Source organism: Haliotis rubra, unplaced genomic scaffold, assembly GCF_003918875.1.
Source record: "Haliotis rubra isolate DU_JTF1 unplaced genomic scaffold, ASM391887v1 Scf318, whole genome shotgun sequence".
In the NCBI taxonomy this organism is placed as follows: domain Eukaryota; kingdom Metazoa; phylum Mollusca; class Gastropoda; order Lepetellida; family Haliotidae; genus Haliotis; species Haliotis rubra.
Window position 1 is genome coordinate 1,043,878 of NW_025766989.1, and position 72,089 is coordinate 1,115,966.

At 39.2% G+C, this 72,089-nt stretch overlaps 1 protein-coding gene across 1 annotated transcript; it reads left to right on the forward strand.

The window, feature by feature from the left end:
- Positions 1–7,692: 7,692 nt before the first annotated feature.
- On the forward strand, positions 7,693–50,600 carry LOC124283608 (serine-rich adhesin for platelets-like). The gene is made up of 6 exons (XM_046719598.1): positions 7,693–7,761; positions 42,074–42,175; positions 44,468–44,636; positions 45,161–45,282; positions 48,487–48,618; positions 49,485–50,600. Exons 2-6 carry the CDS (start codon positions 42,106–42,108, stop codon positions 50,402–50,404), a joined length of 1,413 nt encoding a protein of 470 aa, XP_046575554.1. The 5' UTR covers positions 7,693–7,761; positions 42,074–42,105; the 3' UTR covers positions 50,405–50,600.
- Positions 50,601–72,089: the final 21,489 nt, after the last annotated feature.

Below are 72,089 nucleotides of genomic sequence, written 5' to 3' on the forward strand. Positions count from 1 at the left end.
TATTCAAAGTCATGTCAGCAGTCTTACAGCGATATCGCGACTACAAGGGGATTTACATATGCATTCATCTGGATATAACAGACATATATATTGTAAAACTATATCCATAAAACTTGGATCCATAAACATATATCACTGACGAAAACAGGACATTATTAAAACAGGCTATAGGTCACCATTATACTAGGAATCATTGGGACTTACGGTACCTCGGCTGCCTGCATGGTACATCAGCTGGATTTACACGATCCGTTACCACCCTTGGATCCACCAGTTAATATACCTTTGTCGGTGTTCAACACCACATGAATGAGGCGGAAAGGTCAATTGTTGATTGAGTAATACTCAGGATCACCCCTTCCCTCAGAACTGTGTCATGCTGTTGATCACTGGATTGTCTGGTCTAGACAAGATTATTTACAGACCGCCGCCTCATAGCTGGAATATTGCTGAGTGTGGCGTTAAACAACAAGCAAACCAAATTACAACTGTGATTTATCATATTTGAACATAACTACAGTTGCATTGCTAGTACCCCTCTTGTAAATTGTGGACGATTTTGGTATAGCCCGTGTTTTAAGTTGTAAGTAATCGTGTAATGTAAAATTGTGTAAAACTATAACTTACGTAATTCATGCTGTATGTTCACAATATGGAAATGACACGATTACCCATCATGTCAAGATGAAGCTGAGGATAGCTCATGAAGCAAACCTAATTAAATAAACTATTAAGCTATCGTAAGTGTTTACATAGAATACAGTCTTTACTTTTCTTTAACTGTAAGTTACTTAAAGGCACTATGTTACACCATACTTATCTAAAAACAAATAATACAGTTCTTTCAATAATACTAATTATCACTATCAGCCCTCTAGGAAACTGCCTTATAGTTTATTCAAAAATATATTACGTATTTAGATTGCAATATCAAATTCAAAAGTTCGAATGAATCAATGCTACTTTGCATTAAATCGACTCTCGCGCCCTCTACCGGCCAAACATTATTTCAAGCGAACCCCATAGAGTTATGTCCCTTGGAGCGCTCTTTAGGAACATCCTACGCAAACCGTGTGATTGAAACCAGTTCGGCAAACACCGTCAACACCGCGTGCGACAGTTTTCGATGTACGGAGCAACTGTTTACATCCCATATGGGGCAACTATTATCTGTTTGGAAGCTGTTCGTCTCGAAGTTTCAATTATCGATTTCAGGCTAGTTCTTTTATTGCATCAACAGGAAGCTAAAGTGAGTGCATATGCCCCATGATATATAATATAGACTAATATAGGTCCAAATATTGTCCAAAATGTGTGACATTGAGCCTTTAATGACCATTGTATAGGCATCTAGACTGTAATTAGCAAAATTACCATCGTGACTTCGTCACGTGACACCAGCTCTTAAAACTCACCAGACATTCAGACAGCAGCTGTAAAACCAAACTTTATTTACTCCGATGTAATTAAGGCTGCTGTGGTCATGTCACGGTCATAAGACAACTTTTTTTCGGCTTTTTAAATCAATATCCATAAGTAAATTACCATACATATTTCAACCAAACAATACAATGTATGTTTTGGTAAATCAAGAGGATCCCAACGTTGATCGGTGGTGTTTTCAGTAAGCTTTAGATCATAAACACAAAGGTCCATGCATTCGGTCAACACACAGGACCTCGCAATACAATGTGAAACATTGACGGAATTTACCATATTACTTTCACGAACTCTATTATGGGTGAGTGAGTTAAAATGTAGTCATATCGGCAGTATTTCAACCATATCGTGACTAAGAAGGTTGTAAATTTATAAATGAATAAAAACAAATTTAGATAATATACTTACCTGTCTGCAAAGGACAGTAAAAGAAGATTATCACAGATATACATTCAAAATTATATCAAAAATATTTTAACTATAAATGACAATATGACATAAAAAACAGGCTATAGATTGCCAAAAACTGAAGGAAGATCACCATACTAGGGACCATGGTTGGACATTGTCAGTTTTACTTTGATTGCAATTATGAATGAGCACATCAAATATCTTGAAATCATTTCTATGCTCTCATAAAACTAGTACATATAACTGCTTAAGTTATATATATCACCCATATTTGATTTAGATGACGAACTTTGAGATATAATTGAGCTGGGATTGAACAATATTTATCTGAATGGTTCCTTATTGATTATTAACCGATGTTCCATTGAAAGAAGACATATTATATTATAATTGTTATTTATGTATACAAGGTCTACCATTTGAACCGCCAATTTTCCCATCGAAATGTAAAGTGTATATTATTTGTTTGTTATTTATTGGACCTCACAACAAATACTGAAACATCTATTTGATGGTCAGAACAATGTCAGCCTGTTCGTTGGCCGTCTCCAGAAGAAGTCTGAGAGGGTTCAAGACTACAGGAGTCGATTCCAGTTAATCGTTCCTATTAAGGTCAACATTGCTCTGATGGGACCCCAACCAAGCATACAGCGAAAAGTGGGCAGTTGTGAACCCAAGATTCCAATGGATATTCAAAGATTTTGACAACTCGACGAAGACTTCAATCTTCCAGCACCTGATTTCCGTATGTCTTGGTACTATTTAGCGAAGGGCACAACTAGTACCGCGAGTGCTGAGCGCTGTGCGAACCCATCAAGCCAGGGATGGGTGAATATCTTTGAAGGGGTTGGATTCACATGACTTTCAGCAAATAAAAGGGGCTTTGGGAAAATGTCATCTTTAGATGAAACGTTACCATCCGTCATGCAATAGAAGCAATAAATAGGACCATGCCTCCTCGTCACTTCTACTTTGTTGTTGCGGGGGATATAGAAACGAGTTCCGTCCGTCCGTCCGTGCGTCCATCACACTTTGTCCGAAGCATATATCCTAAACTATTCGTGATGGCTTAACCATACTTGGTACACATGTCAACCATCCCTAGATGTGCCTTTTGGGGGTTAGACCCAGACATGAATTGTATTTTTTGCTGTTTCCATGGAAACACGACTTAGGCTGTGACTATGAGTATGTCATCTTGTCCGGAGCAGATCTTCCAAACTATACACACTAGCTTCATCAAACGTGGTACACATATCAAGCATGATCCCTAGATGTAGGGATCATGTGGGGGTTAGACCCAGACATGAATTGTATTTTTTGCTGTTTCCATAGAAACGTGACTTAGGCTGTAGCTATGAGGATGTCATCTTGTCCGGTAGTAGATCTCATAAACTATACGTGCTAGATTCATCAAACTTGGTACACATATCAAGCATGATCCTTAAATGTGCCTTTTGGGGGTTAGACCCAGATAAGAATGTCATGTTTTGCTATTTTCATGGAAACGTGACTTAGGCTGTGGCTATGAGGATGTCATCTTGTCCGGAGCAGATCTCCTAAATTATACATGCTGGCTTCATCAAACTTGATACACATATCAAGCATGATCCCTAGATGTGCCATTTCCATGGAAACATGACTTAGGCTGTGACTATGAGGATGTCATCTTGTTGCATTTCCACGGCAACAAGTTAGGCTTCAACTGAATTTGGTAGTAGTGCTCCTTTCTGGAGCAGATCTTAAAAACCTTTCCATACTCTCCTTCCACTTTGCTGTATACACTCCAAAACATTTGACATAATCATAACTAGTAGACATATTCATAAAGAGTATTTTGCCGTTGCGGGGGATATTGATGACTTTGTCTTCTTGTTTAATTCGCCAGAAGTGATGGGCGAGCGGAAGTATTTGACGGTTTGTTTGGTGTTTGTGTTGTTGCTGTTGTTGTTTTTGGGTTTTTCAGGTTATGTTGTTGGTTGGAGGCGCAACGTTAGCGTGCATGTTATACCGTCTTAATGATCACTGTGCCCGGCAGTGGCATTATATACGACCATGTGTCCTCCGTCCGTCACTAATACTTCATTTCCAGACATGGTTAGACATGAGAAAGACCTTTGATATGAAATGTAATATACTAGAGATGAGAGTACTGTTCTCTAATAGAAGCAAGTCTCTAATAAACGGAGGTCTGGTCATCGTGATGCTCTTGAAATCAGCACCACCCCTCAAAAATCATCTTATGTCCTTCTTGCTAAATTTCTTTCTTTACTCAGGTGCCTCCAACGTTGCCTTTTAAAGGTGTTCCCTAACTTGTTTTGAGGACTATACATCAAAATGGTTGTGGAGATTTCAAGCCATTACATACATAAATGTAGACAGGAATTTCACTTCTTTTATGTTGTTATGAGTGAGTGAGTTATAATTTAAAGTCACACCGGCAGTATTTCAGCCATATCGTTACTATGAAAATTCCATGTAAAAGTAAACTTAATATCTGTCAACGGAGGACAGTAAAATAGCTATACTAACACAGATGAACTTTTAAAACTAGCTTGTAACCGTGAAAAAGATACTTCAGAGAACGATAAAAAAAATGGGCAATAGATCACCATTCACTGGCGGGAGATCACCAAGCTAGTGTCCATGGGGATTTACAGTTCCTTTGCTACCTGCATGGACCCAAGCCGGATTTACACCTCCCCCACAGTCAGTGGCGATAATTGGTACGTTTAGCCAAAAATTAAACTCACATACATACTGCGTTTTAAAACATGCATAAAATTGCGAGAAATAAAACTAGCATCTCTCTCTAAAATTGGAATTCAAATTAGCACAATACAGTATAACAAAAAAGTCGCCAACAACTGAAGGTAGATCACCATACTAGGGACCATGGGGACTTACAGTGCAATCAGTTGTAAGACTTGTTAAATAGCAATATTGCGCAAATATAATAATCCCATCTCTTATCTGTTATACACTGTACGATTTCCCAGCACCCTCGATTACAAGTCTTCCTTCTGAAGGTCATGTGCGTTGACTTGCTCATGGTTCTTTACAAAGTTGTCTGAGATGTCTGAAACTTCGAATATTGTATGTACATTGTCCTTCAAACGTTCCAAAGACAAAGCAGTTATTCATTTCTTAAAACTATAACTTATAGTTAAAATAAAGATTCTAAAATCAAAGGGACTTTGCCACCTTTGGATGTTTATAGTTTCCGTTACTTTAAACCAGGTCCTACTTGCATTCAACAACTTTTTCATTTAAGTGTTCCGTTGTAGTTTTTTTTAATGTTTTGAGTGTGTTTTTGCTTATTGAACTTACATGTGTTATGTCAACTTTATTTTAGTTGTATGTGCATGGAACATATTATGTAAGAATAAAAATGAAACTAGCCTGTTGGTTTCCTAATTTATAAACTTTCCTGCTTTGACATACTACTTTTAGGCGACCCCATAATTTTCCGTTTAATTTTCTGTAAACCATAACTGATAGATGCAACTGTAACAAGAGCGACCTGAAACTTTTCAGCTTTTAACCCACGCTGATCGATTGTCTCCTTGTGACACATACGTATAATTGTAACGATCTGTGCCCAAACAGACTTGTGGTTGCCATAACAGTTTTACATAGATCGTTCTCCTTAACAACGGTAATGGCTTGTAATATATGAGGTTCATGACAACTACTTATGTTCTCGATATTTTGATGGGCTTGGCATTGTCGCCTAATGGACCCAATCAGACTTCGGTCACCTGTATGCAGTCGGCCGATGGCGTTGTTGAGTTTCTGTCCTTCATGGCATTATTTCAGTTTTTGCTTCTTTCAATCTGCACAGATCCCGACACACGTAGACATGAAACAAGTATTGATCTATGTGACATGTTTGTCATCATAAATCATTACTACAATTGCTTTCCCTTCAGACTATAATATAAACAAACGACCCGTGTACGTAGCTGGGTTCCCATTTTACAAACACAGTGTAAGCTGGTGGGAGACGGGATACGGGAACTGGCGACTGTGTCCAAGCTCTAAGGTAAAATTAACAAGGGCTCATCATTATGTTTTATCGGTAATATTAATCACTTGGAAAGACTTCTTTTCGAACATGGATTTTGCTCTGTTTCTGGTTGTTTTGCCCTGCGCACGTAGCAATATGAACGCAGAAGTTTTAATCTACATAATCGGGCTGTGGTGAGGTGTTGGTCGTACCATAATTAACTTTAAAACAAATAGAAAGTCTTCTCCATTTCTCCAAGAATCATGGTTGTTAAGTGAGTACTGTGAGAACGCTTTCTACATTATAGTCTGCCTGTCTCGGTACTTAATCCATGTCGAGTATTTGCCCACGTAAGGGAACGTTAACTGTTGGAAAACTGAGGTCATCATTCTTGTCATATATTCCACTCAATAGATTCATGTAATTTTGAAACTCGATGCTAAATATGGTCTCGTATTGGGGTTCGCTATTTGGCGAACATTTGGCGAACATGCGTTGAGTGTACTCTCATCAGACAACGTTTTTATGATGATATTCAAACTCTATCTGAAATTTTTACAACAGTTTCTTGCCACTAGATTTTAGCCTATTTAAGAGAAATCAACATTTATGACAAAATAGGAAATTGTAGCTTAGTACGGTTCTGCACTTTATTGTGACATTTGACTGAGATGTTAGGGCATTTCAACATCACTGTTATTTTTATGATGAATATAAAGTAATGCAAAAGAGTTTTTCGCCGAGAAAATCTAGGAAATTTCTGATGCAGCGTTAAGCAACTTTGACTCACTTACTCGATATTTTGTCATTGTTGAACAGTGCCAGATCACCCATATACAAAGAACGTCTTGGCTAATTTCCTTTGTTTGATTCTGCCACTGATATAAGTAAAATATATTTTAATGCAATTAAAAATATTTGATTAAATGTTACAATTCAGTCTCAAGGCTCAACTGTTTATACGAGAAAGGTTATACTTATGGTTTCTTGCGTCCTGAAGACACAATCATGTGACAGGCTCATTGTCTGTCACTCAACTGATTAATTGTTGTAAAATGTGACTACTGTACTTTGGCCTTAAGCATTTTACACCTACACGTGTACGCTAAAAAACTGCTCTATTCAACAGCAACAATGGTTTGTCAATTATCTCAGTATTTATATTGATTACGTCTTGAGGCTTCCCCTCAGACTTCTTTCTCTTTATGTTTGGATGCAACTGAGATCATTTGTGTCAATGAGTCCAACGAAAGGGTTTTACTATCTGTATACACTAAAACTAAGGATCTTCATTTTAACTGAAAACTTTTGTCTCAACATAGAACGGAAAAGCTGAATTCAGCACTCACTGTAGATGTTTCGATACTACGAACTTTGTGTCTGTTTCTTCAATCTTTGTATCGCCTCTCTGCATAGTCGCATACATAGACTTCACAACATATCGGGAAAGCATTGATCGATCGACACTTAACAATTAAAAATGACTTTTTCCATTCACGGATGACACGTATGACATACGTTTGTTCAGGACAGTAACTATCGGGACTTCAAGAGGATTTTCATAATGAATTCACGTAGATATATACCTGCGCAGATCACTCCCGATACATGCAGACATGACAAATTCACGTAGATAGATACCTGCGCAGATCACTCCCGATACATGCAGACATGACAAATTCACGTAGATATATACCTGCGCAAATTCAGTCTCTGTTTCTTCAGTCTTTGAATCGCCTCTCTGCATAGTCGCATGCATAGACTTCACAACATATCCAGAAAGCATTGATCGATGCGACAAGATCAACGTCAGTATTCAGCACGAAAAAAAAGTACACGATCGAAGAGCGTAATGATGTTAGCTGGATGGATTAGAGACGAGAACAGGAGCAGGGGCTAAGGTAAAATTCATAATGGTTCATCCACTTTGGATTATGGTTGATACTAATCACATATATAGTCTTCTATAGGAAGATGTCACGATGTATTATTTATAACTTCTTTGAGAGGCAATTTTTATAGTTTAACGTCGTACTCGACATTATTTCAGTCGTATGTTGTCAGTCTTCAAATAATTCAGTGTTGACAAGAAAATCCATCACCAACACAAATAATCGCAATTTGGGATACAATGACATTCTAATTTAGTTAGTTTTTGTGTAGAAGGGAGTAGCACAACACATTGTGTAAGATTGTGTATTGTGTATGATGTATGTGGAAAGCTAGTCGATGTTGTATAAAGTCTTCCTGAAAACCACATTTTAAATTTCGCCATTTGAGCAATTAATTTTATACGTAGTAATTAGGGTAAATTGTAAAAGCAGAAGTGAATAGATTATCAAGATTCTAGTAATTAGTACAATACAATATAAAAACAGGCTATATTTTGCCAACAACTGAAGATCACCATTTTGATAAATATGATTCTGGTTAGAAATATCTTAAAATTGTACATATTCTACGATTAAAAAGTGGAAAGTTTACCTTAAATCTTTGGTAACGATAGATATAATAGGCTTGTTTCTGTGATTGTCGTATTTTTGGAAATAGTGGAATGCCATATCTTAATATTCTGGTTAAACATTTCAGACTTTTGGAAATAGTGGAATGCCATATCTTAATACACATTTCAGAGACAGACAGACAGACAGACAGACAGTTTTATTTCAATATACAAGGCCATGGCCCACGTTACAGAATAATTTTGCATTTTGTTTGATGCTGGTAAAACCAGTACTAGTCATACATTATTGCCTCTGAAAGCTATGGGACCATTTTTGCACAATGTAAGGGCATAATATACCCTTCAATAGTATGCATACGGAATTGTTTAATGTACCAGCTGTTTGGAACAACAAGGTGTTCAAGTATTATCAAGAATTTACACAATGTTTCAACGTATGTGCATGATAAAATGTAAAATGTGAATCTCCAAATTTCTATGTAAATCATACTCACTTGGTGTTGACATACCAACATATAAAATACGTTACAACCGAAACAATAAACTTCTTCAATTGTAGAGAACTCTTTACATCCCTTTAACTTAAACCCATATATAACCAAATTAAGAGTGAGTGAGTTAGCGACCCATATTTCAGCCATATCGTGACGAGAACACATTTGGGAGCCTTTAGGGAATACATAGATTCTATAAAAACATGTAGTCAATAGACAGTAAAACAACCCCGAACATCGCAGATAGCATGTCACGTTGGACAGCACTATTCAGGACAATAGAATATAAAAACGGACAAGAGACCATGGGGACTTTCAGTACTGTTAACTGCATGGACCCTAGCCGGTTTTACACCATCCTTGAAGCCGCTGGGAATTGCAGATAGGTTAGCCATCATTGAAAATGACAATTACACTACGATTAAAAAGCCTGATAGATCAAAATGTTGATCAATACTTTGAATGTTTTGAGATTTACGTTCCCTTTTAGGGGGACAATATCTTTACACTACGTTAACTCCCTTTGAGGATACAGAAAGTAACAATAACGATTGTTCATTGAATTTAATGATAAACATCATTTAGCTATTTACAGAACATATTAATCAATATTTTCCAATCAATTCTATTTTTTTTTAAAATCCGAAATGATATATTCAAACGTCCTTCATGGATAATACACCCAGGCATGACACTCGTGACTGCATTAACTACAGTTCGCGATCAGAACCAGTTATCCTTTGTAATCAAAAACATCGATGAAGTTCGTGATTCTATCATCACAAAGGATACAGAAGGAGGATCTTCACCTTTCCATAGAAGATCTTTGGTTATAAAGATACTCATAAAGGAGATTAAAACACGTCTATATGAAGAGTTGGACTCATTGCAACATACTGCAAAGAGAGTTTAATGCGGCGTTGGTTAAGAGGGGGCTCATCTGCTTCAATGTACAGACAGTACATAGGAGAAGTTCGGAAAGTTTCTAGACATAGTTTTAGATCTTGGGAGGGTACAGAATCAAGTAGTTTAAACGGGCTTTGTAGGTCTCTCCATGGACGAAGGAGACGTTATCAAAAAGGGTACTTCAGTCCTCTTAATCCTAGGCCTATTATGACAGATTTGCCTCTTGTGCATTTGTTTACCACGACAAGAAATAACGACATCCAGTGAGTATCGTATGCTTTCGCTAGATCAATGACAATTGATTTGTTAGTTAGTATTTTTGACAAAGGATTCCAGTACATAGTCAATAGGACTTCGATTTTTCCAGAAACCACATTAAATATTGGTAATAGGGTAATTGTTTTCCAGGTACCAAAATAATCTATTATTTGCCATTCGTTCAATGGTTTTACAGACATAGCTAGTCAAAAACATACCTCTGTAATTCGATCTATCTGTAAAATCCCGGCCAGGCTTTGGTATAGGGACTACAATGGCATTTTGCCTTGAAGGTGGAAAATTCCTTGAAGTCCATATTTGTATCATGATCCACACCTTTGACACTGGTGTACGAGAATTTATTTTGGAAACATAAGTCCTCCAAGACTGTTTTCTTTAAATGCGCGTCGAGTCTTGGCATTTCAAACTGATTATTATGGACTGCGATGTCAGCGATAATATTTTTCTGCTTTTGTCCTACAAATTGTATCCTGTTTACATTAATGATTATATCATGGGTTTCCAATACATGAGTGAGTAGTTTTGCGCCGCTTTTAGCCATATTCCAGTAATATCACGGCGGGGGACACCAGAAATGGCCTACACACATTGTACCCATGTGGGGAATCGAACCCGGGCGTGACGAGCGAACGCTTTAACCACTAGGCTACCCCACCGCCCCTTCGAATACATGAAGTTACAGAGGACTTTGATGTTGTTTTGTCAGCAGTGTTACATATGTATATCCGAAAACGACTGTCAGTGTCCTTAAAATGGTCATGTTTTAAGTGTTTAGCACTAAGAGGATCATCGCAAAGATTGATAGTTTTGAGAATTGTAGGTAAGTGATCACTCCCACATAAGTCCCCACAGACCATCCATTCAAATTCATCATACGAGTTTGAATCGGTGAGTGGTAGATCGAGGCCGAATATGTTCCAATGGCTGGATATAAATAACTGGTTGAATCATCATTAGATATACATGTGTTATTCAATTAAATATATTTCTTAAGGAGTTTACCATTCGCATTCGTATCGGCACTTCTTGAAAGTGCCGTTGAGATGCCATACTATGCCAGGCCACAGTCAAGTACATGGCAAACACACGCACGCACACACACGCACGCAAAAAACAAGCACAACCATGCATCGCGAAATGTATTGTCGACCATTGAGCGTGTTTGTGTTATGACGTTTGCAAAAAAAGGTATTATTGTCTGCTTGTGAGATAGCGTAACGTGCATGCCTTACTTCCCATGAATATATAAGAAGCATAACAATGATGCGTGTTATTTTTGTTTGTTAGCAAGCGATTAAATTATTTATAATGTTGAACACTATAAACAAACAACTAAACAATTAAAAATGACTTTTCCATTCACGGATGACACGTATGACATACGTTTGTTCAGGACAGTAACTATTGGGACTTCAAGAGGATTTTCATAATGAATTCACGTAGATATATACCTGCGCAGATCACTCCCGATACATGCAGACATGACAAATTTTTTGTTTGTCATATTTTGTACAAATATCAGCTAAAATCCAGATATTTAAGTCAACATCACCCAACTTTCATCCTTTCAGCATGTCCCGATACAATGTATTCTCAGAGAGCATTGATCCATGTGGCAAATTTGTCTTGATAATAAATACTCTGTTGGTTTGATAAACAAGCGAGCCAGGGACGTAGTTTAGTTTCCATTTCACATACGCAGTGTAGTGTGGTGGGAGACGGGATATGGGAACTGGTGACTGTGACCAAGCTCTAAGGTAAAATCAATAAGGAAAAAGGCAACAATCATCGTTGTCTTTTGACGGTACTACTAATCACTTGGAAAGACATCTATTTGAATATAGGGTTTTCTCCGTTTCTGCTTGTTTTGCCATGCCGCACATAACAATATTTGAGCTGTATGAACAGTCGTAATCTACTTAATCGGGAAGGTGAGGGATGAGGTATTGGTCGTACCTTAATTAACTTTGTCATATCGCCTTTTCAAAACTAAACTGTATTCTCCATTTCTCCAAGAATCATGGTGTTAACTGAGTATGATGAGACAGCTGTCTACATTATAGTCTGCCTGCCTCGGTACATATGCCATGTCGAGTATTGGCCCACATAAGGGAACGTTAACTGTTGTGCAACTGAGGTCATCCTTCATGTCTTCATATTCCACTAAACAGATTTTTGTCATTTTGAAACTTGATGCCAAACATGGCCTCGTATTGGATTTAGCTATTTGGAGAATATTTTGCTTAAATGGGTTGATTGTGCTCTCATCAGACAACATTGATATGATGATATTCAAACTATATCTGAACTTTTTACAACAGTTTCTCACCACTAGATTTTAGCCTATTTACGAGAAATCAACAGTTATGAAAAAATTGGAAATTTTTGTATCTTACTCAAATTTGCACTTCATGTTATATTTGACTGAGGTGTTAGGGCCTTTCAACATCACCGTTATTATTATGATAAATATAATGTAATGCAAAAGAGATTATTGTTTGTCACTCGACTGATTGTCTGTTGTAAAATGTGGCTATTGTACTTTGGCCGTAAGCATTTTACACCTACACGTGCCACTAAATAGACTGCTCTATTCAACAACACCAATGGTTTGTCTATTATCTCAGTATTTATATTGTTATGTCTTGAGGCTTCCCCTTCAGACTACTTTCTCTTTATGTTTGGATGCAACTGAGATCATTTGTGTCAATGGGTCCAACGAAAGGGTTTTACTATCAGTATACACTAAAACTAAGGATCTTCGTTTTAACTGAAAACCTGTCTCAACATAGAACGGAAAATCCGAATACAGCACTCAAAAAGGTTTCAATATTACACACTTAACAATTAAAAATGACTTTTTTCCATTCACGGATGACACGTATGACATACGTTTGTTCAGGACAGTAACTATCGGGACTTCAAGAGGATTTTCATAATGAATTCACGTAGATATATACCTGCGCAGATCACTCCCGATACATGCAGACATGACAAATTCACGTAGATATATACCTGCGCAAATTCAGTCTCTGTTTCTTCAGTCTTTGTATCGCCTCTCTGCATAGTCGCATACATAGATTTCACAAAATATCCAGAAATCATTGATCGATGCAACAAGATGAACGTCAAAATTCAGTTGTTTCCCTTGCAGCAAAAGAAGTAAGTAAACGATCGAAGAGCCTAATGGTGCTAGCTGGATGGAATAGAGACGAAAACAGGAGCAGGGGCTAAGGTAAAATTCATAATGGCTCATCGTTCTTTTATTGTTGTTGGTATTAATTACATATATAGTGTTCTATTCGAAGATGTTAAGATCTATTTTTTATAGATTAACGCCGTACTCGGCAATATTCCAGTCGCATGATGGCGGTGTGCAAATAAATCAGTATTGACCAGACACTCCATCACCAGCATATATACTATCCCAAAAGAGAAAGCATAGGCCAGAAATCCGTTGCGAAAATGTTGTATTCTCAAACATGCATAACTCGTCCACAAATATACTTTAGTGCCTAAATGTTTACATCAGTTTTGAAGAAGGTCATGTCTATACAACCACTTGGATAATTTTTAGTTAACGGAGACCTTGAGCGCGATGGCGACGACGTAGAACGGCCCCGACGTCGGGTCTCCTGGCTCTCAGTCCAATCTCTCTCAACCTGTTCCGTACCGTTTGACCGGATATCCTCTGAAGTCCAGGCACCCTGGCTGTTGTGCTCTCACACGTGGCGGTACGATCACGTAAATGTAGTACCCGAATGTACCGATCTTGGGCGACAGTGGTGACTAGGGGTCTGCCTGTACGGGGACGGTCGTTTGTTATACCTGTTTGGTTGTAACGAACTGCAGGCCGTGATATTGTGCTAAGACTAACATTCAGACGTCTGACAACAAAAGATTGATAAACTCCAGCTTGCATTCGTTCATTTGAGATGTTCCGTGTCGCAGCGTCAAGACGTGGCGTAGTGATTTGACCTTGAAACTTCTTCAAAACGAATGTCGATTTCCGAAAGTAATCTGGATTTCTAAAACCAGACAGTGTATGCTCTTTGCTGCACAATTTCAACTTCAAGGTGATTTCTGTTGCGTTGTGGCGATGCCTTTTTAACCCTTGTAAGAAATCTCATCGAAATCAACATTTTCAGGTAAAATCGATTTTTGACTTGTACAATTGTGTAAAATCGTGTTATGAACACTTTTGTTACATATTTTGACGATTGTTTGAACACAAAATGAAATTAATAGATTTTTATAAATACAAAATGCCTATGTGTTTCTTTTTTTGGATAGTATATCACCGCATTTGGCATACAATGATGTTCCAATTCAATTCGTTTTTGTATAGAAGGGCCCCTGGAGTAACACATAAAATTTGAGTAAGATGTTGAGTGAAGACAACAATTCATTTCGTATCATGAACGTATGGTATATGCAGAAAGCTAGTCTGTATTATATTAGAGAGTATTTACAGGACAGTAATGACGAGAATCCTACAGACAAAGAATACTGCGGCTAATATTCGTGTCTAAAGCCCTGTTTACATGGACCGATTTGCACACCTATGTAAATTCTGCATTTGTGCAAATAAATACACGCAGGAGTACTTTAGTCATATAAACGCAATTGCACACCTAAGTAAATTTGAATATGGAGTAAATTTGCACTTGGTTTGGGTAGATGCAAAAGTATTTTTGCATGTATTTAAATTTACTCACTATGCAAATTTGGCAATATAAACGCACAGCAGATTTAATCTCATGTGTAAATTTTATCTGGTGAGCAATATTTCATGGGCTTTTGTCTATGTATACACCTAAAACATTTCATAATATCTATGTTTAGTCCTAGACGTCTGGTACAATCTAGACAGTGTACTTTTCATTGCACACTGACTTTTCTGAAACCACACACATGCTGAAAATGCCAGGCAGACGAAGAGGTTTAGCGTGGTCTGATGAGGAAACAATGTATTTGCTTAATTTATGGAAGGAAAATAACATTGAATGTCAACTGTATGATCCTAAGATAAGCAATGCTGGCATTTATAAGAATATTTCTGAAAACATGGTAACAGACATCGGACCAGTGCAAAGGGAAAATGCATACGCTTAGGCGTACCTACAGACTCACTAAAGGAAAACTTAAAAAGAGTGGAGCAGGAAGGGTAACATTCAAATACTTCGACATTATGGATGAAATCGTGCAAGGAGACAATTGCTTCAAAACTTTTGTACTTTTTGAAGTAAATGAGAACATTTGATCGCATTTCTGTTAAAACAAATATTTTTACTAAGAAAGTGTATCCCAAATATAACATACGTTACACATTTCTGTTAACTGTTTTATTTTTGAAAACGTCCTTTCTGGTCATCTCACATACATTTAAAAGGGAAACACGATCAAAGTATTTTAATATAGGAAGCAGTAGTTGGAACAGATTAAATGGGTAAGTCATCTGGAAGTCATCATTTATAAGTCATGGCATCTGAAACATGATTATAAAGAACGTCTAGTAGATCTTTCTCTGATTAGTTCGTGAACTTGTGCAATCTTAACCTAACCTTCAGATGAGGTTGCACAACATGGCAGTGGCAATGTCTTCTCGAATTATTCTTGCACACATCATAATTGCTTCATCATCTCTGTCACCATCATTTCTGTCCGTATCAGCATAATCTCTATCTTCATTCCATTCCTGGTCATATTCTTCATTCTGCATTCCACATATGCATTCCACATATTGTGCAAAACAACACAAGCTGCAACCACGGTGCATGCAAAGTCGACCTTCACATCTAGACATTTTGCATACACTTCGATCGTCCCATAAGACGTCCGAATGAGTTCTCAATGGTCATCCTTGCACGTGAAAGTCGATAGTTGAATGTTTGTTGTTGAGGAGTCAACTGACAATGGTTGGGAAAAGGTTTCATTAACCAACATTTCAATGGATATGCAGGATCAAACACTAACATAACTGGTATTGCTGCTTCTTTAGTCGGTAGCACACTTTCCTTATTCCAATTGGGAAAGAGTTGCTTATTTTCACCTTTGTGATATATTTCAGAGTTTCCAAACACGCGTGCATCATGCACTCTGTCCGGTAGCCAATGTTAATGTCTCTGTGATCACACACAGCTTGCAAAATCAACGAATAGAATCCTTTTCTATTCAAATAATCTCCGTGTGCTTCCTCTGGTACAATAATAGGAATATGGCAACCGTCAATGGCGCCACCGCAGTTGGGAAGCCCCAGGTGTCTTGAAATCCTTGAATGACCTTTTTGAGGTCATTTACTTTTGGAAACTTTACGTATTTGTGGGTTAAAGTATCTGTTATAGCGTTACAAACATTGTGTGCACACTTCCACACAGTTGTTTCTGCTGACACCGAATAGGTTTGCAATTGTTCTGTATTCGACACATGACGCTAACCAGTATATTGCAATTGCGACCTGTTTCTCGACGCTTACTGGCCCATGAACACAATTTCCAGTAGGTTTCAAAGTTTCATTAAGTTCAGAACAGACAAAGTCCAAGGTAGTCTTGGACATTCTGAAATTGTTTTTCCAATCATCATGGGAAAATGTTGTCATGATAACTCGGTCCCACCAGTCAGTGGATCTCTCTTTCCGCCAAGAGGCCCTCTCTTTTAGTAAACCACACGAAAGACCAACACTCAAGCGGAAAGTAAAACATTTCCTCCTCTGAGAAGCGAAAAAAAGACGTCTGTCCATCTTTACATCAGAAAGGTAACTGCAGAAATCTAGGGTGACTTTAATTGTTTAGCAAATATAATCCCATGTGCAAATTTACTCCAGTGTGTAAATTTTGGATATATGTAAATTTACTCACATGTGCAAATCGGTGCATGTAATCACGGTATAAAGCCTATTTCACATGGACATAATTTACTTACATAAGCAATTTACTTACATGAGTAAATATACTCACATAAGTAAAAGTAAATTTACATCATGTTCACATCTCATGATTAGAATAATTGAGTTTTCATCATTTGTGACAATATCGTTGAGACAAAGCTGATCATACAAAAACGGAGGAGAGATTTCCCATACTTTGTCAGTATGGGTTTGGCCCTGGGTTTGTGTCGTGAGAGATAAGTATGGAGTAGAGGACAATCTCGCCATTGGTGGTCCCAAACCATGAAAATGTCCTTTGATAACACACTTTTGATGGAGAATTTTCGCATGACTACAGAGACATTTTCTTTGCAATGAACTACAGTCATGTTTTTCCACAATGGATGTTTATGTAACCTCTGGAACTGGACCATAAGGTGGGCATTGCAGTCTACTGGCTTGCTCCCTCTGCAGAGTATTGAACTATTGCTAATCTCTTTGGGGTAGGAGTTTCCACAGTTCACAATTGTGTACATGGCGTCTGCAGTGCGATATCCGAAAGATTGTTAACAAAATATGTGAAGTTCCCAGAAGGAAATGAACTGAGACAAGTGAAATAGGGCTTTGAAGAGACGTGGGAATTCCCTAACTGTGCCATTGATGGAACACATATCCCAATCATCGCACCATCCTTGGCACATGCTGACTACCTGGATGGTACGCCATTCTTCTGCAGGCAGTGTGTGACCATCGGTACATCATAACGAACATCAATGTTGGCTGGCCTGGCAAAGTGCATGATGCCAGGGGTTTGGGCAACTCAGAGCTGTACTAAAAGGGGCAAAGTGACCTGTTTCCAAAGTGGACAAAGCAGCTGCTACTACGCGACAGACAAGTGCTAATGCCAATTGTGATTGTGGCTGGTGAAGCCTATCCTTTGAAACCATGGCTTTTAAAGCCATATACATACACACATTGCGAAACTATCAGAGGTGCAAAAGGAATACAACTATAGACGCTTGAGGTGCTAAATGAAGCGTTTAAATGTGGATGTTGGGTTTGTTAGCACTATCATCACTGCTTGTGTCATTTTGCATAATTTGTGTGAAATGAGAAGAGGACAAAGCAGAAGAGGATGCAATTGATGAAGACGATGAAGATGGTGAGAAGCTGTTTTGTGTGCAAAGAGACTGAGAGATGACGTTGCAGAATACCTTCATTCTAATTCACATTGTGACCGATTTTGTTGTCTAAACCCAATTCTGAAGGTACATATTAATGAAGCGTAAGGTCTGCTGCTGAAAGGCACTTGTTGAAATCTGACAATTCAAGCAAAAACACAATAAAACAGTTCTTAATAAATCATTCTTTACTTCTGTTTTCAAATCATTGCTACAACATAGCGAATCTAAATGAACACACAATCTGTTTGCTGAGGGAAATCTGACTCAAACGTAACTAAATATTAGGACAATTTGTCTGAATATAACATTTAAGATGTTAAGATAAATCAAAATCAACAATATCTGGTAACATCTGAGAACTGACTAAACATAAACATTGCTGATAAATGTCTCTACTCAGTGTCTCTTTGTACTCTGAGTTAAATGAAAGTAAACGTGTACAAAACAGGTTGAAGGGATTTAAAGTTGATAGAATGAATTTCCTGAATCATCAAAAGAGACATCTGATTGTTCAGTAGATGATCGGCAATCTGGTGTACGATACGATTGGTATGGCTGACTTGGTTGATTCCAGGAAGTCCAAGGCATGGATGGTGGTTGATGACCGAGACTCATTGGTTGACTAGTGTTCATTCGATCAAGGATGATTTGCATCATACGGAACTCGCGTTTTTGTCTTTCTTCCATTTCTAGTTTTATCTTTTCCAGTTCCACCTTCTCCATTTTTGCATCAATTTTCTTTATGTTCTAATGGCATCATAGCATTTTCAAATTTTGTGTTACTTTCCGAGTGCACTTTCATTATACTTCCCAAAACAGTCTCCAGTCTTGTTTTCTTAAATTCCTTTTCTTTTTTCATGGGCTTCCTTTTGACTTGGTCATCTGACTCCTCTTCTTTCCTCTCTGTGTCACTTTTGTTTGCATTCTCATCTTCCTTTCTTTCATCCTTATCATCATCATCTTCGGCTTGATCGTCCTTATCATCAATCGCATCGAGATGTTCGCTACTATCCCTTTTTTCTAAATCATTATTTCCATCAACATCCATCTCATCTGTGTTATAACTGTAATCTGACATCACCTGCGTGGCAAGACGCTGTCTCTCGCTCCTACTTTCTATCATCTTCAGAGGTGATGTTGGTCTTTGGCCCACAATCTCGTTCATCTTATCATAAAACTTGCAGTTTTCGACTCTAGTCACTTGTTTTCATGTTCTTTTTACAATCCAAGAAATTTCGTGTGAGTGTGTGCACACGTATTTTGCACTGGGCGCTACTCTTTTCATATTATTGAATCTTCATCTCATCTGACATCACTGATCGTTTGTTCTTTTTTGGATCTTCAACTTGTTCCTCAACATTTTTTTCATTCCAAATAGACAAGAGATAATCAGTCTCTTCATCATTCCACGACAGTCCACGCGTGGCCCTTTTAACAAACAGGATTCTTCTTAGGAGGCATCAGTCATCCCTTAAGATGTCTTAAATATGTGGTGAAATACTCACCTAAGCAAACATAAATTCTGTTCACATGACCACAAATACTCAAAGAGTATTTATACGTATAAGTAAATATACTTTTACTAGACCTCTTGTGTTCTAGTAAATATACTTTTACTTAGGTCTGTTTACTCCAGGAGTAAATTTACTCATGTAAGCAAATGCGTTCACAAGCCACATAAGTAAATGTGTCCATGCGAAAGGGGCTTAAGATATTGTCGTGTTTAGGAAAAGAAAATAGTATTCATCCGAGACATCAGTGTCGAAAAAGGGCAACAGACGAAAATCCTGTGAGCTATTATCAGTGAAATTCGTACTTTTTGATGAAATGATTCTGGTTGAATGTCTTGAACCAACGATAAATCTATCTTTGGTAAATAGTGGAATGCCATCTTATTAAACGTTTCAATAAATCTGTTTTTGGCTATTTGGAACAATGGTTGAAGTACAAAGAGACCCAAGACGAATACCTACCAAGATTATTTGGGTATACAAGCCTGCTGCAGGGTTTTTTAGGTAGAGTTGTTCAAGCATTATCAAGATTTTACACAATATTTCAAAGAACCAAGATAAAATGTAGAATGGTAATCTCCAAATTTTTCATTAAAGCATATTTACTTTGTGTTGACATACCAACATAGAAAATATGTTACAAACAAAGAGATCAACATCTTCAGTTGTATAGAACTCGTTACATCCCTTTATCTTAAACCCATATATACCCAACCAAATCAAAAGTGAGTTAATACTGAACGTCACATATTTCAGCCATATCGTGACGAGAACAAATTTGGCATTGCTTAGGAATACATACATTTGTATGTACTAAAAACCTGTCGTCAATGGACAGTAAAACAATTAGAGTGAGTGAGTGAGTTAAAATTTAACGTCACTTCGTCAATATTGCAGCCATATCGTGCCAAGAACAGTTGATATCAACATTCAAATCAATAAATGTATAACGTAAAAACCTGTCATCTAAGGGCAGTAAAACTACTAGAATATCACAGCTCTTAATTTAAAACTAGTACGCTAACATAAAAATATATCAAGAGAGACAACAGTACAAGATAAGAACGGGCTATAAATCACCAGCAACTGAAGGTTGATCACCATACTAAGGACCATGGGGACTTACAGTACCTTTGCTAGAACATCTCAGATAGAATTTAAACTAGCATGCCACGTATATTATAAAAACGGTCTGGAGATCACCAGCAACTGAAGGTAGATCACCAAGCTAGGGACCATGGGGACTTACGCACTTTTGCTACCTCATGGACCCTACCGGATTTAAACCATCCCTGCAGCCACTTGCAGTGAGTGAGTGAGTGAGTTAACGTCACATCGGCAATATGTCAGCCATATCATGAACGAGAACATATTTGACATTGAAATGGAACATGTGTATATTATATAAACCTGTCATCAAAGGACAGTAAAATAACTAGAATATCACAATAAGAATTAAAACTAGCGTGGAAAGTTAAAACTTATAGCACTATTTGGACAATACAATATAAGAACAGGCTATAGATCGCGAACAACTGAAGGTAGATCACCATACTAGGGACCATGGGGACTTACAGTACCTTTGCTACCTGCATGGACCCTAGTTGGATTTACACCATCCCTTCAGCTGCTGGCGATTTTAAGAAATGTTAGCCAAAATTAAAATAACAAGAATACTACGTTTAAAAATCCTGGTAAGTTTTAATTGACTTTGGAAATTTGGGGACTTACGTACCCTCTCAGGAGGATAATAATTTTACAATACTTCAACACCCCTTGAGGGTACAGCCACTAACAATCTGAGTTATTAATTTAAACTTCCAATCATAAAATATTTATCTATTTACAAATCAGTTAACAAATCTAATTCTTTTAAAAATGCAATAGTTAAATGAGAACTTCTATTATTAAAAAGATCCTTCATAGTTCGTAATTTGAAATAGATATCCCTTGTGATGGAATATTCAACACAGTCAAGCAGGACATGCTTGACCGTGATTCTTTCATCACAAGGAATACAAAACGGAGGATCCTCACCTTTCAATAGGTACTCATGAGTATATCTTGTGTGGCCAATACGACATCGTCGTATGATGACCTCTTCAAATCTGGACTGACAACCCAAGTAGGTGTAACCGATAGTTGGTTTTATTGCATGTAATTTATTGATACCGACTTGGGTGTCCCACTTCTTTTGCATCAGATCACGGATGTAAGTTCTAATGCTAGCTTTGAAATCAGAGTATGGAATAAGAAGTGGTGTCACAGATTTGTTGAGTGCTGCCTTGGCAGAAAAATCGGCCATTGTGTTCCCAGAAATGCCAACGTGGCTGGGTAACCAACAGAAGACGATGTCGTATTGGCCAGTAGCAAGATCATTATATAATTCAATAATTGATATTAAAAGTGGATGTTTGCAAGAAAGATTTTTGATAGCCTGAAGGCAAGAAAGAGAATCGGAAAAGATTATGTATTGTTTATATTTAGGGTGTTTATTAATATATTTTAAGGCTGTTAATATTGCGTTAGCTTCTGCTGTGAAAATAGAGCTGTTATCAGGTAATCTAAAAGATATTGTTTTGGAGCCAATGACAGTGGCACAAGCTACTGCGCCACCATCCTTGGACCCATCTGTAAATAAGGATTGGTATGTATTATATTTATTTCTTAACTGACTAAATTCTTGTTTATACTGTAATTCATTAGTTTCTGACTTTATAAATGTGGTTAATGTTAGGTCAACGTGTGGCCTAACCAATTGCCAAGGAGGAGAAGAAAGCAAACGGGAAGGAGAGATATTTTCTAGCTCAATGCCAGCAGCAGAAAGGAAAGGTTTGACTCTTAGTCCAAGGGGCGGAACAAGAGAAGACATTTTATTGTATAGATCCTCATAAAGAGGATTAAAAACACAGTTAAATGCAGGATTTGACTCATTAGAATATAGTTTTGTTACATACTGCAAGGATAATTTTATACAGCGTTGTGTAAGAGATGGCTCATCGGCCTCGACGTAGAGACTATCAACAGGAGAGGTTCTAAAGGACCCAAGACAAAGTCTTAGGACAGAATCTAATAGTTTATGGTTGCTTTTGCAGGCTCCACCATACACGATGGAACCATAATCAAGTTTGGAAAGTACCAGTGATCGATATAGATGTGGGAGGGTAGCTTGATCCCCTTCCCACTTAGAATTTGAAACGACTTTCAACAAGTCAAGTGCCTTCAGGCATTTAGTTTTAAGGGATTTAATATGTGGTAGAAACGTTAAGTGTGAGTCAAAAAAATAATACTCAAGAACTTGGCCTCCTTGACAACTTTGATGGGAGTACCATTTAAAGATAGTTCTGGGTCTTTATGCGGCTTATATTTTCTTCAAAAGTGTAAACAATTAGTTTTGGACTTGGAAAATTTAAAGCCGTTTTCAAGACACCATTTATTTATTTTGTTTAAACACAACTGCAGTTGCCGTTCAATAGTATGCATATTTTTACCACGACAAAAATATTAAAATCATCCACAAACAGTGATCCATCGATTGAATCGTTTAAAACCTTGGATAAACTGTTGATCTTGATACTAAATAAAGTGACAGAGAAAATACTGCCTTGTGGGACACCCTGATCCTGATTGTAATGATCAGACAGGGTAGAACCCACGCGGACTTGAAATTGTCTGTCATTTAAAAAGTTAGCTATAAATTGAGGCAAACGGCCTCGCAATCGGAAGCCATGTAAATCTTTTAAAATGCCATATTTCCACGTAGTGTCATATGCTGTTTCAAGATAAAAAAAGATAGACACAGCGTGTTGTTAAATTAATTAGAGGTTCTTAACAAATGATTCCAAACGCACTAGGTGATCGACAGTACTTGTGTTTTTACGGAAACCACATTGTATATCTGTTATAAGGTTATTTGTTTCCAAGTACCAAACAAGTCGATTATTTATCATGCGTTCCATGGTTTTGCAAACACAGCTAGTTAGTGAAATCGGTCGATAATTGGACGGATCCGTATGATCACGTCCAGGTTTAGGTATTGGTACTACTATAGCGTCACACCATGAGGAAGGAAATTTCCCTGACGTCCAAATATCATAAAAAATGTGTAAGAGTGTCTCTAAACATGATTCTGTTAAGTGCTTCAGGAGTTGATAATGTATGTTATCAGCACCTGTAGCAGTATCGTGAGCTTGCTCAAGAGCAGTATGGAGTTCGTGAATAGAAAATGTTTCATTATAATCTTCCCCATTATCTGAATTGAAATTAATAGTTTTCCTTTCTTGTTGGTTTTGATATTGTTGGAATTTAGGCACATAATTAGAAGAGGAAGAGTGTTTAGCGAGAGTTTCACCAAGTTTATTCGCAATATCTGATTTATTGGTAAGTAGTTGATCTCCATGTTTAAGATGATGGACACTAGATTTAGTACCTTTACCTTCAATTTTCTGGACCATGTTCCATACCTTGGACATGGGCGTTCGAGGATTTATTTTGGATACATAAGTTTTGCCAAGATCGGCGTTTATTCTGTTTAAAGGTACGCCGCGCTTTAGCATTTAACATTTTAAATTTATTTAAATTATGCACCATAGGATGGCGACGGAAATAATGTTCTGCTTTTTTCCTTGCCTTCCTAGCTTGTTTGCACTCATCGTTGAACCATGGTTTTCGGATATGTGGAATTGCAGAGGACTGTGGTATACACTCATCAGCTATGGTATTCAGTGCATCAGAAAAACAGTTGATAGCATCAGGAACGTCAATAAAAAGTTCAGGTTTAAGTTTTGTTGCACACAGTGTTTCATATAAAGCCCAGTTAGCCTTTTTAAAATTCCGCCTTGCTGATGGAGGTACATCAGATGGAGTTACAGGTTTTAGTATAGTAGGAAAATGGTCACTTCCACAGAGGTCATCGTGGACTGACCATTCAAATTCATTTAGTAGTTCTGACAAGTCGAGAGCAGAATAGGGTCCTGTACCAGGGTGTAAATAGGTGTTGAAACCGTCATTACAAATACTTCAATCATTATCTGAACAAAACTCCTTCAGTAGTTTACCTTTAGCCTTCGTATTTGCACTACCCCAGAGTGGGTTGTGCCCATTTAAATCTCCCATAATATTACAGGGCTTCGGGAGTTCGTCATATGGATCTTGAAGATCAGTTTTGTGAAACGTTGAAGACGGAGATATATAGAGAGAGCATAATGTAAACGCAACGTGCAAAGTTAGTCGCCCTGCAACAGCCTGAGGATTAGTAGTAAGTGCAACAGGGCTATGGATAACGTTCTGTTTGATAAGGATCGAAGATCCGCCAGTGGCCCGATCACCTGGAGGTGAAAAATAAGGTCACAGAGGTGATACGCATTGAAATGGTGTAGGTCAAAAGTATCCGTCTGTTTTAAAAATGTCTCCTGCAGACAGATTGCTGACGGTGTAAAATCCTGGACTAATAGTTGCAATTCATTGGAATTAGTCTTTAGTCCTCTGCAATTCCACTGTATGATATTATTTTAATAAGCTATCTCTTGTGGGGATGTATGGGGGATATACCCAGCACTTGTTTGGTGGGCGACAAGTTGTGTGCCCTAGAGCGGACGTTTTCGGACACGTCCATGTCCTCAAGTGATCCATATTTGTTTGTACAATCCATAATTTTATTTTCTGACCCTTTTGGGACTCTGCCATTTACTTTTTTCAAAGAATCTGGCTTTTTACTTTTGGTTTTAACGATTTGTGAAGATTTCGGGGTTGATTGAGAAGATGACTCATGATCAGAGGATGCTACTGATTGGATTTCAGACGTACAGGGAAGTGATTCTGGCGTTTGAGTAGATATTGTAGATGACAAAATCAAAGGAGCTTCTGATGTAACCCAAGTCAAATTGGTTTGACAGGTTGCAGATGATTTTGTTACTCTTGTTGTTGCTTCCGACGGTGGTTTTAGTTATGGAAGCATAGCTTTCTTTATGTTCAGAGCTTTGGACCAGTTTTTTGGCATCCGCAAAACTAATGTTTCGGGTGAATTTTATTTTGTTGATCTCCATTTGATGATTCCAGACAGGACAGTCTTTGGAGAATGATGAGTGGTCACCAGTGCAATTTGTACATTTCTTGTACAATCTTCTGTTGTATGTGTCTTTTGACCACAGTGACCACACACAACAGACAATGTGCAAGTATTAACCCCATGACCGAACATTTGGCATTTGAAGCATCTAAGAGGGTTTGGAATGTACATTTCAACGTTGATGTTACAGTATCATGCTTTTAGTGATTTTGGAACATTTGGAGAAGAGAAAGAAAATAGATATGTATTTGTTTTTATAGTAGCATCATTTCTACGGGTTGTGAAACGTTTGACATAAAACACGCCTTGATCCTTTCATCTCAGAGACGATGTCAAGCTCTGACATGTCAGCAAACAATCGATCGCGATCCCTGATTATTTCATTTGCTTGTTTTGAGTGTTTTGTGAGCTGAGACCGTGAGCTGAGACCGTGACCGGAATGCCAACAAAAGATTCAGTACTCATAAGGTTGGTGGCTTGTTGCCGTTTTGTACACTCAACCAGCAGAGCACCGAAACGTAATCGCTTGATGTTCTTAACATCACTGGCAATGCCTTGTATACCTTTAGCTACGGCGAAAGGATTCAACTTCAATGGTGTCTTGTCTGTAGTTTCAAGTACAAGAAAACGTGGCCAGTAATCAATTGAGTTGGGCAGTCTGTGGTCAGTTTCAACGGGATCAGTGCTAAGTGGACGCTTGGTCTTTTAAGGGGTTTCGTAAGCCATGTTTAGTTATTTAGATTTCATCATCCGAGCTCCCCACCCACCACGGAGTATCACAAGGACAATGCTAAAAGCAAGTGGATTTCCAACTTGCAGCACCAAGGATACCCGGATGATATACTCCAGCAAAAAATTAAAAGATTAATAATTCCACCAGATTGGCCCATGAGCCACCGCCTTCTGGGCATACGACTCTAGGCAAAAACATACATGAAATGAAGTATTTGAAATTCTGAAATCAAATAATTTCGCCAAGACTTACACAAATCATGTTATCATTTTAAAAAATTTTTGTGCAACATTATACAGTTGTAGCACAGGGCTTGGCGTGACCAGACGATTGATAGAACCGGGCCAGTTCTACCACCCGTCTAGGTGAAGTAAGGGGCGAAGTGGTGTGTTGGGTAAAAGGAACATGGTTGAAGGCTCCCAGTGCCCTCAACAACCAGACTCCCGTCCTCCACCGACACAGGGGCGCAACCCCGGCAAACGGGTTGGTGGACCAAATATACCCCCGGGTCCACAACGGGGGGTTGAAGAGCTCTTAGCGTTACCCAGCACCCACCACGAGGAGGTGGCTCTTCACGGGTGCCGCCACTTGCAGATTGCACATAGATTAGCCATCACTGAGAATAACAATAACACTACGATTTAAAGCTTGGTAGATCAAAATGTCGGTCAATACTTTGAATATGGATGTTTTGGGACTTTCAATACCTTTCAATAAGTTAACAATGCTTCTACTCCATTTGAGGATTCAACCACTAACAATAAAGATTGCTAATTAAATCTAATGATAAAAAATATATTTACAAAACATATCAATCAATATTTGCCAATCAATTCTATTTCTTTAAAAAATCCAATAATTAAGTGAAAAATGACTTTTTCTAAACGGTCCTTCGTGGATAAAGCTTTAAAACATTTATCCCTTGTGATGGAAAAAACAATAGTCAGGCAGGATATTTCCAGTTCACGATCACAATTTAACAATTAAATTAATTTCTTTTAAGAACTAACGTTAAAGGATGAAACCTTGAGACAGTTATCCTTTGTAATGCAAACGATCGATGCAGTCCACCACAAAGAGAGACATAATGAAGGATCTTCACCTTTCAATAGAAGATCTTTATGTATAAAGATACCCATAAAGGAGATTAAACACATTTTTACAGAGTTGGAATCGTTGGAACAATGTTTTGTCATACTGCAAAGAGGGTTAAGTGGCTAAGAGAAAGGTCATCTGTTTCTATGTACAGACGATCAATAGGGGAAGTTCGGAAAGATCCCAGACAAAGTCTTAGACCTTGGTGTTGTACAGAATCTATCGCCTACGCTTAGGCGACAAGACGTGCACGCTTGCACTGCTTTCCCTCTCACCCTCCCAGTAGTGTTATTGGCGTGGCGTGTACAAAATACTTAAGGGTCAGTATACAGTAGGCATACTGACGTGTCCATATTTATATCTATATAGCATTATGTGATATTTCACGTGTTAGACTTTACTAGTGTGTGTGTGTGTGTGTGTGTGTGTGTGTGTGTGTGTGTGTGTGTGTGTGTGTGGTGTGTGTGGTGTTATTTGACTATATCATTTTGTGAGCCACTGCATGTTGGCCTACTGATTTCCTGTTGCATGTTCTCTCAGCCTGGAAGAATATATGCCAGTTTTTATTCCAATGCTCATGTTTTTGTTATTATTGCTAGATTACTTAAAAGAATATTTAATTTAAAACTACAACAAATAGTGTAACAGATAAAATACTGCCTTGTGGAACACCCTGGTCCTGATTGTATAGGTCGGACAGGGTTGACCCCACTCGGACTTGAAATTGTCTGTCTGTTAAAATATAATATGCGATATAAACTATGGTGAACACCCTCCCAAGCCAATCTTGTAAATGCGTTAAAATGTCGTGATTCCAGGTTGCATATATGCTTTCTCCTTATCAAAGAAATAGGTACAACGTGTTAGTATTATAAATGTAAATTAATACTGCATTTGTGACAAAGGAATCCAGTCAAACTACGTGATTAATAATGCTTCGTTTTTTCGGAAACCACATTGAATATTTGTAATAAGGTTATTGGTTTTCAGATATTACATTAATCTATTATTTACCATTCGTACAATGGTTTATTTCCAGACACAGCTATATAGTTAAATATATCGGTCTGCAATCGATTTATCTGTATGATCCCGCCAAGTCTTTGGTATAGGGAGTGGAATGACATCATGCCAAGAAAGGAGGAACATTCCCTGAAGTCCATATTTGATCAAATTTATCTAAAAGCGTTTCCAGACATGAATCAGACAAATGCTCAAATTTGCATCATAAGCTTGCTCACGGGCAGTATATGTAGCTCATATAATGAAAACGATTCAATATAGTCTTCAGCATCGTTTGCGTTGAAATGTATTCTTGTCTCCTCCTGTTGTTTTGGGGACATAGTGGATGATGAAGAATGCTTGAGTTTTACTGGCAATGTCGGTTTTATCGGTTAATAAATTGTCACCATACTTCAGATGGTTAACAGTAGATTTTTAACCTTTTGCCGTAGCCTTTGTATCATCCTCCACACCTTTAACATTGGTATACGAGGATTTATTCTAGAAACATAAGTCCTCCAAGACCATCTCCTTTAAATGTGCATCGAAACTTTTCATTTGAAATTTTTACTTTATCTAACTTATGGAGTTCACATTCTAGCCTGTTTACATTCATTGTGTAATCATGGGATATGAATATATGGAAAATGACTTTGATATTCATTTGTCAGCTGCGTATATCCGAAAACGACTGTCAGAAATGGTCATGTTTTCAGTGTTTAGTACACAATGTCTCTTGTGATGACCAATCGGTATTTGTGAAATTCCTTCTTGAGAAAGGTTGATCATCACGATGGTTGATAGTTTTGAGAACTGCGGAAGTAATCACTCATGACACACATGACACATGGTTTTGAAAGCTGGTCATACAGATTTTGAATATCCCCGTCTTGAATATCAGAAGGAGGGACAACGTAGCAACAAAGTGTCAGGTTGAAGATTGTATTAAGCGAAACAATCACGCATTCCAACAAAAGGTGATTGACAGACATGGGATGCATTGAGTGGGATCCTCTCCCATTGATAAAAATCAGTGAGTATACTGAGAGGGACCAATGCGACACCTTCGGATCACAACTTTATTTTAACGATTTTGACCAGTCCTATCAAATGTTGTATGGCGATAGTGTCAAATGGCATCTGATATACGAGATGCTAACACCTGGGACACGGGAGTGTTGTACTCAAGTGAATATGACACGAGTAGTTTTACGTATGTACCAAGTAAATGCTCGACTGGTTCAGTCCATGACAGGAGACATACATTACCAGATTTTCCTTCTGACACTTGTGAACTCAAACATGTTATTCATGACCAAGGCAGAACAATACAGGTTGAAAGATCTCATGTTTGCACACATAATATAATGTAAAATGCTCGTCATGACCAGCTGATGGATAGAACCATGCCCATTCTGTGAGTGTGTTGGGCAACAGGAACACGGTTCCTGGCTCCTGTGCACTCAAACAAGAAAGTAACAAGTAATTATAGCCAGTTGTTTCAGGTTATACTATCCTATTATTCAACAGATGGTAATGAAGTGTCATCAAATCGTGACCTGTCATCCATACATTTGCTAGAATATGCGCCATCTCTCAGCAAGAAATACCCAGGTAACCGATCAGTATATTGATTTGTTATAACAAAGACATGAAGATTATTTGCGTTCAATAAACTGTACATAGGATATGTCTGCACGCTATCTATGAACCCAAGTCCGTTGTTCTCGCTGCCCCATCCTTGTCTGTATCATGTATAGTTTTAGTCAAAGCAAATGATTGATATACATGGAAAAAAGAATATCACATCATATATTTTATACTATAAATATGTTACCACTAACCATAGTTGAGGAACTTATCAAAACCTAAGTTTAACTTACTATCTCGATAAACTAACCCCAAGGTGAATTTAAATGGCAAATCTAAACGCAAAAAAAAGGAAAACCTGTAGTTTATTCAGATGATCAGACATGACAAATATTGTCGTGTTGATATTAATAACTATGGCGGGATGACGTTAGCATGTGCAGTCATACTGGTTTTTCATTCCTCAAGAAATCATACACGCAGCAATAACCATGCATAATGTCAATATCAGGTGAAACCTCCGCCAACTGCAATAACACCCTCGACCCCTTTCCTTATTGTCTGTGTTTGACGTTGAATTTGACGTTACGAAATTGCGTTTCTTTCTCAAGTAGGGATTGTTCCGATGCATAAATGTGTACGAGATCTCTCTCGCGTATTTTATGACCCATAATGTCCCAGAAATGCTCTGTTGCCTTGCGATCTGGACTCCTGTTGGATCAAGACAGAACTGGTACCACCTTTTGATGTAAGGAATAACAAACCGCATGTGCACGATGTAGCCAAGCATTTAGTGAAGACTGGCCCAGTGTTTGGAAGATGGTCATCGCAGTGTTGTACAACATCCCTGTCAAGGATGTCAGCAATGTACCGGTGTGTGTTTAGATGTTGTCTGATCGTCACAAGGTCAAGTTTTAAGTGAACCCCCACACCAAACGGTACTTGTTCCAAGACATTCATTATATTAATAACTCCACATGCAGTGTTGCGATGATGACAAAGGACAAAAGACCAGGGGACTCTTCCATGAAGTTCCAGTAGTGCTGCTTTGTGCTATGGGGATGCAAGAAGATAAGATATATGTTCCTGGTATTGTCGTGCCTGTTCCAAGTTTACAACAGATAGTGAATGAGGTGAGGTGAGGTGAAATTGGGTTTAACGCCGTGCTTGAGAATATTTCGCTCATATGACGACGTGCATGCGTGTGTATGTGTATGTGCGGCTGCTTGTAATAGCCAGACAGGGACCAACAAGTACCATATTTTAACGTCTTTTGGTATGACGCAGTCGGGGATCGAACCCGCGACCTTCCGCTCTCCGGGCGGACGCTCTAACCACTACACCAGGGAGGCGGTCGATAGTGAATGAATACTGCGACTGCTTCGCTTTGCAGATATTGATCATATTACTGCTATGCTCGTAAACCCCTAGCTTAGAAATCTTGCTTCCCCATGATGATTCTTCATTACAGGAACCGTCATTGCATTGCAGTGTTCGAAAAATTAAGATTTCTTGACAATGCATTACCAGGATCACTCATCAGTAATATAGCTAAGCTGGATTAACTCGACAAAGCAAATAGCGTTTAATAAAAGAAAACCAGCACAGACTGAAGATGAATTCACTAGACACTGTATTACAGTCTGCTTTGAATTAGCTTCCAGTAATAGAGAAACTGTTATTTTCAATAACGATACTTCACCAACTGAGAGAATTGTTTTTTTTCAGAAAACATGGGATTTCCATTACCAGTATTTTAACTGCATTTAAATTTATTATACACTCTTCAACAAAAAAAATAAATAAAAAAACAACAAGAAAACAAATACAAAAAAACCCCGCATAAGCATTTTGAGCTGTTCATTTCGATATATTTTGACAGCAATCGTCATTAAGAAATTCCTATGCTTGAATCCCGTTGATCATGTCGTGGTTGTGTATTGCGCGCAAACGCATCCCAAACGTGTTTGTAAACGTTTGTCATAAACAATGAAAATGATACATGGAAAAAAGTATGCAGAAAACGTTTTCCATGTGATACACATGTGTTGGACACATGATTGGAGTCATCGACTATTAAGGGCCAAATCAAAATTCATCATTTCATTACGAAATTTACGACGTAAACGAAGATGAAAATGCCAAGACTGAATGCTTAGGCGTTAGGAAGGTTAGTCCCAGTCTGTTGTTGCAAAACACTTCAACGTCCACCTTAGTACTACATCTTGATTATAACTTTGATATACCCAACACCTACACGCCTAGTGATAAGGGTCGTCATATGAGCGAAATATTCTCAAGCACGACGATATACCCAACACCTAGTTACACGCCTAGTGATATTGGGTAAAATGTTTTAGACTCTATTACTAGTTTTATCATATGAGCAGGAAATATTCTCAAGCACGACGTTAAACCCAATTTCACCTCACCTCACCTCACCTCACCTAGTGATAAGGATGACATAAGAGTGAATAAAAAGACCTATAATATTATTAGGAGAAGCTCTAGGAAACATTGCAGTGAAGCTGCATCTGCACTTCCTGGTATAGGTGGAAGTATTGTATCCTGGATCTTGCACTTTCCAAGCAACTGGGACTCCTCCTTGGCTTAATGAAAACTTCTCCTACTTGGCTTAATGAAAACTTATGGGCAGATTATTTTGCCACATCATGAGTAAACTCTTTGCGACTCGTATCATTATAAGGGATGTTTGTATTGATATGTTGCTGAGTTTTGAGAAAAAATATATTCAGATGTTACTGCTGTATTTGGGTCAATTACTCAACACGGTTTAATTACAGTACATGGCAATGGCTGTTCGTGGGCTTGTTTGAGTTACTAAAGCAGTACCCAGATCTGATCTGATACCTGATGTTGTTAATCGGTAGAATTATATTTTTTTGTAAATAACACCTGGACACTTTTATGTCCCATAGTACTTGGTGCCATATACAGTTCTATTAAAATATAACAGTATACTGTAGTGCATCTTGATATCGCTTGGTAGCGGAAAGTAGATCAACAGGTGATGAAAGAGCACTCTACGTGAACAGCAAAATTAAACTGATTTTGCGAATCAAAATGTTGTATCTACATAAATGTTGTTTGTAAGTGTTTGAGCATCGGCTCCAATAATTGCCATACATGAGATCTGTTTGACAAAGATCTAGTGTGGTGACCTAACATTGGTTGCTATGGTCCTTTATAATGTATTGCTATTAATAGTCATATTTAACCTCTTACCATAAGCACGGTTAGCTGAAGACCAATTCTAACCCGGATCTTCACGGGCAGCCACATCGAAAAAACTGTCAACAGCAGAAGTTCGAAAACATAAACACAAGAAAGCCTTAAACCTTGATGCTGGGCAGAATGTAGTTCAAGGGTGATTCTGCGGGATCTACCATAGTCAGGTTTGGGCGGATTAGTGATCAATATAATTGAAGGAGACTGGTTTGTTTCCTACAAAAACAACTAAACCTCTCTTGTGTTGACATCTAAAGAATGGTATTATATATACTTAAATATTACCTTTTATGTTACAATATTTTAATAATATAAGTTCTCATTTAATTATTGCATTTTAAAAAGAATTAGATTTGTTAAATGATTTGTAAATAGATAAATATTTTATAATTGGAAGTTTAAATTAATAACTCAGATTGTTAGTGGCTGTACCTTCAAGGGGGATTGAAGTATTGTAAAATTATTATCCTCCTGAGAGGGTACGTAAGTCCCCAAATTTTCAAAGTCAATTTAAACTTGCCAGGATTTTTAAACGTAGTATTCTTGTTATTTTAATTTTGGCTGACATTTCTTACAATCGCCAGCAGCTGAGGGATGGTGTAAATCCAACTTGGGTCCATGCAGGTACCAAAGCTACTGTAAGTCCTCATGGTCTCTAGTATGGTGATCAAACTTCAGTTGTTCGCGATCTATAGCCCGTTTATATATTGTATCGTCCTCCATAGTTAAACTGTTTGAGATTTAATTGCTAGTTTTAAATATATATCTGTGATTAATCTAGTTGTTTTACTGTCCTTTGTTGACAGGTGTTCATTATTTAATTTTTAATCATTATAAACCACACCTTGTTTTAGTCACGATAAAATCTTAACTCACTCACTATGTTACAATACATCACATGTAAAGATAACTGGTTAGTTACAATGGAGCCCTTTCCCCTTTCTATTACCAACAAAGCCTCAATCAAAAGTCTTAAGTCTCTGTTCGGTCCGACTCACTACACGAAGGATCACGAAGGACCAGGGTTTCAATACCCGTGGAATCTCGTGTGACCAGGGTGAGGTTAGTCAAATATTTCATATATAGATATATAGAGAATTGGTAATTTGTTAATGAGGTGTTACAACATGGACACTTATATAACATGTATTTCAATGGTTCGGTAATCTAACTGCCACACCGGGTTCGTTAGTGCGTCCGACCACGCCATAGTGCACTGAGAAAATTACAAACACTGAAGACCGCCTCCGTGGTGTAGTGGTTAGAGCGTCCGCCCGGAGAGAGGAAGGTCGCGGCTTCGATCCCCGGCCGCGTCATACCATAACACGTTTCAATATGGTACTTGTTGGTCTCTGCCTGGCGCTCGGCATTAATGAATGAGTGATTTAAAATTTTACGTAACCTCGGCAATATTTCAGCCATATAGTGACGTGAAATATTTTACATAAACAATAAATTGTAGTAGCTAAATAAGCAGTCATCGAATGACTGTAAAATAACTAGAGTATCACAGATTGAGTCTAAAACTAGCATGTACATGTAAAACTATTTTATTTACGAAGACAATACAATATAAAAACGGGCTATAGGTCGCCAACAACTGAAGGTAGATCACCATACTAGGGACCATGGGGACTTACAGTGCTTTTGCTACCTGCATGGACCCTAGTTGGATTTCCCCCATATCTTCAGCCGCTGGCGATTGTAGGAAAACTTAGCTGACAGTTAAAATAACAAAAATACAACGTTTCAAAAATCTGTACTGACTCCGAGCCGACCTGTCCTTCTTGTACCCATTAATGCCGAGCGTAAGTCCCAATACCTTCAAAGTTAAATTTAATGTGTCTGAGTTGGGTATTCATGCTTCACTGCGGCATGGTATCTCAGTAAGCTAGCACTATAAAACCAGCTTAGGTTTGGTCTTGTACAAGCAGCACCACATACACACTTAGGCACGTCGTCCTATGAGCGAAATATTCTTAAGTACGACGTTAAACCCCATTCCACCTCACATATGTGGCAACAATAGTTGCATTTACCTCTCAACGACCTCCACATCGGTTGGTTATATTACGCCAGAACGATATCACGTGGCTGTCGTCAAGGCGACCCATTATCACCATACATTTTCTTACTGTGTGTAGAAATCCTTGCCATTTTGCTGAGAAATAACAAAAATATTAAGGGTGTAAGAATTGGAAATATTGAATATATTCTCTCACAATTTGCTGATGACGCAACCATTATTCTGGATGGAACTGAACAATCGCTGTCCCTTCGGAATGGCTCGTAATCCTCCACCGCGTCGATCAGGATGCCTTTTATCGATCGCGCCGGCACATTTAGGGTGATATTCCACACCGTGTCGCTACTATTATTTCAATTATACACTGGCCTACTATATTCTATGGTTATGCCCCCAGGCTCCACATTCATCATAGAATTCTTTTTCAGAGACGACATTGATGGGGGTAGGGGTTGGGGTCCCCCCTGGCGCCTTTTACCTGGGGTGACAATAGATTGGCCACATTCATATCCATTTGGGGACCGCCATTGTCGTATCGTCATACGACAGAGCTCGGACCCCTCACTGGGGTTGCTGCCCCCCTTAATAAGCAACGATAAAGTTAGTATAGAACAAGAGTTGCCTATTGACCTACCCACTTTTCGCCTACACGAGCACGTAGGCCTTATAAGCCTCATGTACATTGATCGACTATTAAATGAAGCCCAATTAAAAAAAATTTATCTTGTAGTATATATTATACGCACAGGATGGGGCTGTACCCAGTCGTAGAGGAAGTAGTGAAGACACTGGAAACCGTAGGCAGTTATGCGACATAAAACGCCAACTAGAACAAGACCGCGACAGACGGGCAGTGTTATGCAAGAAGTACCATAGAGCTTTCAATGTCGTGGACGGGGCTGATACCGCCCTTATGACAACCAGCATGGGACTAGGGGCAGTAGGTGTCGGTTTGTTGACCACCATCGTAGCCGCACCCATAGTGCTGGGCATTGAAATAACAGCTGGGGTGTCAGGGTTGATGGGGTTGGTGTTTAAGTTTGCATCCCGCAGACTGCATCGTAAAGCATTGAAGCACGACGAGATCAGGGTTCTAGCTGAAGCAAAGCTGAACACGGTAAGCGACCATATCTCCACGGCACTCACAGACAACAAGATCTCGGAGGAGGAGTTTCGTTTGGTCCTCTCTGAACTCACCAAGTACCATGAGATGAAACAAGAGATTCGAACCAAGTCTCGTAAGACTACCGTCAGCGAAGCCGAGAAAAAAAAGTACATAGAACAAGGTATACAACAAGCCCGGCAAGCCTTCATCACGAAAACCAAAGAGCTCATAAGCGATTCACATTAAACTGTTTCCTCGAGGTCAACACGACATAGGGCGATCACAATAGTATCACGTGATCAGGAAAGTGTTGGTTCGCGGTCATAGTGACCAGGAAGTTAACTGGGGGTTCAAACAGTGGTATATACAATAGCGGAGAGAGATAAGGGCCTGACAAAAACTTTATTTCATAAATGAAGCTTTACAGAGTCTTTTGTTGGAATTGATCTCGTACCGCTATTGTATATACTACTGGGTCTCTTAGAGTTAAGGTGTTTTTGTTTGTCGAGTGGGTCGTGGAGTGCTGTTACCATGCCCATTAATTCTGCTGTGAAATTGACTGGCTCTTTTAAATTGATCAAATACCATACTGCCTTTTTGTGTTTAATTCTAGTAAAGTACACAATGCTGTAAAAGCTTTAACATATATTTACACATGTCACATCAGCCAATTGACATTCGCCAATAAAATACACAGCCTGTGGTGATTCAGCTGCAGCGTGAGCCAATTAAGGTTAATCAGGGAGCCCCAATATTTTAATTGAGGAAAGAAAAGAAGTCAAAACGCTATCACTGCCCAGGACGTGTCACATCACAAAGGGAAGCAACTAACTAACCTTCTCACAGAACCATATCAAAGAAAACATGTAGCAACAAGACTATGACTCTTTGCCAGAGACTATAAACCTGTTAAAAGAAGATAAATCCGGAATCTAACGCCCCAACTCGGTATCAATAAATTACATGCAATAAAACTCTATATTGGTTACACCTACTTGGGCTGTCAGTCCAGATTCGAAGAAGTCATTTTAAAACGATGCCGTACTGGCCATAGCAGATATACACAAGAATATTTATTAAAAGGTGAGGTTCCTCCGTTTTGTATCCCTTGTGATGAGAGAATCACGGTTAAGCATGTCCTGCATGATTGCATTGATTTTTCCTCACAAAGGATAAATATTATAGTGTCAAAACAGAAAAGGACCTTTTTAGTATCGGCCATTCTCTCATTCTTGTTTTTTTTTAAAAGACAAATAGATCCCATTCATAAATTCTGATGTACAATGTGATGTCTTTTATAACCTGGTAGAATTTGATTATTAAGAGAGATGATTGTGGCTGTGCATTCGACCGGGGTTGAAGTAAAGTAAATTTATCAAATACGAGTGTACGTAAGTTTCACATTCAATTTCAATGAAAGTATTGCTATATTTACTATTGTTGAAATAATCGTTACTTTAATGTTCGGATAAATTTCTCAATTATCGCCAACCTCTAAGTGGATGGTGTAAATCCAGTTTGAGTCCATGCAGGTGGAAAACGTATTGTAAGTTCCATGGTCCCTAGTATGGTGATCTACCTTCAGTTGCTGGCGATACTCAGCCTGCTTTTATATTGTAGTGTCCTGACGAAAAACAAATTTTAGAGATAGATGCTAGTTTTAATTCTTGTGTCTGTGATAGTTGGTTTTATTGTGATTCGTCAACAGGTTTTCATAATCTTACGTGTATTTATTATGAATTTGTAACAAGTTTTAGTCTCGATATGGCAGAAATACTGCTGATGTGACTTTAAACTTAAACTCGCACACTTTCTACGGGACATTCGATATGTAGTCATAGTTTCCTGTTTATGTCATTGTTAACTATACAAAATATACATTTTGAGTCAATCTATACATTTGTGAACGCTGGAAGTGTATCTACCCAGATGCGCAGGATTCGTTTTAGTGTTCTGCAATCTAATTTTTGTAGTACCCAGTGGCCCGTCTTTTCTTGGCCAGGGTTCTGGGCACCCCCAAATTTTGGCCAGGTATTGGATGCTAAGGACCAATTCTACCAGAATCCTCACTTGGGAAGAGCTGTAAGCCTTACCGAGTTCACACGATACCCAACACTTTGCCGGAGTGCCTCCGAAAGTTGTGGAAGAAGATGTTGTATTGTGGCATATATGTTTCATCAAACTTCGAACGCTACAAACTTGAAATAATATGCAGTTTTATATTACATTGAATACAAACACCGGTTACAGGCTACAGTTACACTGAACGTAAAAGACCCTTTGTTGTTCTTTTTTATACGATATAATAAATGTTGTGGAAATGTTGGTATCAAAAGGCGCAAGCTATAACCAGTTACTGACTACGGAAGCCTGTCAGGGCCATGTGTTTATATGTATTTTTCTCTGAAGTTTCAGGACACTAAGTTGAAATGTCAAGTTGCTATCTTGAAATTGCAACATGGAATCTTGAAATTTCAAGATAGCAACTTGAAATTTTAACTTAAGCTCAGTTGAAATTTCAAAATAACTATTAAATTGAAATTTTAAGATAAAATCAAGTTGAAGTTTCAATTCAAAATTTCAAGAATGAAATAAACAAAGCGAATCCCCAAAACCGTCTTTAAATAAGTTATATACAGCAATAATCTAATAACCAGTTTTAGATAAAGTTTTGTACCGTAAATTGACGACAGTTAGTTTTAAGTCTAAACTGCTCGTAACGATATGTTTCAATTATAGTGATGTTAGTAACAAGCCATTGATCAGGTCTAACAGGTCTTAGTTGTATAACCTTCAGTCCTGGAAAACACGACGGTATATCGAGTACAACACTGTTGCTACGTTACGTGAACGTCCTTATTTTGAAACCAGTGATGTCGTGTTTTCCTTACTTCATAACGAAGTACCAGTGAGATAGGATAAATATGATATTTGTGTATCATTTTCCGTGCAGTCGATGTATGTATAAAGACGTACCAGTGTGGAAATAATAAACAGCTATAAAATATTCATAATTAAATAATGGTCATGTTCTGAAAGTGGCTGTATTGATAATTCCATCCCAAGGGATCAATATTTCCAACCAATCATCACCAATGAAGGATCTTTAAATAGTATTAGTTCACAAATTTAATCCTTGTTTTTTTTAAAAGGAAGTCGACTTAATTGGCCAATTTTGGTGTACCCAGTTTAATATTTTTTAAATATAATTATTAACCGAAATTCTTCATGGCGATGCCCTCTGCGGGGGTTGAAGTACCGTAAGATTATTGTGCCCCTTGAGAAGGTATGTAAGTCCATGTCTCTCAAGGTATGTTTGTATGTACCAGTATCGTAATCAAAGTATAGCTGTTCTTTCAATTGGCGGCTGAATTCGAGTACAATCGCCAGCGGTTGAAGGAATGGTGTAAATCCAGCTCGGGTCCATGCAGGTAGCCAAATTAGTGTAAGTCCCCATGGTCCCTTGTATGGCGATCTACCTTCAGTTGTTGGCGATCACTAGCCCATTTTCATATTGCAGTGTATTGTACAACATAATTTTCTACTTTTTAAGATATATGTTAGCTTGTTTTCACTCATTCCGTGATAGTCTAGTTGTTCTACGTCCTTTGCCGACAGATTTTATTATGAAAATTATCAGTACATGACTTGTTTCAGTCACGATATGGCTGTACTGCCGACGTGAGTAACAATCTTAAATCACTCACTCTTTTCTGAAAGACCTCGACGGGGTAAGCTATACTAGCCACATAAAGAAACTGTGCATTGTCAAAATATTATCCCAGTTGATAAATACGATAACAATGTCAAAGGTACATATAAACTTTAATGGAGGGATCATGAGACCATAACAAGTCGGGAGAATTTCAACTGAAAAGTCAATCACAATGACGTCACGAGTCCACAAGCGGGACAGGGGTCAAACGTCCATGTCACAAGCTCAATAACGGGTATGTCCACCATCGGCATTGAGAACAGCAGTGCATCGACGACGCATAGAGCCTATCAAACGGGCAAGGAAGGCTTGTGGGATGTCACACCAGATTCTCTCAAGTTCTGTTGCAAGGTCAAGGACGTTATCTGGCGGATGAGGAAGACGGCGTAGACGTCGATCCATCTCGTCCCAAACATGCTCTATCGGGGAGAGATCCGGTGAATTTGCAGGCCAAGGCAGTAAGTCAACGTTGTGGTGTTGCAAGAAATCCATAGCAACCCTTGCCGTATGAGGGCGGGCATTGTCCTGTTGGAATTTTAACCCAGGGCCATGACGTTGCAGAAAAGGAATTGCCACAGGTCGAAGAATCTGATCCCTGTAGCCCACACCAGTTAAGTTTCCCTGAACAATCACCAAAGGTGTTCTTTGGCGTGCTGTTATCCCACCCCAAATCATCACGGAACCACCACCAAAGCGATTCCTCTCCAAGACACAGGCCTGTGCATAACGTTCTCCCACGCGTCTATAGGCAGGTTGACGTCCATCACTATGGGAAATGTTAAACCTGGACTCATCTGTAAAAACAACATTCTCCACCAAAACAAGGGTCTGCGGACATGATTTCGGCACCACATTCGGCGAGCTTGTCGATGACGTTGTGTCAGGATAGGCCGTATGGCGGGACGTCGTGGTCTGATCCCGTGATGACGTAAACGTTGTCGAACTGTGTTGGGGTGGATACGGCGAAGTCCTGGGATGGTTCGGGCAATCATCACTGCAGTCTGAAACCTGTGGCGAAGATGGGTCACCCTTATCCAGCTGTCCTGTCTTGGTGATGTTACACGTGGACGTCCGATCGATGACGTCATTGTGTCCTGGTAGCGTCTCACCAGTGCAGAAATGGTGTTCCGGTGGCAGTGGAAATGTGCAGCCACATGTCGTTGAGACATTCCCCCCACGGACCATCCCAATGGCCTCATGACGTTGTGCAGACGTGAGCCTTGGCATGCTATGCGTTTCAATAGCCGTTTAATTATTTGAACGATCGCAAGGGCAGGGGTTGAGCTTTCCAAAGTGACAGTATTGTGTGGCATTCATTTGCTCTGTTTCTCTTTCCCGGAATGCACGTGCACCAACGTATTGCACGTCTCAAGGACGAACCCACTGACGTCACGGAACGTGGCACGTGCATGCATGTTGGATACATGTCACTAATCTCTGAGTTTAAATCCTTATGTGTCTACACAGGTTTGATAAATTTAGATTTTACATTTTTGTATGCACAGTTTCTTTATGGGCCTAGTATTGTTTTCACAGTCAAATGTTCGCATGAAACGCCGAAGGAGTGATTCCCCACATGGACACACTAAGCTCTTTCCAGGTATTTTCCGATATGATGTTTCTGAGTATAGCTACTCCCGACCACACTCCCAATACGTAAGACGTGTGTATCGTTTTTGTTTTTCATGCAATATTTTCTTGAATGAAACCCTTGTCTTAGCCCTCTGAGATACACCTGTTGCGGAAAACTCTGTTGTACATAGCATACATATTCACAAGAATTTAGTACTTGAATGTCTTAGATGTGATGTGTTTATTTAATTGTGAATCTTTGGGGAAATAACCCAAATTGCATAAGGACCGAGGGACCACAATTATACCAGTTTAGCTCAACACAAAGTAAACGCTCTTGTTTAATTTCGTTTCAGTGGGGTATGCACATCACTTATTGCTTGGCAGTATGGAACCCTACTTGTGTGTTCTGTTGGTCTTGCTTTTACCTCTCCACACACATCAACAAGCAGCTGTTGGTAAGCAAACTGAAGGTAGAGTTCCTGCAAAAACGGCTGATCATGGTTACGACATTCTTGGCTTTTAACATTGTGGGGGACGTTGTCAAATTTGTCACATAAATGACTAAAAAAAGATGTCCGGAACCATGTTTTCACTTTATCATATATTCCCGTGCTTTTTCGGTGATGAATTTACATGTTTTGACGTATGCAGCGATATTTTCTTGAACACCTGGTATCATCTCGATTTGATTGAGATTTATGAACAGATGTGAATGCTATAGTCGGTATAGTACAATGGTGGAGGAGAGATTCATCCTTTTGGCTTGTTCCCACCAAACATGAATATCCCAAGGTAATCATAAAAAAAATCAAATCCTATTTTCAGTATGGCCATCATGGCAGCCATATCGGAAACGAGTAATATAATATTATGGTTATAACTTTCGACACTTTTGACATAAATATTTCATTTAGTAAATTTATATGTAGAAAAAAGAAATGTAACATGAGCTCCGGTTTTTGTGATGTTTGAAATGATGACATTTACACATACACCCCATACTGTAAAAGTAAACATCTCACGATCATTGTGAAGTTTCTTTTTCATCACGTAAGGACGTATGGTAAGTAAATAGCAAGAAGCGATTCTGAACGAAAGTTTAGTGCTTTTTGAGACATTTACCTTCCCGGACTAATATCTAAATGTGTATATTTGTTCCTTAAACTTCTGCTGATGCATGCCGTGTGTATATCTCTCCAGGTGACATTCATATTGTGTTGTGTGAGTCTCGTTGGCGATTAGGTACCTGGCTCCGAGACTTTGGGTAGGAATAACACAAGTTCTAGAATCTGTACTATACCAAGTATAACTTATGTTACGTTTGATCTTTTTCTAAAATAGCATCGTGTATTCATCGCCTTTGTGGGAGCCTTGCTAATTTACAGTTGTCAGGGGCTACACAAAGTACTTGTTCTAGGCTACCAGTTGCCTGACTACCTTTAGCGGCGGTAGGGTAGCTTAGTGGATAAAGCGTTCGCTCGTCACGCCGAAGACCCGGGTTCGATTCCCCACATGGGTACAATATGTGAAGCCCATTTCTGGTGTCCCCCGCCGTGATATTGCTGAAATATTGCAACAAGAAGCGTCAAACCAAACTCACTCTGACTACCTTTATGTGGGATCCGCGGTGGTTGAATGGGTTAGATCGGTGACTTGTGTGATGATGTGTGGTCGTTTCGTTAGATCGATGACTTAGGTCCCTGATTCTGAGAGTGTGGGTTCGAATATCGTATGCGATTCAACCCGACAAAAGTATTGGAATCCACTTTATGGAGAAAGTGTAATCCCAGATATAACACATTCTACATTTTACCACTTTCTGGCATTGTGTAATCATGTCTTTCTTCACATTCCTGATTGTTGACTGCATACTCAAGTAAACTATTGTTATAGTATGGTATCTTGAGGTTATTTGAGGACAGATCCGGGTGAGAATTGATCTTCAGTAACCCATGCTTGTCGTAAGAGGCGACTAACGTGATCGGGTGGTCAGTATCGCTGACCTGGTTGACACATGCAATCGTATCGAAATTGCGTAGATCGATGCTCATGCTGATGATGAATGGATTGTCTGGTCCACACTCGATTATTTACAGACCGCCGCCATATAGCTGGAAAATTGCCGAGTGCGGTGTAAAAGTAAACTCACTATTTGAGGGAAACCCATTTGATGCAGTGAGAACATTCATCCATGATTTCATTTAAGACTACACCACGTCATAAATGCATCAATGATACAGCAGAGTAACCAAACGACAACAACCATTTGTTACACAGAAAACAGTGATACACTACTATGTCACAAACATGCGACACATACTCCCCCACTCACATATAACCGTGAGTGAGTGAGTGCGTGAGTTTAGTTTTACGCCGCACTCAGTAATATTCCACTATATGGCGGCGGTCTGTAAATAATCGAGTCTGGACCAGACAATCCAGTGATCAACAGCATGAGCATCGATCTGCGCAAATGGGAACCGATGACATGTGTCAACCAAGCCAGCGAGCCTGACCACCAGATCCCGTTAGTCGCCTCTTACGACAAGCATGGGTCACTGAAGATTCATTCTAACCCGGACCTTCACGGGTCATATAACAGTGATACAGTACTATGTCGCAAAGACAACAGTTATATTATAGAATTTCAGAAATATAAATTATACACTACTGCATCATAAAGGTAACAATTGTACACCGGTATGTTAATACAGATAAAATGTGCACTCACGTATATTTTTGTTTAGGCTGTCCACCAGATTTTCTGCCGTTGCTGCGCAGCTGTTACAAGATGTTGCCTGGTGCCTACAGAGGAGTTGATGCTGTTAGCCAGTGCGAAATTATCGGTGCAAACATCACGTCGTCCAAAACTGAGGCTGAAAATAACCTCTTGCTTGAACTTAGATCCAATGCATCGTAAGGTCTTTTCAACTTCTGATTTAATGAATGCTCAAATTTGATGATCAGTTTACTTATATAATCATATATAATTCTTCATATAATCGTATGTAATTCTTAATTTATCGTCAAATATAAATACCGCATACAAGTGTGTTTAGCAATCGTTAATGAAGTATTCCATCATTTTCATATTTGGGACTGTTTATGACTACTCTGAAGATGTGGAGCAAACTGATGATGCTTAGATGTAAAAGAGTTTTGCAAATTTTCCTGATGAATAATCTTACTGTTCTACTGACAATTGCAAATTTCTCTTAGCCTCCATGTTTATTTGAGAAGGAAGCGACCCCGCGAGAGATTGATGCGATTTATAATCGCAGTAAATTGCCTGCGGGACATACGCTGCGCCTATGTTCTTCGAGTTTCGTCAGTGAAAACAAAAAAAGGGGTCCTTCGGGTACTTACGTAGGATTAGAACATTTCTAAATAATGACTTTGCCTATACTGAGTGACATATGTCTCTGATTTGTTCGTTGAAGGAGAGGCGGACAAAGGTTGTGGCTCGGCATGACCGACTCAGCTTCGCCAAATGAATGGCGCTGGACGGATGACAACTCCTTGGTGGATGCCTATCCCACATCGCATCACTGGAGAACCACAAGTAAATATTAAACGTCAGCTACTGAGAATAATCTTTTTTGATCTGACATGGCATATTTCACTGAGCGTGAAAGGCAACCAGAACAACTTCCACACGCTCGATATATTAGTGCATACGCATAAATGTGGTTTAAAAATATCTTTATTCATGAACTAAATTGTGATTGATGAACAAGCTTTACAGCTTATGTTAACACCGCTCCCATGCATGTACATGAATATTTATCAAAGAGTAAACCCATATGTTTAAAGGTCCACCCAGTCTGTTTTATTATGACATGGTATGTAACCAAATAACAATATGTGTGAGTGTGTGAGTGAGTTAATATTTAACGTCACATCGGCAATATTTCAGCCATTTCGTGACAACAAAAAAGTTATGTACTAAGAATAAATATATCTATACTTATTTAAAAACCTGTCAGCGACAGTATAACGACTAGAGTATCACAAAGTAATTAAAACTAGTTTGAGGTCAGTGTCAAATGTTAAATTATTTCAAAACAACACAATATAAAAACGGGCTATAGATCACCATACTAGGGACATATGGGTAAGTTACAATTTAACGGCAATATTTCGGGTATATCGTGACGAGAAAAAACCTGTCATCGAGGGACATTATAATAGCTATAATATCACAGATACAATTTTAAACTAGTTTATAGTAGTGAGAAGAATACATTATCCACCAACATAAAAATGGGCTATAGATCTCCATTAGTAAAAGGGTAGATCACGACACTGGGGATCATGGGGATCCACAGTACATTAGCTACATTCATGGACCTTAGTGTGATTAACACCAGCCCCCTCAGTCCAAAATTTAAAATAACGAATATACTGCATTTAACAATCTGGCAGCAAGTGGGGAACGTACAAACCCTCTTAGGGATACATTTGTTTTACGTTACTTCAACCCCTCTCGAGGGTACAGCCACTATAGTCTGTTCGCAGTGAAAACGTACCAATTTAAACAACAACAAAATAAATCGAATAAAGTGAAATTAAGATTGCGAATCCTCATACTTTTACCTTGCCAACTGAATATTTAAATCTCAGAATTTTATTCAACTTAGGATAAAAGATGTTTAAGAAACGATCATTGTTTCAATCGCTACTAATGGTTTGTATTACAAGGGTGTATTCACATTAAATGAAACACCGAGAACAAGTAGAGTTGGTCTAAGTTAACGCTCATCACGTACCGCACGTGCATTTGTTTCACTGTTCCAACTACTGCGCTTACCCCCCTTGTAATACAAACCAATAATAGCGATTTGAATGTATGATCGTATGTTAAATAACTCAGATTTAGATGTTCAGTTGGCAACGTACAATTATGAGGATTCGCAATCTTAATTTCACTCTATTTGATTTACTTTTTTGTTTAAAGTGAAATTCATCAGTTCGTTTTCACTGCAAACAGACTATAGAAGTCATAGTTATTTATCCGCACTACCAATTTTTAAATATTACTTTATACATCGAAAATTATGAATCAATTCAATAGCTTTTAAATAAATAGGTATTTAATGAGAGCTGATATTGTTAAAAATATCCTTCATCATAGAAGCTGGGAAATAGTTATCCCTTATTATGGAAAAATCAATACACATTCTTTCATCACAAGGGATACAAAACAGAGGATCATCACCTTTCAAAAATGTATTATTCATGATTATGTGGCCAACACGACATCGTCGCATGGTGACCATTTAGGTTAAGACAATGGCTGGTTTAATTTCATGTCACCTATTTATACTTAAGTGTCCCACTTCCTTTTGTACTAGGTCCCGTGTGTGACATCTAATGACAGGTCTATAATATAGAAGCTCTAATACTGATGGCTAGTCCCTGTTAAATAGTGACCCCTTCGTGCTACTGTTGCCTAAACCTGTTTGAGTGTATGCTCATTACGTCCATAAACCAGATTTATCTACGTGATCTACCCTTACATGCTGGTGATCTACAGTCCTGGTCCCCGTTCCACAAAGCGATCGTAGCGCTAAGGTGATCACAACTCCCATACCTTAACATAGACTTACGACAGTCGTAGCGCTACGATCGCTTTGAGGAACGGGGCCCTGTTATACACTGTTTTGTTAAATATGATGATATGTTAGGGTTACATGGTAGTTTAAAAAAAATATCTGTGGTAGTCTAGTTATTCTAGTCATTTGATGATTGGATTTTATAACAAAACCGTGTATTTATTATGTGTAGGGCTGGCTAAAATGATCGATAATAGCGTCGATAGGTTTGCTTGTCAATTATGTTCAGGACGTTGTGTTTTTAATAATCCATGCACAAAGTCACCACTCACAGTGATGTGAAATATATACATTTCTTTCAGACATTTTGGGCAGTTTTGCTCAATGTTACGTCTCCGATATTTATTTAGTGAACGATTATCGATCTATATGATCTAGCTATGCATTCAAAAGCTTTCTAGACACGGTATAGCTGAAATATAGCTGCTGATCTGACTCTTCATTCGAAGTCATTTACTCACCCAAGATTAATCCACCAGTAACACAATCTGTTTCTTCAGAGGTGAGGTGAGGTGAAATTGGGTTTAACGTCGTGCTGAAGAATATTTCGCTCATATGACGACGTGCATGCATGTTTGTATGTGTATGTGCGGCTGCTTGTACTAGCCCAGACTTAAGCTGGTTTTATAGTGCTAGCCGACTGAGATACCACGTCGCAGTGAAGCATGAATACCCCACTCAGACACATTATACTGACTCCGAGCCGACCAGTCCTTGTTGTACCCATTAATGCCGAGCACCTGGCAGGGACCAACAAGTACCATATTTTAACGTCTTTTGGTATGACGCGGTCGGGGATCGAACCCGCGACCTTCCGCTCTCCGGGCGTACGCTCTAACCACTACACCACGGAGGCGATCGTTTCTTAAGAACATGTTTGGAACAGTTTCGTTTTCGTGTAGAATATATTATCTGTGAATGTCTTGATGTAGTCTTGAAATATTTCCGATGCAACTACAAATATCAACTCATTCATTCAAAATTAAACCCAAAATAATTGACATGTCTGAGATCATATTCAGGAAATGTTTATTTTCAACGAAAGTTCACAATCAACCTTGAAAATGATCATCTCTCAACCGTTCCTCGTGCCAGCTAAGGTCAAAGTTATATACTCTGTTAAATAAGATTTTTAACCCATCCTATTTCAGCTAAGTCGGAAGCTTTACCTGCCAACAATCTTCAGTGTGCATGGATACTATCAGATAGCAAGGGGCGCTTGTGGAGTCACACCAAGTGCAACAACCATGAAGCCATTACAGTTTGCAAGATATATCTTGATGGTGAGTTACATAAAGCTAGGTATTGAGGGGATTCGGGCATTTAGCTGCCCACGCAAGTGTAACTGAGGTTTCCCAAACGCCGCCCCGAATAGCTAAGAACAATAAGAATAACGGAAGTCTCTACCAAATTTTTATGTCGACGCGTCTTTGAATCGTAGAACATTTGGTAAATATTCTCATTATCACATGAAGGGGTGATGTAAATCCAAGGGTCCATACATGTAGCAAAGGTATTGTAAGTACCAATGGTGTCTGGTAGGGTGGTCGGAGCGGCGGGATAGCCTAGTGGTTAAAGTGTTCGCTCGTCACGCCGAAGACCTGGGTTCGATTCCCTTCAATGTGTGAAGCCCATGTCTGGTGTCCCCCGGCATGATATTGCAGGCATGTTGCTAAAAGCGGTGTATAACTAAACTTGCTCATTGGTATGGTGGTGTAACTATAGTTTCTGTCGTTCTATAACCCGTTTGTTATTGTATCCTTCTGTATCTTTTATGATAACATGCTATTTGTATGTTAAATATTATGTGGATATCCTACTTCTTTTAGTTTTTATTGTCAACATGTTTTACAGTCTGAATTCATCCTTTATTATTCTATGAATGTTTCTCGTCCCGCTATGGCTTATATATTCCTGAGGGGCGGTGCAGTAGCCTAGTGGTTAGAGCGTTGGCTCGTCACGCCGAAGACCCGGGTTCGAATCCCCACATGGGTACAATGGGTGAAGCCCATTTCTGGCGTCCCCCTCCGTGATGTTGCTGGAATATTGCTAAAGGCGGCGTAAAACCAAACTCATTGTCAGTCAGTTATATATTCCTGAGTACGAACCCACTCACTAATTATGACTCTGTTGCCTCCTTTGCGCTCAGAAAATCCTGAGTCAACGACAGACAAGACAACTTCAATGAACAATGAACTTTCATCAGCGCAAAACATGGTGGCGACGGCTTTGTCAACAGATTCAGCCCACACTGAGACTGCATCGTCTTCGGACCAATATGGCAGATTGTCAAGTGGAGTAAGAACACCATCACCGCTGTTGTCAACGATCACAGATACAACAACATTATCTGTAGAAGAGGAGGATATATCGAGTGATACAACAACGGCATACCTCTCACTGATGACACCATCTGCGACAGAAACGATGCAATCTAACCTTTCAGCAACAGCAGCAACTACATCCATGGCCCTTGCGACACCCTCTGCTCCAGGTGTGATTGCTGATACATCAACGCCTAGCCAGCCAGCACTTCTAGGGACAGAAAACTCTACGGTTTCTGTGCTTACACATCCAACTACGAGTACACAAATATTTATGCTGACGCCATTGCAAACACACATTGAAACGACTGATAGCTACGAATCGCATTTATCTATACAACCTTCATTCACTGAAATAGTTTCTACAGAAACTACCAAACAAATTTCCCCATACGTTTCAGCAAAGACATCACTGCATTCGAACACAGCTTCCGGTTTTACGTTAACATCTCAGTTCCTGTATCCATCTACGGTACATAACGTGATTTCACATACACCGTCTAATAATTGTCTCTGCCCTTGCAAAACGAAACTGCTTCCTGAAGTTTTGTCAAGTTTGCAGGAGAAGTATTCGGCATTGATTCTGAAAAGGTCTGCATTATCTTCCTACGTGAGAAAGAAAGTAAGTATTGCCGACTTTCGAGTTTCATCAAACTTTATCGGGGTGAGTGGCCTTCTTGTCTGCCTAGTGCCACTTTTCTTAGTCTTTGCTTCAGATCTACTGACCTGTGTTAAAGGAAAATGAAGAAGAGAACACCTTGCGTATGTGTATTACCGGTAACTGTGATAGTATTTGGACATTTTTTGATAACTGTGTTTTTCATATCGTTGTTGATGAAATATACCGAAAATGTGTGTTTGCCATAAAACCGTACAGAATAGCTTGAAGATAATAATTTATGTATTATAATGAAAATGAGTGAGTGAGTGAGTTAATATTTAACGTCACATCGGCAATATCTCAGCCATATCGTGACGAAAACAATTTATACAATATAAAGAGAAAACATTTTGAAGATTAAAACCTGACGACGATGGACAGTAAAAATACTGGAGAATCACAGATATGAATATAAAACTAGCGAGCAAAGCTAAAACATTTCAATTAAAGAAGACAATACAGTATAAAACACGGGCTATAGATTGCCAACGGCTGAAGGTAGATCACCATACTAGGGGCCATGGGTATTATAATGAAAAGCTTTTATCAAGTCATACTTTGTACTTGGTGCATATTTGTGCGCAAATTGAATTGTATCCACTCAACCGAGAACAACAGCCGTCTGACTTTCATATCAAGTTTTCATCACAAGGTACCAAATTGTTTCATACTGGGTGTGCCAGGAAAAAAGTTTTTAAGGTGATAACGTACATATATACATATATAAAAGGAGATTTGGCAAGAAGATATATCTGTAATCAAAGGCTTCTTTAAGAAGTACATATCGTGACTGTCTGTGATGTCATTTTCCGTTTATGAAAGAAAGATCAGTTTTACCTTATATCTAAATTATCATTGTTGACGAAACTTGGTGAGTGGAGGGTGCTAACGTTGAAATGAGTGAGTGACTGAGTGAGGGAGTAGATGTTAGAGCAGGACATGTTAATCGTTTATATATACAGTTGATGTTGCCAACAATTTCTTGACTCGTGAAGATCAAGGTTAGAATTTGTCAAGGCAACTAACCGGATCGGGTGGTCAGACTCGCTGACACATATCATCGGTTCCCAATGGCGCAGATCGATGCTCATGCTGTTGATCGCTGGATTGTCTGGTCCAGACTCGATTATTCACAGACCGCCGCCATATAGCTGGAATATTGATGAGTGCGGCGTTAAAACAAAACAACCAAACAAAACAAAACAAAACAAAACAAAACTAATTTCCAGAGTATCAGTTATACAAATGTGATCGCTGCTGTACCTTTCAACTCCCAGGGAATCGTTTCCAGTACATTAATGGCTGGTTATTCTCTACGCTGACGGCTGATTTCGTGTTCTTATGTCACGCATTTAGAAGTTCAAAGAACATAAATCCTTGGCACTTTGTGTGGATAACAACTTTCTTCTCCTGAGACCAACATCTAAATGTGAATGGTTATTATGCTTATGTACGTAGTATTCACTGTTTTGTGCATCACTTATCTTACAGAGTTTAGACTTTTAAACGGCAAAAGCATGTTTCCAGTCAGATTTGTGTTCCTGTAAGAAAGTTACTATGTAATAGTTTTGGAGAATTAGAAAGTTCATTTATTGCTTAGTGGTATGCATTAGACTTCATTACTTGCAAAGTATCTCCGTTTGTAAACTGGAATTTTATTAATTGGAGCTGCGCTCATAGTGAACACATGTGACCTAGCGAGAGCAACATACACAATATTCTGACCAAAGGTTTTCCCGGTGGAGAGGTCACTCTTCAGGTATGAGATTATAATTTTCACAAAATAATGTGTGTAATATGTTTTAATGAATTATTTTTCATGAATAAAAGCAACTGATTTTAAAATATCTTCACTTTTATGCTTTTCGAAGTTTCCATTATATCTCACAGGTAGATCATTGCGTTTGCATTTCAGTATATGGTAAGGTAGCATTTGTATTTGCAATGACTATTTAATATTTGAAAGAGGCCTGTGAATAACTACTTTAATATACATAAAATTATGTGTTTTGACAATATTTTCAAAAGATGACTAACTTTTGGAAGAATCCATTTACATATTAGGGTATATATATATATCATCAGTTGTTATATGAGGCATGTTACTGTGGTTTATTATTGTATTTGTGTGATAATACTTTCTGCTCAGGTAAGACAGAAGTGCCTTGACTAGTATTAAGTAATTGCATTTTCGAGAGTAATTTTCGCACATGGAAGAGTAAATTCGTAAATGAGTCACAAAATTTTGAGTCACATCGGCAATATTGCAGCCATATCGTGACTATATCAAGGTTTAGTTATAATTATAGGTCAACTATAAAAGACTGTCTATGAAGGACAGTAATTCAACGAGTTTATCACAAATATAATTTTAAAACTATTAATTAAATTTAAAACATTTTTACTATACAAAACGATACAATATAAAAAAAACCCAGGCTATATATCGCCAAAAACTAAAGGTAGATCACCATACTAGGGACCATGGGGACTTACAGTACATTATACACATCTGTCAACGAAGGAGAGTAAAACAACTAGATTATCACAGATACAAATTTAAAACAAGTACTTAAATCTTTTAACTATTTAACTACCGTATACCGGGAAATTTTCAACGTACTAAAATTTCGAGGTTTGAGGTCACTTACCGGACCAATACTCACTGATCTATCTGCCGTCTGACTGTTATAACTACCGGTATACCAGTCCATGGCAGCAATAACAGTAATGAAAACAAACATTTGATCCTTTGTTGTGATAAATGACCCATGAAACACTCTGTTGGCAGAGTTCAAACATGACGCCATTTATTTCTCAGATGATATTGTTTTCTTAACAACTAACTATAAGCATGTATGCATGGGTCTCTGCTGAAACTATGTTGTTGTTCGAAAGCTGAGAAGTTGACCTCTTTAGCGAAATTGAAACCATGCAGAAGATCAAATGGTTGGTATTTGTTTATGATGGTTTTACATATAAGTAACTTGACTCAAACGTGTCATCACGCGTATAAAAGTTTGTTTCATTCGATGTCGTTACATTTGACGAGAAAAAATGAGTCAAATAGCGTGGTTAAAGAAGTCACTTGATGAACCCGAAACGTTCCTTCTTAGCCCTACCAAGGCCCCATCAATGAAAATGACGGCAACTACGTTGGCTGCAGCCAACAAAGAGGTTCTTACTGCACTGTCCACACCCAAGAAAAGGAAACGTGAATCCACCTACAACTTTTATGACGACGAAACATCCACGAAGATTGCACGTTATGCTGTAGAACATGGTGTTGCCAGTTCCAGTAGAAAGTTCACCAAAGAGCTGCAAAAGCCTATTAGAGAATCTACCGCTCGCTCAATTAGAGACAGATACAAAAGACGTTTAGTCAAGGCTTGCAAGACAGGGGTCAGTGATCATGAGTTAAAGAAGATTGAAACAACGCTTCCCAAAGAAAACCGAGGTAGACCATTGCTATTTAAAGACTTTGATGAACAAATAGAGACCTACATCAGAGCTCTTCGTGATGCTGGTGCAGTAGTGAACACAACAATCGTCATTGCCGGAGCAACTGGGATTATCAACAGGACTCCAGGACTTCTTGATACCAACGGCAGATCAATCACCTTGACTAAAGCCTGGGCTTTGTCATTATTGAACAGAATGGGATTTTCCTGTCCAAAGGCAACCACAAGTGCACGCACCCTACCAGAAAACGCCTCCGACATTAAAGAAACATTGCTCGGGCGTATCGGTACCAACATCAAAGAGAAGAAAATCCCTGATGAGATTATCATTATAACTTTGACCAAACAGGACTAAAGTACGTACCGTGTGGGCAATGGACCATGACAGAGAAAGGGCCAAAGCGTGTAGAGATAGGGGGACTGGCGGCAAGCGAATGAACACAGGAGTAGTAGATACAATGATTGTCCGGGACCAAGTCCAACAAAAGCCTCTGCAAAGCCTTATTTCCCAAATAAGGCTTTGGTCGGACCCTTAGCTCTTGCTACCATTGTATCTACTACTTTCCCAACCTATAAAAATTTCAGACGCCAGCGGGATACGAACTCCACATGTATACCTTATAGGAGCCTTAAAATCTGTAGGGCACCATGAGTTTCAGCAACCCCAATGCAATGGAACCAAAAAGCCCAACATTTCGAGATTTTCCATTTAGACATTTGGTGCCCAAGCATGTATACAGCAACCTATTCGTATTTCCAGAAATATGGCAACCGAAGCAACTTTCGAAAATATGGGCTTGCGAGTTGAAAAAGCAGTGGCATACCACCTCCTACTGGAAAATACCGTGGGAAGCAATCTTCTCCCGGACATTGCCCGTGTAGACTATCTCGATGGCCATCTCGGCAAAACAAACCTCCAACCACTGGAAGGCCTACCTACATTTGTGGACGATATATACGTATTTGGCTATCTTCGGCGAAAAGACTGTGTCTATAAAAAAGGAGCCGTGTATTGCACCATCGGAGAAAAAGGAACAGCATCTATTGTAGTTTCCAATATAGCGAGTGCAGTACGGGAATCTTTCGGGCAAGAGGAAGGCTACGTGCAAACCAAAATCGTACATACGCTACAATATACCATAGATGCCCCCTCTGCAATACGGAGCACTGTACGAAGAATCGAGAAAGAAACCAATTCTGTGGCAAAGATACAATGGGAATCTCTACACGTAGACGACCCGATATTCGGAATATTCGTGGCAAAAGTAGATGTCTCGGAAATACCTATGGAACAAATACAAGCCAATATTTCCAAATTCGAACGATTTCTATTGGCACATGGCTTTGGCCTGTATTCTATCGACTATACCAAGGATTTCTCTGGCACCCTAGATAGAAAGTGTCTCGTGGAATACCTCCAAAGGATACACGACTTTCGAAACCAAAGAGATCTTGCAACTGCCATGGACTGCGAGGGACCCACCATCCTGGACAATACAAGAAGTGTAGGCAACCACGTCTGTACTTGGGTTGGAACCTGGAATGGCTATACCATGCGAACAAAAATCTACAACAAAGTAGTTTCCAATTTCGAAGCCGGAGAAGTGCGAGAACACATCGGTGGCCATTTGGCCGACTATGCGGATTGCTCCAACGAACACCTGCGGAAAACCTTTCTCCATCCAGATGTCCAGGCTAGAGGTTGTACTCGCATAGAGGTCTCTTTGTACGCGCATAGAACCAACACCACAATGGCCAACGATTTGGTGGACGAAGCACTAGAGTTGTTCTCGGGGGAAAACCTATTTGTAGTACAACCACCAGCAAAACAGTGGGAGAATCTATCGAAATGTCTAGACCGTTGCATGGTGCTTGCAGACAGACCCCAGGGGACTATCTTCGTGGGCTGGTATGCACACACGGGCACGGGAAGAGTATCCGGAATCCAAGTACAACCAACCAAAGCCAACGTGGAAGACGATGCTAGATGGAACCACGCTGTAGAATGGGCTACAGCTGATTTTGGGTTCCGAGCGTGTCCTCTATTCCGAGTAGACATTTTGGCTGCCACAGCTACAGGAGTAGAAATAGGTCCACTACGATGCTACACAAAAGCTCCCCATACGAGAACTATACTATCTCGAAGTCGTAGGCCGACACAGCTACATCTCCAAGGCCCAAATCCAGATACGATGCTACCCCGAACAAACATGTTGCTTTCGAATGGCGCGAAAAAAGACCAAAACGCCATCGGTTTATAGAAACTTCGAAATACGTATAGAAATCGGGGCCGATCGTACTATACTGTGCGGGTCGATTTGAGAGATCGCGAAAGACGATTGGAAGAGATTTTGCATGCTGCCAATGCAGAAGAATGGCGAGAGATGCATGGAATCTATCTAGGAGTCGATGCGCGAGGAGGAATACAAACAGAACGAAGAAAAACGAATGGAGGAGTCCAAACAGCCTCGAAGAGATTGTCGCTGCCAAAAAGACACTATGCAGAGATTTCGAAAACAGCACAGGAAACAGTCGAAAACGGCCTCTCCCTCCTAGCACAATTCGCCTGTCTTGCCTTTCGGGCGGAGCACTATTTCCACGCATCTTTGAATCTCCTCCACTTGGTCTGTGCGATAGTTGGTCTTTTGGAGGCATTTGGTTTGAACTCTATATATCTACAGTCGCAAAAACGTCCGAGGGGGAACAAGAAGAGACCCGTCAGGATATCCAGAAGGGGCACGCTAGAGATGCTAGAAACAGCCCAAAGGTGGACCTACCTTTAAGCTAGCCGCTGTTTTTCTCTGGAAGGTCATCCACAACACCTGGAAGCACAGCACACCACCACCGCCGGTCCACAAGCAGGCCCACGAGACGACAACAGCAACACCAAAACATAGGGACCCCTTCCAAATGGACTAGAAAAATAAAATATTGTGCCCAATTCGAAGTATATACTGTGCTGTGTATACATCTCGAGCATGCATATTGTATACAAAAGAGGGAATCCACCCCGCTTCCCATTCGAGGAGTTCCGAAATGCCCTAGCAAACATACCCAGTGTGGAATACAATTCCTTGCAAGATCTGGAACACATTGCCGAGAAAATAGAAACTCCTACCATACTTGGACATATTTCTCCAGAAACGGCCAAGGAGTGGAAGAACTGGTCTCTCGGTTGTTTGTATCCAGTAGCCCATCGTGGGAAGATTTTGTTCTGCATCTCTACTGGCCATGTTGTCTTGTAGACCTTGCAATTTCTAGCGTGCAGAGTCTGTCGTTCTTTTTTTGTGGGGTTCTCTTCGGGTTCCCGATGGAGCAGAGAATTGGAGTTTCGCTGTTTCGAAGAGCATCGTGTCCACCGAGCCGTTCGATTTCTTTTTCTAGATAGAATCCACACACGGGTACATGTACGTCTGTTGTCTCCACTCCATCTGCAGTCGGAACCAGCCACAGTATGGTTCTCTGGTTTCCGCGATAGGTTGTAGAAGCAAATTTCCAACAAATGTATTCCCCAGGAAGCATATCGAATATACGCGTTGTTTCGTTGGCTTTGGTTGGATTCGTTTCTTCTATTGCCTTTTGGTGTAGTCTTTCGAGATCTTGCACTGCAGATTCCGTAGCAAGTGCTCGACGAACAGATTCTTCCATAGCATCTGGCAACGATACGACAGACACTGGATTCCAATAGATCGGAACACCATTTTCTGTTTCGAAACTCCTGCTAGGCTCTACGCGGAAAGAAATTGGCCCATTGGGAGTCCAATGCGTAGTTCGCCCCCACCTATCGCATTTCTCTTCCGCAAACTTGTTGCATGCGGAGAGAATTCGTTCTAGGCCTTTGTTTGCCCAAATTGCTATTGGTTCGTCGTTGTTTTCCACAAGCACTCTGTAGGAAGTCTTGCTGGAGTCCCATTTGGATTTCTGTATACGCCATCCAAGAACGGAATAGTTTTTTTCGCCCGAAAGGCAAGACAGGCGAATTGTGCTAGGGAGGGAGAGGCCGTTTTCGACTGTTTCCTGTGCTTTTTTCGAAATCTCTGCATAGTGTCTTTTGGCAGCGACAATCTCTTCGAGGCGATGGACTTCCTCCATTCGTTTTTCTTCGTTCTGTTTGTATTCCTCTCGCATCGACTCTAGGCGATTCCATGCATCTCTACGCCATTCTTCTGCATTGGCAGCATGCAAAATCTCTTCCAATCGTCTTTCGCGATCTCTCGTCGACCCGCACAGTATAGTACGATCGGCCTCGATTTCCGGTACCTCCTCTATCTCGTATTTCGAAGTTTCTATACCGATGGCGTTTTTGGTCTTTTTTTTTCGCGCCATTCGAAAGCAACATGTTTGTTCGGGGGTAGCATCGTATCTGGATTTGGGCCTTGGAGATGTAGCTGTGTCGGCCTACGACTTCGAGATAGTATAGTTCTCGTATGGGGAGCTTTTGTGTAGCATCGTAGTGGACCTATTTCTACTCCTGTAGCTGTGGCAGCCAAAATGTCTACTCGGAATAGAGGACACGCTCGGAACCCAAAATCAGCTGTAGCCCATTCTACAGCGTGGTTCCATCTAGCATCGTCTTCCACGTTGGCTTTGGTTGGTTGTACTTGGATTCCGGATACTCTTCCCGTGCCCGTGTGTGCATACCAGCCCACAAAGATAGTCCCCTGGGGTCTGTCTGCAAGCACCATGCAACGGTCTAGACATTTCGATAGATTCTCCCACTGTTTTGCTGGTGGTTGTACTACAAATAGGTTTTCCCCCCGAGAACAACTCTAGTGCTTCGTCCACCAAATCGTTGGCCATTGTGGTGTTGGTTCTATGCGCGTACAAAGAGACCTCTATGCGAGTACAACCTCTAGCCTGGACATCTGGATGGAGAAAGGTTTTCCGCAGGTGTTCGTTGGAGCAATCCGCATAGTCGGCCAAATGGCCACCGATGTGTTCTCGCACTTCTCCGGCTTCGAAATTGGAAACTACTTTGTTGTAGATTTTTGTTCGCATGGTATAGCCATTCCAGGTTCCAACCCAAGTACAGACGTGGTTGCCTACACTTCTTGTATTGTCCAGGATGGTGGGTCCCTCGCAGTCCATGGCAGTTGCAAGATCTCTTTGGTTTCGAAAGTCGTGTATCCTTTGGAGGTATTCCACGAGACACTTTCTATCTAGGGTGCCAGAGAAATCCTTGGTATAGTCGATAGAATACAGGCCAAAGCCATGTGCCAATAGAAATCGTTCGAATTTGGAAATATTGGCTTGTATTTGTTCCATAGGTATTTCCGAGACATCTACTTTTGCCACGAATATTCCGAATATCGGGTCGTCTACGTGTAGAGATTCCCATTGTATCTTTGCCGCAGAATTGGTTTCTTTCTCGATTCTTCGTACAGTGCTCCGTATTGCAGAGGGGGCATCTATGGTATATTGTAGCGTATGTACGATTTTGGTTTGCACGTAGCCTTCCTCTTGCCCGAAAGATTCCCGTACTGCACTCGCTATATTGGAAACTACAATAGATGCTGTTCCTTTTTCTCCGATGGTGCAATACACGGCTCCTTTTTTTATAGACACAGTCTTTTCGCCGAAGATAGCCAAATACGTATATATCGTCCACAAATGTAGGTAGGCCTTCCAGTGGTTGGAGGTTTGTTTTGCCGAGATGGCCATCGAGATAGTCTACACGGGCAATGTCCGGGAGAAGATTGCTTCCCACGGTATTTTCCAGTAGGAGGTGGTATGCCACTGCTTTTTCAACTCGCAAGCCCATATTTTCGAAAGTTGCTTCGGTTGCCATATTTCTGGAAATACGAATAGGTTGCTGTATACATGCTTGGGCACCAAATGTCTAAATGGAAAATCTCGAAATGTTGGGCTTTTTGGTTCCATTGCATTGGGGTTGCTGAAACTCATGGTGCCCTACAGATTTTAAGGCTCCTATAAGGCCTGTTACCTCTGCACATCGATGTTGTATTTGTACCCCAAAACTGCACGGGTGCCTTAAAGCCCCAGATGTTTGAATAACAAGCCCCTTAAAGACGCGCTCAAGTCTAAGTTCACTGAGTGGTACTCAGAGCAAGTAAAAGACTCTAAGGAGAACACAGACCTTCAAAGTGTAAAGGTGGATCTGCGAGCGTCAACCATGAAACCTCTTCATACCAATAGGATAATGTCTACATTTGCAGAATTGAAAGCCAGAGAAGAAATGATGAGGAACGCTTTCTTCGAACCTGGCATCGCCGATGCAGTCCGTTTAGCCAGAGAGTGACATCAAGTGTATTGACAGTTGGTTTGACTTCACATGTAAGATACTGATTGAATTACGTATTTTTTCTAATGCATGTTATTCTGGACCAACAATTACAATTAAATAGTCTCGACACCACATTTCTGTTGTTTGTTTATTCAGGCCGTTCAGGGTGACTGAACGTTAAGATTAGTTGGAGACAGGCATTACAGAGTTAATGCGCATGTCAGGAAGTCATTGGTTGCCAGCATTTGAAATGCTTATCAATAGGAAATCTAACCCAAAGGTTTGAAGTTCGGAAAAAAATCATGGATATAATATTTTCGAGGTTGAGTTTCCAACCTCGAAAATAAGATACCTCCAAAATTTCCCTGTATTACAACACAACGCAAAAACAGGCTGCAGATCGCCAACAACTGTAGGGGAACCCCAGGTTTCAGAGAAGATATTTGCGTTTGCTATAGTAGTCTTTGTTATTCAGAGGTCTTGTTTATGTATCCAATTATACTTGGATGTTTGTATTTATTTTTATGCATTTGATCTTTGCAAAATACACCTTGTTGCTATATCCACATGATCAAACACTTTGAAACTAAGGGTATTAGAAGACCGCGCGGTTGGCATTATTTATTCAAGGCCACTAATTTCCAGTGTTCCATTAAAACACATGCCATCACAACTGTACCTTTCAACACAAGGGGATCGTTTCCGGCTGATTTAGCATTCTTATGATGTCAGCAAAAAACCCAACACCTTGTTAGTGTGACTTAGTTGACACATGAAAACCTTTCGTGGCAGGACAAAGAGATTTATTTATACAAAATGTTTCTCTTGAACGTTTTATGCAAACATGCTAAGAACTGAACGCATCCTCTTAGTGTAACAATTACCAATAAATATTTAGAGGTTGGAAGAGTATAAGTACAATTTTTAATGAAAGCAACTCCGTTTGTTCTCCCCCACGACGATACATCCCAACACCAATACCCTTGACATGACATCTCAGACAGAGTAAACAATAACACTGCAGAATACAACAGTTTTTCTATCGACTATGTGTGTGTGTATATATATACACAGCGGATTAATTTGAGCAGTGAACAGTAGTACATATATAAAGAAATCCACAAAATATTGACACCACACGTAATTTGTAGAGTGAGTGAGTGATTGAATGAGTTTAGTCTTTCGCCGCTTTTAGCAATATTCCAGCAATATCACGGCGGGGAACACAAGAAATGGACTTCACACATTCACCCCAATTTCGTAGAGAGTTTGATGATCGGTCTACTTAAGAGTTGAGCGCACAATGTAAACTTGGAATGAAACAACAAGTTAGCAAGTGTTTAAAGAGATTAGTAACGGGTGTAACAGGCGATGGAGAATAGCTGTTTAAGAAGGATGGAAGATCACAAAATCTGCGGAGAATCAGTTTTGAGCCAAGTGAAGTTTGTTGGATAGCTTGCAGGTGAATGGGGTACTTTATATGTTGTCTCAAACGGTGACCTGGCTATTGAAGTATAGGTTTCTTTAAGTTCAGATCTTTGGATACGATTTTTGGCATCTGCAAAAACTAATGTTTTGAGTAAAATTGATCTTGTTAACCTCCATTTGGTCTTTCCAAATCGGACACACTTTAGAGAAGGTAAGTTACCTCCTGAGCAGCTGGTACATTTTAAAAAAATACTGTCACAATCTTCTGTTGTCTATGTCTTCTCGCCAAAATGGACAATGTGTATAGTCTGTTTGCAGTGAAAACGTACCGAAGAATGTCACTTTAACCCCAAAAGTAAAACTTTTAAAGTGACTCTTTTGTTTAAAGTGAAATTCATCGGTACGTTTTCACTGCAAACAGACTATAAGTATTTACATCATAGCCGTTCTTATGGCGTTTAAAGCATCCCAGATGTTTGTGGAATGTAGATGTCGACACTGATGTTACAGGGACCTGTCGTGGTGGTTTCGCAGCATTTGGAGATGAAAAGGAGAACAGATAGGAACTGATCTGATAGTTTTTTTTAGTTTTTTACGGATTGAAAATCATTCAACGTAGATTACACTTTGATCTATCATATCTGGGACAATGGGAAGTCTCGTCATGTCAACAGACAGTTCCGTTGCTGCTGTTCAGATTTTTATGAGCAGAGACTATGACCAACAAACAACAAAGAAATGTGATACAATCAACAGTTGTATTCGAAATATAACCAGTTTACAAATCTTCTACAATGCCAGTACAACATTGGGTGGTAGTACAAATTCAGTAGCAATGAGTAAGTTTAGTTCAGCAATACAGGACAATACAATATATAAAACTGGCTACAGGTCACCAGCAACTGAAGGTAAGTCACCATACTAGGGACCTTACCGTACCTTTGCTAAATGCATGGACCCTGGCTGGATTAACATCATCCCTTCCGCCACTGGCGATAGTGAGTGAGTTTAGCACAACATGAAAATGACAAATATAGTACGTTTAAAAGTATGGTGTGTCTTGAAATACATCGAAATACATGAAACTTACATACCCTTTTAGAGGGACAAATATTTTACGTTACTTCAACACCTCCAGAGGGCATAGCCACAAACAATCTAAGATATTCATACGCGCTACCATTTTATAAGAGACTGTTATAATTTACATTATAAAGGAGATTCTTAATTGATTTGACACTGAAATATTTATCCCTTGTGATGGAAAAATCAATACAGCCAAGCAGGCTGAAAATCCATGGTGCAAAAGATCTTCTAACAACTAATGGGTGAGATATACGATCACCCCTTATATAAAGTGTAACTGTTCTGGAAGTTATAAACAACGTGCAGGGTTAGACTATGCTGTAAATATCTACGCGCTTGTGCTGTCTTCTATAACTCTCAGTCTAAATATGATGTATACAAATATAACACAGCACTGCTCCTCTACTGAATATCAAGCCCATTTCTGGTGTCCCCCGCCGTGATGTTGCTGGAATATTGCTAAAAGCGGCGTAAAAACAAACTCAGTCAGTCAGTCAATCTACTGAATATCAATACACATAATGGAATACCCTTAAAACACTGCTCCTGATATACAAGCCAATGCACGTAACAAAAATAATCGTCGGGGCCCTAAATTGTGCACCAGCCTACAAAACCTCTTGGTACGTGAGTTTCTGTTGTTTTGTCCATGTTCTTACATAGGTTCCCACACAGTACCCATTTTATTCGCATTGATTTATACTAAATTCATTCAGACGGCAAATTTCTTCTTCTCTTTCAAAGTGTATATCTACACTTGATAGACGTTCACGGGATTTGCGTTCACGGTATTTACAAGTTTGGAAGAGACATAGCAGCCATGCTACAAACAGGGAGTAACATATGTTATATTTTCTTATTGAAGTACAGATTCTAGTTCTTTTGTATGGTTGAGTGACAGAGTTAAAATCTATCGTCACATCGGCAATATTTCAGCCATATCGTGGCGAGAGAACCTTAGACTTAAAATTATGAAATATATTTAAAGGTTATAAAATCCTGTCGCCAAAGGACAGTTCAACAACTAGTACATCATATGTTATTTAAAACTAGTTAGGGAGCATATAAAATAGCAAACTGTTAAGTGACAACACAATATAAACATGGGCTATAGATCGCCAGCAAGTGAGTGAGTTTAGTTTTACGCCACACTCAGGAATATTCCAGCTATAAGGCGGGAGTCCGTATATAATCGAGTTTGGACCAGACAATCCAGTGATCAACAGCATGAGAATCGATCAGCGCAATTGGGAACCAATGACATGTGTCAGCCAAGTCAGCGAGCCTGACCACCCGATCCCGTTAGTCGCCTCTTATGACAAGCATGGGTTACAGAAGACCAATATTCTAACCCGGATCTTCACGGGTGGCCAGCAACTGAAGGTAGATCACCATACCAGGGACTTATTTGTTGGGTTGAGTCCCATCCGGGATTTGAACCCACACCCTCAGAGTCATTCACCTAATCGCCAGCACACAAACTCAGCCGCCTAACGCACTCACTCTTTGTGTAATAAGTGTAATCCCAAAGAAAGTGCAATCCCAAATATAACTTATGTTACATTTGACCACTTTCTAAATGTGTATACAATCAGGGAGTAATGAGTGTAAAAGAGTTACATGCTTAGCATCAACACACATGTTCACATATCCTGCAATTGCACTTTATGATTGGGCAGTACATACAGCTTCAAAAGCTTCATGGTCTCTAACACCATACTCCCTGGAGGACATAAGGAAGCAAACTGGTGCTTGCCTATAAATCAGTTATCGTGCATACAATATGGATTTTGTGTTGCATCAGAATAGCTTGGAATATATATTACATACATTTATACATAATTAAAGTAATTGATATGTGGAATTTTTCGCCATACGTCTTTGTAGGGGAATTTCGCACATTGCTCTGTAAGGAAGATTACAATCGCCTACATGCCAGGCAATAGGTCTTTCATCTAGTAGATCATAGATGACAACGCAGTGCAGCGTGAAATCTGAAACTGGCTGACCAGGTAACCATGAGGTATAACTCAAACGTGATCCGTCATTCCACTTGAAAACTCTTGAAGCACGTCGTAAGCCTATCCAGACACTTCCTGTTGGACAAATATAACATAAATAAACAATAAACAAATATAATCAGAATCACAATGCTAGCAACATAAACCAGTGACTGTTTCCAATGAAGATCGGACTCTGCGCTCTAGATAGACTTTCAGATTACATATAACAATCAATGTGTGTGTGTGTGTGTGTGTGTGTGTGTGTGTGTGTGTGTGTGTGTCTGTGTGTGTGTGCGAGTATAATTCACATACGTCAGTCAACTAGGCCCGATTAGCCAGGTTAAGATTGGTCTTCGTGAGCGACGATAAACGGACGCCCCGTCTACACTGCCCCCGATGCCAGAGGTACATGAATGCCCCTTCTCTTCAACCCTCAATTAGAAGTGCAATAAAATTCTAAATATATCACGCACACAAATACACTTAACAGTTTTGAATTCTAACATAATTCCCTAACATACACTGTTGTCTCAGACAAAGCTAAAGTGTTGTAACAGACCTTTCAAAACTAGACTTCATTGTAGATGTCGCCAATTTTTACACATTACAAACACTATTGGATAGTGTTTACAAAATCACGTTTTGCGAAGGCCGGTATTAAGACGCCTATTACATCACGTATATTTAATATTCAGCTGCGACAAATGCATCGCTGAATTCCTCATACATTTTAGTATCAAATAAGAAATGGTCTTTGTCACCAAAACCAAGCGGTCTTGGTGAAAAGAAACGAATGGTATTGGGTGTGAAAACGAACGCTGTGCGCGAAAGACAGCACTTGTTTCAAATGTAAACAATGAAAAATTCAGACTTTACACTGTGTAGCATTTTCTAAAATTTTCAGACACCCATCCGTCTAGTCGTAGCATGCATAGTCTCAATACTTTTAGAATATGAATAGAAAGAGTATCGTGGCAAGAAATAGCACATTAAAAATAGATACAATACATGCAGTTATGTGATAAATGTTTATACGAAATTGTTGAAGTTTCTGTGCAGCGTGACGCTATGACTGACGCAAAATCACGCAGAACGACAGCGGTAATTATCGTTATTTCTGGCTTCTTCTGTTACTTACAATGAAAACGATAAAACATATAATAATACACAGATAGTCAAAATCATTCTGATTACTTGCATCACATATCTATGAACAAACGATCCCTGAATCAAGGGAAAGGTCCTCGCAATATCCTGCCTACTTATGTCAGCGAAGCCGCCATTTTTTAAGAAATCGGTCATGGGTAGTGATGTCATACATCAACATTGTTGTACATATTTGGCAATTTCTTTGAGGTGGTGGTTGGTTGAATAAGAGTAAACACAATCGCCATATCCCGCCGATTACACTTTCAGTATTATGATGTATTATATTTTGCGTATCGTTCATGTATCTTTTAATGGAACAAATTTCATTATCTACATTTTGTTTTATTGACGAAACAGTGATGTTTAATGATTGGCCAGGTGCGCATTTGTCACAAACGTTTTACGATTCACTATCATTGTTCTCGATAATCGTGAGTGAGTTAAGACATCGGCAATATTGCAGCCATATCGTGACTATAATAATATATACTTTAATAATATATAAAGTATTTCCTAAAATCTGTCAACAAAGGACAGTAAAACAACTAAGTTATCACAGATAGATATTTAAAACTAGCATGTAAGCATTGAAACATTTATTACAATACAGGATAATACAATATTAAAACCGGGCTATAGGTCACCAACAACTGAAGGTAGACACTAGGGACCATGGGGACTTACAGTACCTTTGCTACCTGCATGGACCATAGCTGGATTAACATCATTCCTTCAGATGTGACCGCCTCCGTGGTGTAGTTGTTTGAGCATCCACCCGGAGAGCGGACGGTCGCAGGTTCCATCCCCGACCGCGTCATACCAAAAGAAGTTAAAATACGGGTTGCTCCTTGCCTGGCGGTACAACAAGGACTGCTCGGCTCGGAGTCAGTATAATGTTTCTGAGTGGGGTATTCATGCTTCACTGCGGCATGGTATCTTGCTAAAGTCTGGGCTAGTACAAGCAGCCGCACATACACACGAATACACGTCATGATATGAGCGAAAAATTCTCAAGCACGACGTTAAATCCAATTTCACCTCACCTCATCTCTTCAGATGTTGGTACGTTTTGTACAATTTAGCCATACGTTAAAAGAACACATATACTGCGATTAAAATCACGGGCAATGAAAAATACGTTTTCGATAATATAATCAGTTCATATTCGAAAAACATAATGTAATGACAGGATATCAAACTGTAACTGTATTTCTACGAAAATGGTAAACAAAATATAGACCATGTCATGTCTTACATTGGCCAAACCGTACATCATTAATCTGATAGTTAAAGAGCTATCTTTATGCATCTTTCATTGTATACTTATGAAGGGAAATAAGCACATAATCATAAACAAAGAAAGGTCTTATCCTAAAAAAAGATATTCGTGTGTTGTAAAAGATTCATTTTCATTTGATACCAAACATTTAGCAGTGTCTGTTTTTGAAACCGCCGATGCATTTGCTCATGAATTTATGCCATCGTATAGGAAAATAATATTCTACATTTCTGTGTAATTTTAGGTCCGTATGTAGATCTAGGATCACGTGAGCGCAATTCTCGCACAACATTTACTTTTCAAACCTTATGAAAATGTGCTCCAGACAAAACTCGGCATCCAGGGGATTAAACCAGAAGTAAGATCTTTTTGTTAGCGAAAAGCCCTAACCATTCCCTACGGACACACATGATGTTTACCACTGAGAGCAACGAGAAGATACATGTCACTTCTTGAGTACAAGTACAATCCCGGGAGAACAGTTCACCTGGTAAAGTTCAAACAAACCCTACAACAAAACGTGCCATGATGAGGCCGTTTATACATTTATACAATCACAGTATCATATTTTTCTTATCTCACCTATGTCTTGTACAAAGTATGTCATTGCCGCTTGCTTCTGAGGAGTATCAATCTTAACCATTTTACTTTGGTACTTCTTGCAGACAGCTCTTGCCTGCGTCCATGTTACCTCCGGCCCTGACTTGAAACAAAGGTCAGCTCCTCGCGAGTATGTGAAACCACGAAGACAGGCAGCTTAAGAAAATAAAGGAAACAGTCCAATAAACCCATAATGTCAATATACGGACTCGAATGCATTCAATATATAATTTCCCCGTAAATGTATATTTTTGCTGAATTGGCGAAATCGTTGGGTTCATATCACGACCCGGCAAGATAAGCCATTTATTGCCCATATGGGAAGGAGGACACGGGGTAGTATTTTTCCTGTAAGTCCCTAGGGAGGTTAAAACCTTTTGGTGAACGTTGATTGGCTGTTTCAGCAAAAAAACACGATTTCATTGGTTAAAAAAAATATGCCGGAACTACTTTATTCATATTTTCAGTTCATTCACTGTTTTACACTCACACTCTCTTGTACATGAGAATAAGAAAAGATAACCACTCAATAAACGTTCAATTTTGCTTATTTTATAAATACATCACTATGTCATGTAAACATTTGGAAATAACAGTTGTAGAAAACCAAAAAATACAATGTTGCAAAACGTAATACAGTGCGACTGGTATTGTGTTGTCGATGTAAACAAACATGGCGCCATCGGTGTATTCCCAGAATGGCCCCCCTGTCTATGACGTAACAACCAAATTCAGGGGCCATTATGACAGGGGCCATCACAAGGTGTGAACGTGTGGGGCAGCGTTCGAAATAACCACTCACCCGGTAGCCCGATGCTAGGTAAAACTTCCCCGGGCTAGTAAAAATAGAATGACGGTAACCCGGTTTGCTAGTGTAAATTTTCAGTCTGTGAAAAATTCTCTTCATGGCCTTTTTTCATTAAAAATTTCCAACTTTTAGTATTTTTTGTTTTGTTTCAAGCCGACAATTCTGAGCTAAGTGAAACTACACACGAAGCTGAAATCCTAACCCGTATCTAAGACGCGTCCTGATTGGTCTGTGTTAAGAAATAAACACCATAATCATAATCAAAATATAAACATAACTAAAATAGCCGACGCATCCTTCATCATTTGCAAATGGCGCCATGTAACCAAACATGCCGAAACGGCAGGCAGATATTAAGGCCTTGTTTCAAGGCAAAATTCCTGTTCTTGCTAAACAAAGACGCTCAGTGAAGAAAGAAGAGAATCTGATAGAGAATCTGAAAAATCGAAGCGTGAAAGAAATGTTATATCGAAATGGTCTGCAGAGTTCAATTGGCTGATTTCAGACGAATCAAAGATGTTCTGTAATGTGATGATGATCTCATTAACCTTGGTCAGTCAGACCTTGAGTCATAGAAAATAAAGAGTGCTTTACTGGACTGTCACTGTTTGAATAGTTATAAACAGTCCTGAAATTTGTGCTGAATAATCTGTTGCTGACAATTTGTAACGTTGATGTTTAACTTTGAACTTTATGAAAGAAATAATAAATAACTACTTTTGAGGGTTTTGTATCTTTATTTAGTTTGGCTAGTAAATTTTCATTTGGGCTAGTAACTTTTAAAACTTACTAGCCCGGTTTGCTAGTGATCCTGAAAAATTATTTCATACACTGGTGTGGGGCAACTTATCAGTTGTCAAAACAAAGAGTTAATCTGCTACTGTGAGTCGAAGTCTTCTATGATGGTTCTCCCATTTGATCTGAAATCAACTCCAACTCGAACTTGTTTCAAGGCCTACCTCTTCAATAGAAATGGACTGTAAACACACATGTGATATCTACGAACTCTGTTAGCGCTTTGGGCACACTTTGGTGTGGAGTTTAGCGCAGTATAAGAATCCATATTATTATTTTACAGATTAAAGATGAAAATGCAGCAGAGAGGGTTCGGGTGATCATCATCAGCTGGTAAGGCTCATCATCAGCTCAGGGCCCTCGCCCCATCTATACGCAGCCCATACAGCGAATGGGACTTCTCCCAGGAAACACTGCCCAGTCGAACCCACCAAGAAATTTCCAGAGAATATGAAGACCCTCCAACACTGCAGCCTTCTGCATTACCCAGAACAAGGTGAGACGCAAGTTCCTAGGTTTCGCATCCATGGTCCTGTTCCGTTTTACGTTTAGGCTATTCCCTGTCCATGTGACCTGAACTTGAGATTCAAAAGTTTGCGGTTTCTTCAAACTTGCCATTTCATTTATTGACGATCAAAGTTTGACAATCAATAAAACCAATCTCTAGGTTGGCTAGGAAACCTTGTTGTAGATTATGCCTGCATGGTCACGTTGTCCAGCCGTGTGTTTCTGTCCGGATGAGTTCGCCATGCCATGCGAATGACACACGTAACTTCTCGCCTCCAAATGAGTTACTCACACATAAAGTTGATAAAGTACGTTTTTGTTTGGAATTATTAATACAAAATCCAAGTATTCAACACATACAGAGATCACATATGAATTACTATTTAACAAACTATACAGTTACGTTTGTCTATTTAGTCTCGCGCATAACACCCGTTTAAGATAGCAGTAATGCGATGAAATTCTTGGAAATGAAACCGCATCACACGCGTAGAGATATTGGGATTCCCCACATCGCGGGTTTCCATATAGAGAAATTGCTGTTTTCATGTTTATCGAAAACTGATATGTGTAATAAAAACAATAACCAACTCGTGACGGGGAAGGCTCGAGACTTACGTAATTTTAACATAACTCGGGAAAGATAATCTGTCATTCCCCGTCACTCGTAAGTGATTGTCTAAATCTTCCCTGCTCCGAGCTGGGAAGATAACCGATATCTGACCCCCTCAAATTTGTGCGCGACGTCATGGAAAGTACCACAATAATATGACGTCATGTGTTCAATGGCGTCATTAAAATGAAGTCAGATTTAGTTGCTGCAACCTTTGATGAAAATAGCAAGTGATCGGATGCTAGCGTCGCTTTCCAATAGATTGATGGAACTAGATGTACAAGAAGACAATGTCATCAATATCCCCCGTAATGGCAAAATACTCTTCATGAATATGTCTACGAGTTATGATTATGTCAAATGTTTTGGCGTGTATATAGCTAAGTGGAAGGAGAGTACTGAAAGGTTCTGTTCCAGAAAGAAGCACTACCACCAAATTCAGTTGAAGCCAAAATTGTTGCCATGGAAGCGCAAAAAAACCCCATTTTATTCAGAAATCCAAAACTAGCAAAAGGCACCAGTTCACCACTTGACCTACCTATGTACGAAATTTCGTGATGAAACAGTGAACAGTTTCTAAGTTCTGCTCTGGAAAAGAACACTACCACCAATAGCAGTCAAAGTGAAACTTGTTGCCATGGAAACGTCAAAAGTATTTTTATTCAGAGTGAGTGAGTGAGTTAATATCTAATGTCAGATCGGCAATATCTCAGCCATATCGTGACGAAAACAATTGATACAATAAAAAGTGAAAACATTTTGAAGATTAAAATCTGTCGACGATGGACAGTAAATAAACTAAAGGATCACAGATATGAACATAAAACTAGCGAGCAAAGCTAAAACATTCCAATTAAAGAAGACAATACAGTATAAAACACGGGTTATAGATCGCCAACTACTGAAGGTAGATCACCATACTAGGAACCATGGGGACTTACATTACTTTTGCTACCTGCATGGAGCCTAACTGGATTTACACCATCCCTTCAGCCGCTGGCGATTGTAGGAAACTTTAGCCGGCAGTTAAAAGAACAAAGATACTACGTTTAAAATATGGTAAATTTACATTTAACTTTGAAAGTTTTGGGACTTACGTACCCTCTCAGGAGGACAATAATTTTACAGTACTTTAGCCCCCTTTGAGGGTACAGCCACTAACAATCTAAGTTACTTATCTAAATTACCAATATTATATATTAAATATACCTATTTACAAAACACATTAATCAGAATTCATCACATAAATCAATTTCTTTAAAAAAAACAATAATTAAATGAAAATTAACATTCGTAAAAAGATCCTTCACTGTTTTTAAATGAAGGCGTGCGAATGACATTCTACAGTTGTTGAATTAATGTTGAATTAGGAGATAAACATCATGTGTTGGCCAATTTCCGGGTGTTATTGAATATTTGAAGCACTAGAATATTTCATTTGAAACCTCCGGCATATTTCCGTGCTTCAAATACTCAATAACTCCCGGAAATTGGCCAACACATGATGTTTATCTACATTGTAAACACACAAGTGCAAACCAAAAGGTCCACACACGTTTTTGTGTCTGCACTCATTGACATCGAGTACGGGTACAGCAGTGAAATGTCATCAGCCGGCCGTTTCGGCTGTCTCCCATGGTAGCATCTGGAACTGTTCATTTGTGACGTCATTCGGACTTCACGTCACAATATGATTTTAATGACGTCATCACAGCTGACGACGTAACAATACAATGGTGTGAGCGATGTTTGTATGTATTAATACGCAGCGAATTCCGGGAATCGAATACCATTTG

Bases quoted from the DNA above. Each gene is read 5' to 3' on its own strand.
- LOC124283608 (XM_046719598.1), top strand. From the start codon at position 42,106: ATGGAACCCTACTTGTGTGTTCTGTTGGTCTTGCTTTTACCTCTCCAC. The intron at 44,637-45,160 runs GTAAGGTCTTTT...TGTTCGTTGAAG, and splicing joins GAACTTAGATCCAATGCATC to GAGAGGCGGACAAAGGTTGT. The intron at 45,283-48,486 runs GTAAATATTAAA...ATCCTATTTCAG, and splicing joins GCATCACTGGAGAACCACAA to CTAAGTCGGAAGCTTTACCT.